The 71,419-nt window shown below is 40.9% G+C and overlaps 3 protein-coding genes across 8 annotated transcripts; 2 read left to right on the plus strand and 1 right to left on the minus strand.

The window, feature by feature from the left end:
• Positions 1-100: 100 nt before the first annotated feature.
• Positions 101-14,671, minus strand: LOC113242943 (zinc finger protein 699). 4 transcript variants are annotated; one of them, XM_048211688.2, is made up of 6 exons: positions 14,224-14,671; positions 10,515-10,603; positions 9,501-9,627; positions 6,667-6,765; positions 5,963-6,146; positions 101-5,605 (listed from the first exon to the last, which is right to left on the minus strand). In XM_048211688.2, exons 2-6 carry the CDS (start codon positions 10,560-10,562, stop codon positions 4,150-4,152), a joined length of 1,914 nt encoding a protein of 637 aa, XP_048067645.1. In that variant the 5' UTR covers positions 10,563-10,603; positions 14,224-14,671; the 3' UTR covers positions 101-4,149. The 4 variants fall into 4 exon arrangements, with proteins under 4 accessions (XP_048067645.1, XP_048067644.1, XP_026337106.1 ...); XM_048211687.2 differs by having other exon boundaries at positions 101-5,608; XM_026481321.4 differs by having other exon boundaries at positions 101-5,608; positions 14,106-14,671.
• An 8,723-nt stretch (positions 14,672-23,394) lies between these two features.
• On the plus strand, positions 23,395-34,123 carry ZNF559 (zinc finger protein 559). Its single transcript, XM_057311499.1, is given in 11 exon segments — positions 23,395-23,718; positions 28,552-28,776; positions 29,241-29,329; positions 29,984-30,110; positions 31,453-31,476; positions 31,479-31,534; positions 32,067-32,151; positions 32,154-32,870; positions 32,873-33,001; positions 33,004-33,154; positions 33,156-34,123. Coding segments are annotated over 10 exon segments (1,659 nt in total). The 5' UTR covers positions 23,395-23,718; positions 28,552-28,748; the 3' UTR covers positions 33,409-34,123.
• ZNF177 (zinc finger protein 177) lies at positions 29,241-56,364 on the plus strand. 3 transcript variants are annotated; one of them, XM_044377854.3, is made up of 8 exons: positions 29,241-29,329; positions 29,930-30,110; positions 31,453-31,534; positions 51,640-51,725; positions 52,349-52,475; positions 52,923-53,015; positions 53,517-53,599; positions 54,139-56,364. In XM_044377854.3, the coding sequence occupies exons 4-8, from the start codon at positions 51,693-51,695 to the stop codon at positions 55,243-55,245; spliced, it is 1,443 nt and encodes a 480-aa protein (XP_044233789.1). In that variant the 5' UTR covers positions 29,241-29,329; positions 29,930-30,110; positions 31,453-31,534; positions 51,640-51,692; the 3' UTR covers positions 55,246-56,364. The 3 variants fall into 3 exon arrangements, with proteins under 3 accessions (XP_044233789.1, XP_048067650.1, XP_048067649.1); XM_048211693.2 differs by lacking the exon at positions 31,453-31,534 and having other exon boundaries at positions 29,930-30,115; XM_048211692.2 differs by lacking the exon at positions 31,453-31,534.
• The last annotated feature ends 15,055 nt before the right edge of the window (positions 56,365-71,419 follow it).

Consider the following 71,419-nt stretch of genomic DNA (forward strand, 5'->3'; position numbering starts at 1 on the left):
AGAAATTACAAGACAAATGTCTAATTAGGAGACACAGAAGTAATTTTTTAAAAGTCATGTAATGAATCTAGCAAAATGAGAAGGCTAATAAGCCAACATATCCCATGTCCAAGTGTGGTTTATTCCAGGAAGACATCTAACCATCTGAAAATCAAGGAATGTAGTAATTCACATTAACCAAAGGATTTTTTTTTTTTTAAGACCATGACACATGCAGAGAAGGCACTGGATAAAATATTCACTCACAATAGAAAAAACTTCATAAATTGGGAATAAAACAATTTTCTTCATTATTATAAGTCATCTATGAAAAACTTATAGCTAGTATTATACTTATGAAATATGGAACATTTTACCCTAAGATCAGGAACAGGGCAAAGATGTTCATATTCGCCATTTCTATTCATCACTGTAAAGTAATGAGGGGAAAAAAAAAGATATAAGTTTAGAAATCAAGTAAGACTTTCTTTTGTTATTGACAGGATTGTACACAGAAAATCCAAAATAATCCACAAATTATTTGAATAATTCAAGTAATAATAATTTAATTTATAAATGTCACTGGATAAAAAGATCAATGTACAAAAAGAAATTCCAATTCATGCTAGCTGAAACATCAGAAAGGAAATAAATAAAAATATTTACAAAGCAAAACATACCACATACCTAGAAATAAATTAAACAAAGATATTCAAGACCTCTACAATGAAACTACGAAACACTGTTAAGAGAAATTAAAGACAACCTAGGTAAATGGATGATTATATTATGTTTAATTGGAAGACTCAATATTGTACAGATGTCAATTTCATTCAGGTTATGGCATCAAGTCAATGCAATTCCAAGCATACTCTCAGCCTATTTGTGAAAATTGATAAGGAAATCCTAAAAATAATATAGAAATGAATGAGGAATAGAGAAGGCAGGACAATCTTAAAGAATAAAAATGTCGTAACTCTCTCACTACCAGATTTCTAAATGTACCACAAAGCAACATAAAGGTTGAGAAGCCATCTTTAGCAATCCAAAGATATGTTAACAGACAGCATTTAACCTTTGTGAAAGGATTTCTAGAACTACTCAGCCCCTGCTCAGTTACCAGACTTCAGTTTCCTCCTGTTGCTAGGACTCCAGTAAGCACAACATGCTAGCTGACAATATTACCCCACATGCCCCCTGCTGCCTCCTCCCCTCTCCGTACACAGCACAATGGTCAGGACTCTGATTCAGTTGGTGCAAACTCTACTCTGGTTTCTGGATGAGCACAGGAGCAGGTCCTCAACAAATGAGAGTATTACATTCCTCTGGCCACAGTGATTAGGTAACTATTGGCAAGTGAGCCAATCGGGTTCTATTATAATGATCATATTGGAGTTGTTCAAAAAGACCATCGCTTTTTTCTCCCTGAGACGTCAACCTAGAAAGAAAGCAGCCTGGATCTTCTGGGACCCATGGTAGAGAGAAATAGCCTGCCAGGAAGAATACCTAAATGCAAGATGACCAGCCAAGACACGGACACAGAACTCACGTAGGTAACGGCTTTTTAGCCCCAGGATCCCAGCCTCCCTGAAGCTAGTTATACCCAAGAACTCCTCAAATAATCAAACCAATAAATTCCCTTTATAACTTACACATATGAGAAGAGTGAAAAGAGAAGTCAGAGATGGGGAAAAGTTATCTGCAATATATGTATATATAATATACATAAGTTATATGTATCATATATATATAACACATGGTTTTATATATGTGTATGTAACTAGACATACATATGATACACATACATACAATAAAAGACAAGTCACTAGAAGGAAACTCTTTTAAAAAAGGAACCAAAAATGGGAGAAATGCTTCAATAGGGTGCCCTCATAAAAGATATCCAAATAGCCAATAAGCACATAAAAAAGTATTTACCATCACTACATATCAGGTAACTGCAAACTAAAACCAAAGCAGGATATTGCCATGTCCTCTGCTGAATGCCTAAGATTAGAAAGGGCTGACCAGCTAAGGTGGAACAACTGGAATTTTCCTGCACTGCTTTTAGGATGACAGGTGGAATCCACCTTTTTGAAAAACTGGAATACCTACTAAAACTAAAGCTAAAGTCTACCCTATGAGTCAGTGATCTCATTCCTACAAACAAAACATATGCCAAGAGAAATAAGTGTAGGTCAGCGAAAAGAGCAACTGAAAGGCAAACTAGACATCGTGCTGAGAAAAGAAGCCAAACCCATAATTGTACATATTGCACTTAAGCACTTAGATAAGGATCAAGATCAAGAAGAAACGAACCTAATAAACTGAATAAAAGTCATAACTGTGGTTTCCTCTGTGGAGCAGTTATTGAGAAGGCAGATAAATAAGCTTTCTGGAGTCCTGGAAATGTTCTGTTCATCGGGGTGTGTACGTAAGTGAAATTTCATTAAGCTATACACTTAAAATTAGCACACGTCGTGTACATTAGTGTACACACACTTTACTAAAACAGCAGCAGAGGATGAAGGGAAGGTGGCATAGGTCTACTTTCAGAAATAAAGGGTAAATACAATGGAAGGGAGAAGCACAGCTAGAGGTACCTCAAGAAACACAAACCAAATAACTTTCATGTCTCTCAAATAAAAAAGCAGAAAAATCTGAAGGCGTCAAACATAAATCTTCCTCCGCTAAAATAGGATGATGCCCTGTCTGATGCTTACCTTACTTATACCTAACTTTCCTTACTGTCCACAGCCCTTCTTGCTGGAGATACCCGTGGACTTACACAGATGTCTTTCCCCTTGAGCAAAGTGACATGATGCGATTGCACTACACAGAAAACGATCGTGCTCCCAACTGGGGCCACCCCGACATAGTCAGTTGATGTGCCAGAGGGACTGCTGTATCAGCAAAATGACAATGCTGGAACTTGCCGGAGAATCCAGGAAGCTGTGTATGACCGTGATGAAGGAACTTATGGAGAGGTCTGTGGAGCTGCTGCCTCTGACGTTACTGAAGTAAAAGCATTTAATGTTCTGTTTCAAGCTAGCATTGATTGGTGGGTCCAATCATCAGGAAAATGAGCTGGACACTGAGGCTCACCAGGCCCCTATGCACCTGTCTCCATCTTATGGCCCCACTAGACAGAGAATAGCTTCTTCCCTCTGCCTTCCAATTCTCATGCAAACTCTGTTTCAGACAACTCTAACCTGGGATTGGGTAAGGAAATGATTCTGAGAAATGGAGTCCCAACCATGTCCAAATTAACACACAAGCCAGCTCAACCAACTTTACTTCTACCTTTCTTGTCACAAGGTCCCTTTTTAAACTCAAAACACTGGGTCCAATTCCCAGCCATGATTAAGGACAAAGAATAAAATACAAAAACAGTATATTAGATCCAACTCTTCTTTTGAGACCTTTGCATTATTAATTTCTGTTGAAATGACTTATTAGGCAGGAAAAGTTTTTAACAGTAAAAACTGATAACCTCAAAAACTTTAGGTTCTTTTAGTTTAAAAAAAAAAAAAGGAAAAAAATATTGGCTACGCAATCTCCAGTATCTGCCATACCAAATCAAAATGGAATTACCAATTATAAGAAAAAAGTTACAAAAGAAATTACAAGTACCAAAGTGTTGCTACCATAATGACTGCACACCTGGAGAACAATGAGCATTAATTAGATACTAATTAAAAAAAAAAAAAAAGACCATTCCTGCTTGCATATGAAAAACACCCTGAATCCCCCATGGGTCCAAAAGAATTTGTAATGTAAAGAATATTTACATCTCGGCTGAAATAAAAGTAGCTATGATAAAATGTGCTTAGAGATAAAAAAGTAGTAGAGGAAAATTTATCACCTCAAATATTCGTATCAGAAAACAGAAACTGAAAACGAGCCAGCAATCCACTTTACAGGTGAGGCCTTGATCTGTGATTCTTGTGTGAATTTTCTTATGTGCCGGAAGTGACGTTCACAAAGGCATTCCCACACAGTGTGCGTACACAGGTTTCTCTCAGCTGCAAGTTCTCAAGTCTTCAAACAGATAAGCACTGGCTTATCTTACAAGAAAGCAATGCTTTCTTACATTCATGACACATCTCCACAACGTTCCAGCTATGCTACGAGGTGCAAGCACCTTGCAGACATTCCCACAGTTCTTACCATTTATACATTTTCCCTAGTGTGAGTTTTCACATGTCTTCGAAAGTAGGCAGGACACACAAAGGCTTTCCCACATTCCTTACATTCATATGGTTTCTCTCCAGTGTGGCTTCTTACATGTCTTCGAAAGGATGAGGGACAACTGAAGGCTTTCCCACATTCCAGACATTCGAAGGGTTTCTCTCCAGTGTGCATCCTTGCATGGACAGTAAGGTATGAAGAATGGCGAAAGGCTTTCCCACATTCCTTACATTCATAGGGTTTCTCCCCAGTATGTGTTCTCATGTGGATCCTCAGAGCTGAGGGATAAATAAAGGCTTTGCCACATTTCTTACATTCATAAGGTTTCTCTCCAGTGTGAGTTCTTACGTGTACTGTAAGATGGGAGGAACTAATAAAAGCTTTCCCACATTCTTTACATTCATAAGGCTTCTCTCCAGTGTGAGTTCTTACGTGTTCAGTGAGGGATGAGGAACGGCTAAAGGCCTTCCCACATTCCTTACATTCATATTGTATCTTTCCAGTGTGATCTCTCACGTGTGCTCTGAAGGATGAGGGACAACTAAAGGCTTTTCCACATTCCTTACATTCATAGGGTTTCTCTCTACTTTGATTTTTCACGTGCGTATTAAGGGAAGTGGGAAGATAGAAGGCTTTTCCACATTCCAGACATTCATAGGGCTTCTCTCCAGTGTGTTTTCTCATATGGATACTTAAGGAGGAGGGACAATTGTAGGCTTTTCCACATTCCTTACATTTATAGGGTTTCTCTCCTGTGTGTGTTCGGACATGTACAGTGAGTTTTGAGGACTCGCTAAAAGCCTTCCCACACTCTTTACATTCATAAGGCTTCTCTCCGGTATGAATTCTTATATGTATTATAAGGTGAGAGGAAGAACTAAAGGCCTTCCCACATTCCTTACATTCATATGGCTTATCTCCACTGTGAATTCTTTTGTGTTTGGAGAGTGAGGAGGAACAACTGAACGCCTTCCCACATTCCCTACATTCATAAGGCTTATCTCCACTATGAATCCTTTTGTGTTCTGTCAGGGATGAAGAACAGCTAAAGGTTTTCCCACATTCCTTACATTCATAGCTCGTCTTTCCAGTGTGAATCTTCATATGTGCCCTAAAGAAGGAAGAACAACCGAAGGCTTTTGTACATTCTTTACATTCGTAGGGTTTCCCTTCAGTGGGATTTTTCACATGCTTTCTAAAACAAGCAAGAAAATGGAAAGCTTTCCCACATTCTTTACACCGATAGGGTTTGCTTCCAGTGTGAGACCTGATGTGATTCTTAAGGGATAAATGATCTGTGAAGGCCTTTTTACACTCATGGCATTCATAGGACTTTACTTCAGTAGTTCTCTTGAGTATATTAAGACGTGAAATTTGGCCAAAGGCTTGTCCACATCGATTTTCTTCATTACATTCATAGATGTTCTCCACAACTGGACTTCTTTTAAAAATAAAAGCACATTATTAGTAATAAATACACTTTTATCATTTTTAGTGACTATGTACCTTTTCTGCCCTGTCAAGTTACAAGTTCAAAGTTCTCACTGAAGGATCTACAATAGCCAATATGATCACTGAGGTTTTTTTTAACAAGACAATTTTTCCGATATTTGCTTACAACTGAACTATGTGTCAAACACTTTAGATCTCAATGTCATTTTTGGGAAAAAAATCTTGGAACAATTCTTTATTGAATCAAAAGTTTTGATCATGTTCTAGGTACATGTTCTTTAAGTTTTGACATTTTAAGATTCTCTCCTGAGGCATTACTTTTTCTTTTATGAAGGGCACTCACCTCAAACGTCTCTCATGGTTTTTGTTCTGATAACAAATACCATGGTATTTCCAGTTTTTCTGTAAAATGGATGAGCAAGAATCATTCCTTTTGAATCTTACTATTTTCTGTTCACTGGATGTTTTTTGTCCATAAATATCTTGTGGAGCTACTGCTTCATTAGTTTTAAGTTGAATCTCAAAATCTGAAACAAAGAAGTAAAGGCACCTATAAGCAAAGGACTTCTGGCAACGTGGCTGTTTCAGGACTTTGGTAATACACACAAGGGTCAAATGGTAAGCAAGAAATTACTCTATGAAGACTGAGACTGACAGTAATACAAATGAGGTATTATTAGGAGAAAAAGGGCCGCCTAGCTGGCTCAGTCAGAAGAGCATGGAACTCTTGATCTTGGGGTCATGACCTCGAGCCCCATGCGGGTTGTAGAGATTGCTTAAATAAATAAAACTTAAAAAGGAAAAAAAAAAGGAACCAGTTCCTTCCTGAAGTGCACATGACCAAATACTAACTTACAAGAAGAAATATGGACAGTCTTTCCCGAGAACAAGGAAAGTGTGAGAATACTGATAAAAAGTCAAAATAGTAATCTAAGGTATCTGGAAGATCAGACTCCTCAAACAAAACAAAGTTTTGTTTTGCTTTTATTTGTTTTTTCCAAACATCACACCCCCCCAACCAGGGGAGTTTTTCCCAAGGATTCTTGCCTTCCTGGTGCTCCCCCTGGATGGGTCCTCTTTCCACTGTCTCCAGGTCCTCCTCTTGTTTCCACTGGGAGATCAGATATGGTGTGTGTAGTGGATACCCTGTTAATGCAGAAAGGCTTATCATTAGGGAAAACAATGAGGAACCATAAACATTTCCACGAGACAGGCTCAAAATTTTGCTCTTCTGATACTGTAATTATGAGCAAGAGCAAACTGAATTTCTACGAAATGTTTGTCAAGCTTTTTTTAAAGCAGGGGCAGGGCGGGGGAGTAGACAATGACAAAGACAACGCCACGGCCTCTGATTTCTAGAACTGATGTGACATTCATTATCTAAACTTCAATATCAGAAGCTGGTCTGATACAACCAGGACATTTTGTTCTCCTATTGCACACAAATCATCTCACAGAATACCCATCTTAAACAAGATTACTCTGAGACCATGATAAAATCAAACAAAATAAAGCCAGTACATAATTAACTCTAAGAATGACCCCCCCCAAAAAAGTCACTGTGCCACCCACAAAATACTCAATAATAAGATTTCTACTTCTTTTTATCAGCATTCAATCTAAAGTGACTACCTGTGGACTGGGTTGAACAGTGTCCCCTGAAAATTTATATCCAAACAGATCAATGAAACAGAACAGAGAGCCCAGAAATAGAGCTACATAAATAGAGTCAGCTGATCTTTGACAAAGGAGCAAAGGCAATACACAGAGAAGATAGTCTTTTGTCAACAGAGACTGAAATAACTAGCCATCAACATGCAAGAAAATTAATCTAGACACAGACTTTTACACTCTTCACAAAAATCAACTCAAAACGGATCACGTGGATCAAAGACCTAAATGTAAAATACAAAACTATGAAACTCCTTGAAGAAAACATCGTGTGAAAAGATAGCCTAATATGTCATCAGGAAAATGGAAATTAAATCAATAAGAAATCACCACACACCTATGAGAACAGCTGAAATCCAGAACACTGACACCAGCAAGGATGTGGAACAGGAACTCTCATTCATTGCCAGGGGGAATGAGAAACGGTACAGCATTTTGGAGGATAGTTGGCAACTTCTTACAAAACTTATCTTACCATATGGTCAGGCAATCACACTCCTTGGAATTTACCCAAAGAAACTGCAAACACGTCCACCCAAAAACCTGCACATGAATGTTTACTGAAGCTTTATTCACAACTGCCCAAACTTAGAAACAATTAAAATGTCCTTCAGAGGGTGAATGGATGAATAAAACTGTGGTACACCCAATGAAATATTATTCAGAATTAAAAAAATGAATTATCAAGCCACATAAGACATGAAAGAAGCATAAATGCGTATTACTAAGTGAAAGAAACCACTGAAAAACCTATACCATATGATCCCAACTACATGACATTCTAGAAAAGCCAAAACTATGGAGATGACAAAAAGATCAGTGGTTGCCACAGATTAGCGTGGAAGGAGAGATGAACTGAGAGGCAAAGAGGATTTCTGGGGCAGTGAAATTACTCTATAAGATACTATAATGATGAATATATACGATTACATATTTGTCCAAACCACAGAACGTATTCTGTGTTGAATGACTTCACCAAAGTTATACCTAATGTATAACTATGGACTCAGGGTGATGACAATGTGTCGATTCAGGTTCTCAACTGTAACAAATGTACCACTCTGGTAGGATGCTGATAGTGGAAGAGGCTGTACCTGTAGGGAGCAGGGCGTACATGAGAAGTCCCTGTATCTACCACTCACTCCTGCTGTGAATCTACAACTGCTCTAAAAAAAGTAAGCGTATCAAAACAAAATGTCATGTCCACTTGAAACCTCAGAATGTTACTTTATTTGGAAATTGGGTCTCTGTAGCTTAATCAAGTAAAGATGGAGGCATACTGCATTAGAGTGGGTCTTAAATCCATTGACTAGTGTCCTTACAAGGAGCGGCACAGAGACAGAGGGAAGAAGGCCATGTGAAGGTAACGGCAAAGATTAGAATGATCTAGTTGCATGGGGCGCCTGGCTGGCTCATCTGGTAGAGCATACGACTTTTGATCTCAAGGTGTGGGTTCCAGCACCACGTTGGGTGTGGAGATCACCTAAAAATAAAATCTTAAAAAAAAAAAAAAAAGAATGATATCGCTACAAATCAAAAAACACCAAGTGTTGCTGGCAACCACAGAAGCTAGGGAGAGACAAGGAGAGATTTCTCCCATAGAGCCTTCAGAAGGAGCATGGTCCTACTGACACCTTGTTTGTACTTCCAGTCTCCAGAAATGTGAAAGAGTAAGTTTCTGCTGTTTTTAGCCACAGTTTGTGGTACTTTGTTATGAAAGGGCTAGGAAACCAATACAGCCTGCTTCCACAGACCCATCTCCAAATCACTTACCCAAAGTACAAACCCTATAATATGTACTTTTTAACACGTTCTTTTTGAGACCCATCACAGCTCCCCAAGTCATGTGCTCTCTCTCCCTGCACTGCGTAATAACCCCCCTTGTTTACGGGTATGTTTCTGAGTAAAGAGCTTGGACATCAGTAAAATTCTCATAAGGACCCAAACCACAAACCTCCCTAAGGCCCAAAATGACCCCTGAAGTCTATGCCCAACACTTAATAAGCCTCAAGGCTTTTAACCAAAAGAAAAAGGCAGTTCACTACACAGATGTTTATTTTCATGGTGAAGCCATTACATTCTAAGTTCCTTGGGGTCAGTGACCATGTAGGTCTTATTTACCAATTTATTCCAATTCCTCAGCCTAGAACAAGGTCAATTAGTAAAGTTGTCTTCTAAGTAACTAAATGAAGAAATGTTGCCATTCTTACCTAATGAGGCCAGGTTCTGGAAGTTTTCCAGCATCACATCTCTGTAGAGGCTCCTCTGAGCAAGATCCAGCAGAGCCCATTCCTCCTGGGTGAAGTCCACGGCCACATCCTCAAAGACCACGGAGTCCTAAAACATCCCACATATATTCTTTTCAGAAAGGTACCAACTCTCCCCACATGTGCAGGAAGATTGATGAGGTTGTTAATACTGGGGAACTGAGAATCAATTCACAGGAAGTTCTGAAGATTTTATGGTCTCCCAACATCTACCCTAGAATTCAGACACCAGAACTTTCTCTTTCTACCCATTACATCCTTCCTAACTGACCCCGTCCTGTCTCATGGATCTAACCACACTTCTAAAACACCAAATTTATATCTTGCACAGTTTGATGGTGAACAATTCCAGTCTTATAAAGATCAAGGACACTCCAGAGCCTATAGCAGAAATGACAGAAATGCTCTAGAGATGAAATAATTTCCACACTGACACCAGCAATTCCTTGTTACACAAACAATTTCACCTGCTTCCTTCTTTCCCACGCAATTAGCACAACATGAAAGACTGGGTCAAATCCAAATGAGGTTTGAACGCATAAAAACACACTGAGGAACAGGGAGCTTTTCTTTTTTTTTCTTCCCAGAAATCTGAGGCCCAGGAGCTTACAGAAATATAACTTTCAACTCAGGCCCACAGCTGGCCACACTGTCTTATACTCTAGGCCAGGAGTCAGCAAATTACCGCACATGGGCTAAATCCAGCCTACTACTTGCTTGTGTAAGTAAAGTTTTCTTGGAACACAATAAAGCGTTTGTTTATGCACTATGTGTGGCTGCTTTCAAACTAAACTGGCAGTTTAATTGCAACAGAAACTCTATAGCCTTCAATGCCTAAGATACTTACAACGTGGCCCAATAGAGAAATAGATTGCTGACCACTACTCTAAACAATTAAGGAGGTCAAGGTCCTGGTGGAATGGAAAATCTTTTAGAGAATTACTAGCTCCTACTTACCTGTGTCATATTTTTCTGTAACTCAGCAGCTTTTCTTTCTTCTTCCATGTTCCCTTCATGAAGGAAGTCAGAGCACTGAGAAGTTAGAGCTGAGGAAGGAGAGAGAAAACACAAGAATCCAGGTCTCCCTACAATTTCCACAACTCATGAGCCTGAATGCTGTAGCACATCCATTATGAAGGACCACTCCCCTCAAAACACACACCACACACACAAAGCATACCCCCAAGACACCCAACCAAACACACACTGATCTTGTAAGGAGGTGGAGTAATCTTATCTCCTCGAGAGCTAAAAAAAAAAATACTGCTGGGGTCCTTGCTAATTTAAAAAAAAAAAAAAAAAAAGCTAAAAGTCCCATATTCTAAGTTAACTGAAATCTAAAAAAGTTTAGCTGTCAGTTTTCCCATGATAATGAAAAACAAAACAAAACAAAAGCAGACAAGGCCTGCAACCATAAAAATACACACTGTGTCAAATTCAAAAAAGCACTTACAGATGCGACTTCTGGGGGCCCTGCTCCCAGTATTTCTTACTTCTGCACCACTGGCAGGCTAACAGGCATTGCTGCGCAGCCCCTGACCATTGAACCCTCCCCTCCACGGGTTTTGGGCCTCTGAAACTTGATTTTTTCCAAAAAGCATCAACAGACTGAATTCCACACAAAGGAGGCAGAGAAGACTGCCATGATGTGACTCTCGTGCTAACTTGAGCCTACACAATATAGAAGAGCAGAACAAGAACACCTGAAGTGAAGTTAGCAACATGTCCTCTCCCATTAGTGGTATCTGCAGCTCTATTACATATATTTAAAATAACAAAAACACAACAGTTTTTTTCCATGCAGTGGATCAAGTAGTACATTTTAAAACTGATAAAAATCACATCCTCCACTATATTAATAACATGCCATTTAAGTAACCATGATGTGAGAATGACCTTGCAAAGAGCTTTTCTCTCATTGAAGCACTGCAAATCAGGTATTATTGCAACCAGTTTATAGTTGAGAAATCTGAGAGTCAATTAACCACACACTCAATGTTACCCAGTCAGAAAGCTGCTGAGGTGTATGTAACACAGCGTGTATTACATAGACAGGTGTGTGAATGCAGGCCAGTTTGTCGTCAAAGCCTAAACTCCCCAAAAGTGTATTTCTGAACATATATCTTACAATTTAGTTGTCAGTGAGGCTGTTATTACTAACATTACCAGAGTCTAGCCTAGAATCCTACTGTGCACTATGGAAAGTAGACAAATGAAGTATTCTATTTAAATATTTTATCCTGGGGTACCTGGGTGGCTCAGTTGGTTAAGTGTCCGACTCTTGATTTCAGCTCAGGTCATGATCTCAGGGTCGTAGGATCAAGCCCCCCCATCAGGCTCTGTGCTCAGCGCAGAGTCTGCTTGTTCCTCTCCCTCTGCTCCTCTCTCTCTCAAATAATAAAGAAATAAAATTTTTTAAAAAAATAAATGTTTTATCTTTGAGCTCCTCTTGACTAAGCCCCCTGTTTTGAGCAAGGATGCTTCCCTTAAGACCCCTCCCTACCTCTTGATCCTTCGTTTAATATTTACCCCAATCCCACTATATACAGACACAGGGAATACAGCACTGAACAAAACAGAAAAATCCTGAAGGATACAGATGTTATAATCATTTGAGGGAGGGCAGTAAATGACCAAAATGTTATCAGGTGTGGTATATGACACATAATAATGTAGCACATTACAGGGATAAAGAATCACAACACACATTTATTTTTAGCCAGTTAGGACTACTTTTGTGGCAGGGAAGCAGGAGAAAATTGAAAGAAGTGTTTCAGATAACACTGGAAGTCCACAGTTGGTATGGTACATATGTTTACATATTTATATGAATATCGTCAACTCCCAGAGAAAATAAAATCAGTATGAGTGGGCTAACCTTTAACTTAAAGGATGGAAAAAGAACAGCATAAAGGTTTAGAAAAATGAAAATAGGACAAAATTAATATTTTAAAAAACTAATAAAAAGAAACAAAAACGAGCAATGTGCCCTTTGAAAACTAATGAAATCAACAAAGCTTTAGCAATTTTAACAACAGAGCATAGACAAAGAGTTATGAATGAGTCATAATCACAGATGTTGAAGGGAGAATACAACAAAAAAGTTAGGAGAATATATATGAAAATGTACAGATAATGAATGAATTTCTAGAGAGAAGTACAACTTTCTGGCAATGATCTAAAATAAATACAAAACTTAGGGCTGCCTGGGTGGCTCAGTCAGTTAAGTGTCTGCCTTTGGTGCAGGTCATGACCCCAGGCTCCAGGGATCAAGTCCCACATGTCCCACATCAGGCTCCCCGCTCAGTGGGGAGCCTGCTTCTCCCTCTGCCTGCCTCTCCCCGCTCACCCTGCTGCTTGTGTGCTCTCTTTCTCTCTGACAAATAAATAAAATCTTTTAAAAAATAATAATAAAATAAAATACAAAATCTGATTATAGGCAATCCTAAAACGAAAACAAAACAAAACCCAGTAGTTTAAAACATGCCCACAAAGGAAATATGAATTATAAATTGTTTCACAGGCAAGTTCACCAAACAAGTAAAGGATTCATAATTCCACTATAGGAGTGGAAAATACTGTTTTTCCTGCGTGTTTCCAAGGCAAAAAAGTACAACTCAAAACAGGAAAGATCTCATTCACACATATGAACGCAAAATAATATAAAAGTATTAGTACAGTCAAGAATTGAATAATGAGGGCATAATCACAAACCAAGTTCACTTCCTCCTAGGAATGAAAGGTGGTTATATATAATTGAATCCTCAATTAATATAATCATCACATTAACAGAAAAAGATCATTATGACTCTTCCCCTTAGATACAAAATAGTGACCGATCTATATCAATCAATATCCATTGCTGATCATTTAACCCATTAGAACTAGAGGAGAATAGCTTTAATTAGGAAAAAATAATTACTACCTAAAACAGCTACAGCAAACTTTTTTTTCGTTAAAGGAGGCTCCGTGCCCAGTGTGGAGCCTAGTGAACCTTGAATTCACCACCCTGAGATAAAGACCTGAGCTGGGACAAAGAGTCTGAGGCTGGGGTCACCTGGGTGGCTCAGTTGGTTATGCACCGGACTCTTGATTTTGGTTCAGGTCTTGATCTCAAGGTTGTGAGATCCAATCCCAGGGATCTGGGTGGGGCTCCCCCACTCAGTGGGGAGTCTGCTTAAGATTCTCTCCCTTCCCTCGCTTAAAAGAAAAAAGTCGGACACTTAACTGAGCCATCCAGGCGCCCACAAATATCTTATTTAAACGCTGAAATGATAGAATAATTCCCTCTGGGATCAGGAACAAGGCAAGGATGCAAATTATATGCTATTCTAGTACTGTCTGTCCACTGGTCCTAGCAAACGCACTAAAAAAATAAAAAGGAACGCAAGGTACAGGAATAAAAGAGCAAACGCTGAAAATGGCACAAGATCTCACTCTCGGTGTGAATTTCAAAGCAATCTACAGATAAATAACTAAAATTTATAGCTGCATTCGACCACGAAGGGGGTTACAGAGATACTAAGTAATCAGTTCACGTTTATGTACCTGAATATAATGTATCAAACTGATGCCCACAGGCAAGGTAAAATTCACCGATGAAATATCTCCTGTACCAGGAGGGGAGATGGGAACGGCGTTGAGGCAAACGTCACCCCGTGCTCACCGAACACGCCGAAATCCACTGACCAGCGTACAGACGAGGTGGAGGCGCTCGTCCCCGTGACCGAATGGCAGGGATGCTTTTACTTTCCGAAAAGACAGCAAAGGATGCTTTGTAAGGCCGACTACATAGGAGGGTGGTCCTCTAACTCCGGCCTGCAGCCGACTCACCCCGGCTGCCGCACGCAGCCCAGAGCTCCTGATTCAGTGAGTTTGGGACAAGCCGCGGCCGGGTGAGGCCCCCGGCGCTGCGTTCTTGCGGGGGCAAAGGGCACGGCCAGAGCGGCCGTCCTCCCAAAGCTGACCTCTCCCCCTCCCGCAGACCGGACCTGGGACTGGCCAGACCAAGCCAGGAAGGACGCCGCGAACTGAGGCAAAAAAAACCGCCCCAGACGCTAGTGGGGGACCGCGGAGAGATGGCCGCCAGTTCGCGCACGCGCAAGAGCTCATTTCTGCTTCCGGTTTCTGAGCCGCGCACAGCGTAAGGGGCGGGGCCTCGGGACCTCGGCCATAAGGATTAGGGTGGGCGGTGAGAAGGCAGACGGCTGTTCCATCCGCGAGTGAAAGAGGAATGCTAGTTTCGTCCTGCAGAGAGACGCGGTTGGGCCCTGGGGCCGGATCAGCGCAGGACTTGGGGTTGGACGGGGCTCAGGTCGGTGGCGGGGTTTGGTTGCTTAGGCCTGTGGGGCGGAGCTGGGGCGAGGCAGCGCCTAGGGGCGTGGCTTAGTTGGGTATTCCGAAGGGCAGGGTTTAGGGTGGGACAAGGCGGGACTTGGTTGAAAATTCTTGGGGAGCTAAGGTCCAGGGGATGGCTGAGGTGGATGGGACTACCGGCGGGGATAGGGTTAGGGCCTCCCATCCAGCCTCCGGAGCTAGAAAACTGGATGCTCATCAATTGCGTTTATGCCCTTCTCCACGTTGTTGTACACAGAACACAATACTTAGAATTTTGAGTCTAGGGGCGCCTGGGTGGCGCAGTCGTTAAGCGGCTGCCTTCGGCTCAGGGCGTGATCCCGGAGTTATGGGATCGAGCCCCACGTCAGGCTCCTCTGCTATGAGCCTGCTTCTTCCTCTCCCACTCCCCCTGCTTGTGTTCCCCCTCTCTCTGGCTGTCTCTATCTCTCTCAAATAAATAAATAAAATCTTTAAAAAAAAAAAAAAGAATTTTGAGTCTATACCGATTCCTGAGATCTCCCATTCGTTCAGTCCTTTCACTGGGTCTTTAGTTTTCCGTTTCATTGTTTTATTGATTACTGCTCTTTTAGAGAAAAGCAGTTAATATTTATGTAGGTCCATTTACCTGGAAACCTTGCCCTCCTCTAATAGTTGTCTTATTTTGACTTTCCGTGTAAATAACATTTTCTGTTCATACTTTTTTCTTGTTCTAATACTAACTCATTTCCTTTTCTTGTTTGTGCAGGGCCTCAAATTGTTACAAAGTCGGAAAGCAAGCAAGCGTTCTTGTCTTTGTCAGTAATCATTATCAAGAATCCTAGGTAAGCTAGGTTGTGTTCTTTATCGAGTTAATGAAGTCCCTTTTAAAATCTGGTTTTATGAAGGTTTTTTTTTAAGATTTTATTTATTTGACAGACAGAGAGTCAGCGAGAGAGGGAACACAAGCAGGAGGAGTGGGAGAGGGAGAAGCAGGCTTCCCCCTGAGAGGGGAGTCCGATGCGGGGCTCCATCCCAGAACGCTGGGATTGTGACCTGAGAAGGCAGACGCTTAACGGCTGAGCCACCAGGCGCCCCCTTAACTGATAATGTAATTTTGCTCCTTTAACTTTCTTTTGGTATCATAGCTGTATAAAATATTTAATTTTATATAACCCGATGAATCTATACCTTTTAAAAATTGGTTTTTGGGTTTCCTAGCTTGCTTTTATAAAAGTCTTCCCAAACTCTAGAGTATAAAAGTATTTTCCCAATTTTCTTCCACATTTTATTTTTAAAACTTTTCAATCTTTTTTTTTTTTTAAGATTTTATTTATTTATTTGACAGAGAGAGACAGCCAGCAAGAGAGGGAACACAAGCAGGGGGAGTGGGAGAGGAAGAAGCAGGCTCATAGTGGAGGAGCCTGATGTGGGGCTTGATCCCAGAACGCCGGGATCACGCCCTGAGCCGAAGGCAGACGCTTAACCGCTGTGCCACCCAGCTGCCCCTAAAACTTTTCAATCTTTGCTCCTCCAGGAATGCATTTTGGTATGTAGTGTGAAGTAGAGATTTGTTATGCTAATAAGCACAGTAGGACTCAGTATATTGGCCCCTAGGTTTATTTCTTCACTACAGGCTAAGACACATTAACTCAGAAGCCAACTGGGGCCAAACTCAAACTTTTACATATCCAAAATAGCATATTTTTAGCTATTCAGAGCCTTCTATATACTCTGTGAAAACATCACCCAGCATCTACTGAACATTGGTAAAATAGAGCCTTGTGATTATAAGACACTGAGCTGCTGTGGCCTTTCAGAGCTCTGTGACCGCTCCATTCTCCTGAGCAAATCACTTACATCCAAGCTCCCTCCCAGGTGCCCTCCCCCAGGGGTTCCCTTGCCCTCTTCCCCTTGTGGATGGTGGCTCCAGTGCCATAAGCCTTCGGATGGTCTCATGCTGGGACTTACCCTCTCATGCAACTCTGTCCAAGTGCCACCCTGTCAAAGGAAAAACTGGTGGATTTAAAGTGGTAAAACATTTTAATCAGCACTATTGCACCCCGGAAAAAGAGATCTCAATATAATAGAACTAGGTGCAATTCCAAATATCTCATGGGCAAATGAGAATTTATAGGCAAGGAGCACGGTGGAAGTTGGTGGATGGAAAATTACTAAGAGGAAACATCAGAGGTAAGGGGGATTCCTGACTAAATCAACCTAACAGGACTCTTGCTGAAGGCAGGCCAGGTGATCAGATATCACGTGGGGGATGAGGAACCTGAGTAGATATCAAGAATGATCAGATACAGAGGATGGGAAATTCTGGCTAAACTGACTTGCTAAAATTAGGCAATACAGAGACAAACACAGAAGTCCAAAAGTCAAGACCTAGTGGCAGAGGAGGTCAGGGGGGCCTGAGTAGAGTTTGGGGAGGAAGAGAATCTTTGTTAATCCAGTAAAGCTCACTGGATGTTACTGCTTCTTGTGGTCCTATCTTCTTCCTAGATCAGCCTCCAAATCTGTCAAATTCCTTACAGGTGATCAGGCTGGGACTGAGGTAATCGGGAAATAGGTACAGGGACCACCCAGTCAATAGGGCAATCAATCGGCAAAACTATACTGGACAGCCTCGAGTGGTCAAAACTCCAAAACACCTCTGTTGGCTGTTTGACATGGTGTTGCTCTGTGCTGTTTTACTCTGTATATTTTTTGTGATCTCCTACTATGTGTCATTAGCCTCAATAAGCGGTAGTGCACATGAAGCAGGCATGCTGGGTCCAAGGACTCAGAGGAGGGTCCCACGGGACCAGCCAACAGGGTCCTTGGCTTCTCAAAGGACAGAAATCAGACGCAGGCCAGAGAAACAGTGTACTGAAGAGTGTGAGTAACATAAAATAGCAAATGGAGTGTCTGGGAGACTTGCAAAGGAAAAATGAATGAGTATTGTCCTTGCTTCATTGGGGTTAAGGGTTGATATTGGAAAAGGGTCTAGAGTATGTGTTTTTTCAGGAATCCAGGATGGGGCCATTCAAAGGCAAGTGTCAGGTGAACAATAGGTACCATTCCCTAAATTACTAAAGGTAGGGGTATTGATGCCAATATCAGCCGAGGCTTATTCAAAGCGAATATCCTGGAACGTGTTTGGGATCTGGCTTTTCTTAGGTGTGATCAGGTGTTTGGGGCCTAGGACAAAACTCAGAATAATTAACTTCCTTGTATCCCCTTTGAAGTGGGAACATAGCTTTTTTGGCTTATTCAAAGGCAAAATATTGAACATAGTAAATGGGACCTAACAGAAAAACAGTAGAGATAGAGCCATTCTAGAATGGAGTCCCTTCAGCTCCCCTACCTCACAGGTATTTGAGTGAACCCACACCACTGGAACTGACTTTTGGGGTCAGAGGTCCAGCTGCCTGAGGAGAGAGGTCAGCCTGCCTGCCTGGTCCCCCACTAAGCAGCCACTGGGCCTTGTAGGACTTAAGGATCCAAATAGGAAGAGGGGAGGAGTGCCCACCTCTGGACCAGGGGTGGCCTGCTTCTGACCCCATCATGGGCTGTAGCAAGAGGAGGTCCCCATGACCAGGCTGGTGTTTTGGGGTACTCTGAGACAAGAGGTTGTCCATGTCCCTGGGGATTGTACAACAGGTTAATAAGCCCAGAAGGCAGAAATGGCAGGTCTTCTAAGCACAGCTGTGCCTTTGTTCACAGCTAGCAGGCTTGTCCCACTCGGATCTGCTTCAAGGATGGCATTCCAGCCCTTCCCCAGAAGAACATCAAGACCCCCAATTCTTGGGCCCAGCCAGCTAAAACATTACCTAAAGTAACTAAAATCAAGGGGTGCCTGGGTGGCTCAGTCTGTTAGGCATCTGCCTTCAGCTCTGGTCACGGTCCCGGGGTCCTGGGATTGAGCCCTGCATCGGGCTCCCTGCTCAGTGGGAGAATCTGCTTCTCCCTCTGCCCCTCCCCCTGCTCGTGCTCTCTCTCTCTGAAATAAATAAATAAAAATCTTAAAAAAAAAAAAAAAGTAGTTTATATCCCTACCCTTCCCAGGAGCCCAAAGAAGGTGGCTATTTTACTGAAAGAGTGTTCTAAACCATAGATGGGTGTTGGGTCCTGCTTACCACAGCTTCTCACCAGGATGCCACCCAGAGAAGGAAAGAGCCCAAACTTCTGGGGGAGATGAGACATGACAGAGTGCAGGATCCCAGAAAAAAAGGATTGGACTTGTCCCCTCTGCTGGAAAAAAAGAAGAAAAAAAAAAAAGTACTGTAAGAACTGAGACGTTTTATCCTCCAATTTGCCAGTGACCTTCCAAAAAGTAGTAAAAGACAAAAAAGGCCAAAGGGGAAGGCAAAAAAAGGAAGGGCTGAGTCTTGGAGGAGGAAATACACATCATCTCCATCTTTAAGGGCCTGACCCACTCTCTCTCCCCCACCCCAGGAAATGAATGCCTTGGGAGGAGAATTAACGATTATCAGCTTAACTAGTAAAATTGGCCCACTGTCGCTTAAAGGTGATTCTTTCCTGGTTGTCCCTCCCAGACAGTCCCTTTTCCCTTTATTAGAATGGCACCTGCTGAGCCAACTTCATGAAACAAGCCAAAAGTTTTTGCTATTGGTGGGCGCCAGCTGTTGAGAACCAGTTAACTTTCCCTTACCCGTGGAGGTGGTCAGTACACCGCAGGAACTCCTGGCTGAGGAAGGGCACTGAAGGAGTTCGGCCCATCCTAGCTGACTTAGTGAAAGAAGGGACACCGGTTCCTGCCATTTCACCTTTTAGTTCCTGGTACAGCTTGTGCTTAAAGCCAGTAACCATAAGTGAAGCTGACTGTAGACTATAGCGAAACATGATTATTCCCTTCATTAGAGCACCCCAAACAGATATCACTGCCTTAATGGATGACATTTGAGCCGAAGTTATAAATTTGGCTAATATGTTCTACTCAAAGAAGGTTTCACAGGAGAAAGAGGCATCCTCACCCACTGCCCACATGCTGTGTTCTCTCTCTCTCTTTTTTTTTAAGATTTTATTTATTTGAGAGAAAGAGAGCACGAATGGGGGTGGGGGGAGAGGGAAAAGCAGACTCTCCGCTGAGCAGGGAGCCCAATGCAGGGGCTCAATCCCAGGACCCTCAGATCATGATCTGAGCTGAAGGCAGACACGTAACCAACTGAGCCACCCAGACACCCCGACCTGCTCCCAATACCCAGGAAGTAGACCAAATCCCCTCAGACTAAATAGATAATGCCAGCCACAGATGACCATCAGCTTTAACCTGTACTCTGTGACTGTGCCTCTTGCCCGTAGCTGAAGAGCCCAGTCTAGACTGCAGCTAAGTAGTTTTGTATTCTGCGCTTCTCTGCTGAAGGGGCAGGGCAAAAAGCCCCTTAGCTCATCAGAACCTAGGAGGCAATGAGAAACTGTCTTCTGACAGTTTGCCAGGGGAGGTGAGTGGCAGATGGCCTCATAGCAGCTCCTTACAGGCTTCCCATCCCCTCATCTTCTGGGAGAATCACAGGGCATTCTGCCAACATTCATATTGGCCACAGGTCAAGCCTCTGCCTGCATGGCCTATGTAGATAGATACAAAGTCTCAAGGGTGCCACGGCAGAGGCCAAAGATGTCCATGTCCCAGTCCCTAGAACCTGTGAATGTAGTACTTTGTATGCCAAAGAGGACTGTCCAGGTATGGCTAAATTAAGGTTCTTGAGATGGGGGGATTATTGAGGTGGACCCAGTGTAATTACAGGGATCTTTAGAAGTCAAAGAGGGAGGCAGTAGGGTCAGAGTCAGAGAAAGAAATGTGAGAATGGAAGCGGTGATCAGAATGATTTATAGTCATGAGCCAAGGTATGGAGATAGCCTCCAGAAGCTAGAAAGGCAAGGAAAGGAATTCTACCCTACAGTCTTCAAAAGAAACACAGCCCCTGTGGACACACTGAATTTGGCCCAGTGAGACCCATTTCAAATGGCTGACCTTCACAACCATGAGATAATGAATTTGTTTTGTTTTAAGCTACTGAGTTTCTGGTAACTTGCTACAGCAGCAATAGGAGGTGAACATAGATAACTGTAATTAATTGTACCCATAGGGGCTTATACCAAAATTGATTCTTTTCTTTTTTTTTTTTTAAGGTTGTATTGATTTATTTATTTGAGAAAAAGAGAGTGAGCAGGAGGGAGAGAGAGAGAGAGATTCTTAGTGCACACTCTGCACTAAGTGAGATGTGGGGCTTGATCCCAGGATGGTGAGATCATGACCTGAGCTAAAACCAAGAGTCAGACGTTTAACTGACTGAGCCACCCAGGTGCCCTTGATTCTGTTCTTTTAGGGAACTTCGGATGAGACTGACCAGGACCATGACTCCCAGTAGGGTAATGAGGGGTACATGAAGGATATACTTCAGCCAGGCTCCCCATGCAGAGCCAAGCCAATTAAATAGTTAAACTGGGTGCAGCAAGAGGTATTAGCAGCTGAACATACCCTGCTTCAGCTGGCCAGCAGGAAGTCCAAGGTAACACAGTTGTTCATTACCACTCACACTAAAGTGTTTAGAACACTGTCATTGTCTGTGGGACATGTACAAAATAGGCCAATAATAATAGAATGAGGCCAAAGGGAATCATATTAGTGTCCAGAAAGTTAATTTTGTTATGTTAATTCATGTTCAATATCAAAGGAGGCTGCTCCTCCCGAGAGGTTCTTTGAAGTGTCTAAGTGTGAGCATCCATTCCAGAGGTTATCTTGGGGCATGGAGAGAAAGTTTATGGACTGAGACTTTTTTAGAGCTTTACTGGGTCATTACAAATTCAGCATCCTCATTTTACTCACACTTTCCCATCCCAGAGATCTTGGAGAACAAAACATTGGCCAGATCTTACAGAAATATTTGTTTCTCTACAGAGTTTCTGTTTGGGTGATGAGAAAGTTTTGGAATTGGACAATGGGGGGATAGTTGGACAACTTTGTAAACGTACTGAATGCCGCTGAGTTGTACACTTAAAGATGGCTGAAGTAGTAAGTTTAAGTTTTACCGCAGGTTTTAAAAACATTCGTTGTCCTTCACTATCTTATCTCATTGGGTGCATTTTTCTTTGATCAGTATGTTGGCTACGCATGCTTTCTGATCTCCCAGGAGGAGCATAGGAAGGAGCTGGGGAAAGTGTATAAAGGTTTATTTGGGAATAGCAGAGAACTGAAATTTGGAACAAGCAACCTACAGCAAAAACCATGTGCTAGTCCAACAAACAAAGGAGAGGAACATGATTTTATGGAGAAGGAGAAAGTTGGGAGAGGTTGTTTTGAACAAGAGTCCACTGGAGAAAACGAAGAGTTCAGGGCGATGATAGTTTCTCATTGACTAAATTGCTGAGGTAGTCTGTTTCTTGTAGGAGATGCAATGTACATCTTCTGTTGGGGGCTGTAATTTCCTGTTGAGGATTCTGTTGGGGAGTCTATAATTGATCATTCTTACAGTGATTGAGGAGTGGTACCCTGTGAGAGTTTCCCTCTGGCCTCTCAACTGCATTTTAGTAAGGTTTCTCTTCGCACAAGACAAAGTTTCTGAGAATAAATTACAATTCTATCAGATCACCAGGTTCACTACCTAGTCCATGACATATCCTTGGGAAGCAAATCCCTCAAGCTAAGAAGAATTACAGCAATTCAGAATTCCCTCCCCTTTCACCAAAAGACAATATAGAGGATTCCTAAGACTTACTGTAGACTGTCCATTTCCAACTTGTAATTATCTGCCTGTGACACGACTCATGACATCCCTGAAGCCATGACTAATATAGAGAACTCTCCTACTCTGGGTCTCCCAAATTATAATAAGCGGTTTTCTTTTTCTTGGTGCCTGAAAGGGATGTCCAAGCTCTTGGATTTTTAACTCAAAATCCTAATGGAAATCGGAGGCCCATTAGGCATAACAGTTACTCTCCTAACCCAGGAAAGAAGACAGTAGCCTCAGCCGCATACCTAGACAGGCCATCTTATTTAAATTTAAGATCACCTCTTCACCTCCAGTGTAGTGTTAGAGACTCTGGACTGAGGTGCTGTTACAGCGTTTTCTCCCTCTTGCCTCAGGTGCAGTTTGCAGCTCCCTTCCCAGATTGAGGGGAATCACAGGTAGGGGGTGAACTATACTGAAAAAAATGAATCATGAATAGTGAATTTATGTGGCCATAGGAAAAGATCAAGTGCAGCTATACAGGGATTGTATTCATTATCTCCACGGGGAACCGGGCAACAACAGCTGTGCAGTGAAGAGTATGATGCGTTCACGTATGCACCAAGATTTGAAAGCAAATGCTAATCAGTTAAGACGTGTAAGAGCACCGGGCTGGGGAGGAAAATAAACCACTCCGGACCCAGCGGCCCACTTGGTCCGCGCGGGAGGAAAACTGCATCTCTCCTTCTCCAGCAGTTGGCAGAACAGGTGTCCGCGCGGCTTCGCGCGGCCCCGCCCTTCCCGCGCGGCCCCGCCCCTTGCGCGGTTCGCGGAGACCGGAAAAGCGCATGCGCAGGGCGGCGGCCATCTTGGCAGCGCGCCACTCCCGCGTCCGAGGCAAAGTCCTCCCTTCTGAGCGCACGGCCTCGGAGGGCGAACGCGGAAAGGAAGGACCCCAAGGGGGAGGCGCGGGGTTGAAGGTCCCTTCCTCCGAGAGCTGGGCTGGCTGGGTCCCCGGGGCGGTGACAGTAGCCCCGGGGGGAGGCGTGCCGGCCAGGGCTTTTCTGGTCGCGGTGACTCCGGCTCCAGCGTTCTCCGCCCCCGGCAGCCTGGCGGTTGTTTCCTGCGGGCAGGCACGCGGTGCGCTTGTGGGTGTCGGTTATTGAAATTCGGTAAGTTCTCCGGTGAAGAGAGGGACCTTCGCAGGTTCTTAGGGAGCACGTGTGTGTGACAAATAAATGCAGAAGTGAATGAATTCGCCTAAGTGCCAAACCTAGCGCGGCAGAGCGCTGCCAACGCCCGGAACTTCGAGTGTAGGAGTCTCTTGAGGGGAAGGACGAGGCTGGCTGGTGGCCGTTAGCTGGAATGGAATTAACCCTAAGTAAAATGAATTTGGACAGGTGGGTTTTTCTTTCGGCTGTTCATCTGGAAATTCGTCCTTAAAATCTGCAGCTGCAATAGAACGAACATCCGCGGAACCTTAATCCACGTTCACTAATTGTTAAGATTTTGTCTCTCGTCCTATGTATTGTTATGATAAACCAACTAATGGTAAATTGCGGACATTTTACTTCATCCCTTAATGGTAAGCATGCATCTCCTAAGAATTAGGACAATCTTCTACTAAAAACAGAACTCCACTGTCAGTCCAAGAAAGTAAAATTTCTCCAGTTTTCCTCAAGTATCTATTAGAGCTGTCGGGATTTTTTTGGAGCTAGGATCCTAACAATTTGCGTATTGCATTATGTTTTAGCTCTCTGATCTCTTTTACCTAAAATATTTTGCCTGCATTTGGTTCTTGAACGTTTCAGAATTTTGTTGTGAAATATTGGTATTTCAATATGATGCTGTTTTCCTATGATTTCATTTTTTTTTAAGATTTTATTTTATTTTATTTTATTTTATTTTGTCAGCGCAGGCACAAGCAGGGGGAGCGGCAGGCTGAGGGAGAAGCAGGCTCCCCCCCTGAGCAAGGAGTCTGATGTGGGGCTCCATCCCAGGACGCTGGGATCATGACCTGAGTGGGAGGCAGACGCTTAACCCACTGAGCCACCCAGGCGTCCCTTCCTATGATTTCATTTAATTAACTTGTCTATCTCTTGTAAAGTAGACTTGGGTCTAGAGCAGTACTGCCTAATACGTATATGTTGTGAGGTACAGATGTAATTTTTTAAAATAATTTTTAATAACCAAATAAGAAAGATTTTAACCTGTGAAATTTTTGATGTGTCTTCTTTAATTCAACTTATCCAGTTATCAGTTTAAATTTATTAGTGAAATTAATGATGAATGTAGTTAATAGAGAATTATTAATGAGAAATTTTACATTTCTTTCCTTTTGTAATAAGTTGCTGGAACCGGGTGTGTATGCTGGATCTCAGTGTGATTGCTGAGTTTTCATTGGAAATTTTTTTTTAATTTTTTTATAAGATTTTATTTATTTATTTGACAGAGACAGCCAGCGAGAGAGGGAACACAAGCAGGGGGAGTGGGAGGGGAAGAAGCAGGCTCCCAGCGGAGCAGGGAGCCCTACGCAGGGCTCGATCCCAGAACCCTGGGATCATGCCCTGAGCCAAAGGCAGATGCTTAACGACCGAGCCACCCAGGCGCCCCTTCATTGGAAATTCTTTTTTTTTTTTTTTTTTTTAAGATTTTATTTATTTATTTGACAGAGAGAGAGACAGCCAGTGATAGAGGGAACACAAGCAGGGGGAGTGGGAGAGGAAGAAGCAGACTCTCAGCGGAGGAGCCTGATGTGGGGCTCGATCCCATAACGCCGGGATCACGCCCTGAGCCAAAGGCAGACACTTAACCGCTGTGCCACCCAGGCGCCCCTTCATTGGAAATTCTTGATCTGTTACTTAATTCTTGATTCTCTTAACTGTTTTACTGTGGAAAAAGAGCTCCAAACCCAGATTGTTCAAACATAGTGAAAAGTTTTTTTAGTAACTGAATCAATTTTATTTGTAAATTCTAGTTAATTAAAAGTAAATTTAAGAATCTAGTCCCTTGGTCACACTAGCCACATTTCATGTTCACAGTACCCAAAGAACCAGCCAGTGCCTGCCTAGTTAGACTGCAAATTTAGACACTTGAACGTTTCTGTGTACTTTGTATTGTATCTCATCCGGAAGCAGGTAAGTGCAAGTTGTCCCATTGTTTATTAGGAATGAGAAGCATTTAGTCAAGGTGCGCTTCTCATAGTCAAATATTTTTTTTGAGGTAATCCTTGGGTGATACTTGGCAACAGGGAAATCTTTTTCCTAACAGCCTTTCATCCAAGGGTTTCACAACACTTGGTCAGTCTTTGCTTCAATCTTTTTTTACATGATGGGGGGAGTTACAAAATGATATTTTTCCCAATTCTCATTCCTTCTCTATTTTTTAACTATGCAGCTTTCTTTCCCCACCTCCCCTGTCCTCTATACTTTTTTTTCTTTTTGGAATATCACAGTATGTTCTTGGACTTTTCTTTCACTATTATTTTGATGCTCAAACGGTCCCAAATTTGCCCAGGGGTAGTCCTTTTGAATCCTGTGTCCCTTCAACATGAGTCCTTTAGTCTTTAAACGCTATTAGTCTTTAAGTGTAAAATAAACCCCCAGTTTACTTTGTACTCTTTTTTTTAAGACTTATTTATTTGAGAGAGAGAATACAAGCAAGGAGGAGGGGCCGAGGGAGAGTGAGAAGCATGTTGATGTTGAATGGAAGATGCTAGACACATTAATGCATATCATGTGATTTTATATGAAGTTCAAAAACAGGCAAAATTACAGTGTTAGAAGTCAGGATAGTGCTTACGTTCGGAGAGGAGAAAGGAGTAATTTAGATGAGGCATATAAGTGCTCCGGGGTGGAGAAATTCATGATAATGTACGCTTGTAATTCTACACTTGTTTGAATGTATAATTCAATAAAATGTTTGAAAAATGAACTTAACTATAATTTCCAAGTGTTTGAAAGGACCAACAAAATGAACATAAGGCATAAGTTAAAAAATACGTGTGTGTGTGTGTATATGAAAGGAAGGAATTTTAAAAAGGCAAATTTAATGAAGAAAGAACTAAGAGGTGAGTTTTTTTAGGGAAAAAAGCAGATAAACTTTGGGCAGAGTCTGATTTAGCACTCCACCTACTCTCAGCATACCCTATGGTAAGACTTAGGGGATTGGTCAGATATCTTACATGAGTGTTTCTGAGCTGATATGCCATTGAAGTAGAGTAGTATTTGAAATGTATTCTGTGTTTACCATGGAATTGTTCTAGTGCTTTGGATCAAAAGTGGAATATCACTTTTTAGGCAAGTCAGATGTTAGTTTTTCAAGAGCCTCCTGAAATGTTTTTTTTTTTTTTTTCCTATTCTGTCTTTATCTTTCGCAGAGCTAGTCCTGAGCTTGCTAAGAAAAATCCTGGGGGGGGTGTGTGTGTGTGTATGAGTATTGGGGAAGGCCGAAGATAATATTCCTTATCTGTTCATATTTAACACCGACTGTTGGAATACAGATTTATTGTTTAGTAACTGCTTAGCCCTTTGGAATGTGTAAAATCTAAGGTATGGGGCATTTTCTATTAGTTTGCTGTGCTCTCCTCAGTGCCTAGTATATTATGTAGCAGAGGGAAGGACACTTCATAAATATTTGCATAATGAATAAAGACATAAGCTGATATAAGGGCTTGAAGGAAGGCAACTGGACCTATGTGGTTTTGCCAACTGGAGGAGCTCAAAGATGTCTGAAATAAACCGTTTGTGCCGGGCATCCTCAAGACCACCCTCATGCTCAGCAATGCAGTAGGACTCACAAGACTTGTGCTGTTAAACCCACCATTATAGTTTATAGAATACAGATCAGAATCATCAAAGGGATAAGACACATGGGATTAATTCCAGAACAAACCAGGCACAACCATCCAAGTGTCTTTTCCCAGTGCAGTCAAATGGGCATCGTTTAATATTCCTAGTAATAATGTGTAACATCGCATGTGAAATATTGCCAACCAAGGAAGCTCACCCGGTACATTCGACTATTCAGTTGGACTGCTGTAACAGAAATATAGATTGGGTGGCTTATAAACAACAGAAATTTCTCACAGTTCTGGAAGCTGGGAAAATCAAGATCAAAATGCCAGCAGATATGGTGTCAGGTGAGGACCTACTTGTTCATGGAAGGCAGTCTTCTCACTGTGTTACCTCATGGCAGAAGGTTCAAGGTAGCTCGCTGGGGTCTCTTATAAAGGCACTAATCCCATAATTACCTCTCAAAGTCCCCATCTCCCACATTGGGGATCAGGTTTCAATGTATGAAGAGTCAGGGAGGTGCAGACATTCAGTCTATAGTCCCTGAGCTTTGGTGTCCAGGTTTTTATTTTGGTCAGTCCCAGAGGCATGCACCACCTGCATGACTGACTTCAGCCACTTAAGCTCCAGCCTGAGTCCAAACTGTTAGAACGTTGCCCAAAGCTTCAGGCATCTAAAAACAGATGTTCACCATAATTTATATTGTTAGCATAAACTATCTGGTCCAACTGGTAACTGGCCCAAGGCTTCAGGCATACAAACACATCAGGCAGTGTATTCCATGGTCTCAGGTTGTCTCCCGCAAGCCCCACCAAGAGTAGGTCTGAAGACAAGCTTTTCTCAGGAAAGTGCAGGATTTGAGCAACCCAGACCTGCTGAGTTAATCATTTCTTGTACACCATTTTATAATCGTCCAGGTGTGTTGGCAAATAACGATATCCTCAGGAGTTCAGGCTTTTGAGATAGAATAACCTATATTCAGATTCTGACTCTTCCTAATTGGTGATCTTGGGCCAGTGACTGCTGCTCTCTCAATGCAGGTTGCCTCAATTGTGGAATGACAATAATAATAGCTATGTTGGTAATCATATGAGCTACCACTGCTTTTGGCACATAATAGGTTCTCAGTAAATGACAATTGTTATTTATCTTCATGTGGTATACTCTGCAATTTTTAATGGCTTTCACATAGTGTAACTTCATTTTCTACAGAGAGCTGACTAATGAATGATGCTTCATGACAGCTGAGTAATGCCTGTTGCTTAAAAACTGGTGGTATGTGGCAAGACGACTCCACTACTTAATTAAGAGTAATTGAGATTGACCTGTCTTCACTAAATTCAGACACTGTCTTGAAGGACTTTGGGGACAGGAAGAATTCAGGCAGATTTTACTGTCATACCCCCAAGATGCCAGCCTTTGATCTTTTCTCTTTTGGTAAGTCCTTGTTGATGCTCCTGTCAGAGACTGTTTTACCTGGCCTGTGAACAGCCTGTCTGTGGTCAGGGTCTAAGCAGTCCTGTTTTATGCTGTCAAGGAGGGGTCTTAAGTAGATAAGAACATTCTGATGTCTACATCCTGGGATTTGGGAAGAAGGGGTGAGGATGGGTATTTTTGTGGGAGAGAGTCTATTTAATCACATAATGAGATTCATTATTGTTGGCCAAAGAAACCAACAACTTTAACTCTCTGGACTTTAAATTTCTTTTTCCATAAAATGGAATTATTAAACTCTTCCTCCCAAAGTTCAGAACCCTTCTTCTGATTTCAGATGAGGCAGGCTGCTTGGTATTTTATGGCAACAGCATGTGTGTCAGTTTAGAATTAGTGTGGAGTAGCTTCTAGCCTGAGTGGGAATCTTGGGCAGCCTGGGTTCTCAGGTTTTATTTCTTCTCCCCAAGGTCACCTTTCTCAAGATTTTTTCTGTCTTTGTGAGGAAAAGTCAGAAGAGGAAAGGACAATGACCAGGTGTATGACAAATTATTCTCAGGTAAGTAGGAAATTTTTTCTTTTATAAAAGTACATGCTTCTTTCTACCAGGTAGGCATGTTTTCTTTTAGTGGAACAGAGTTTCCTTATGTGTATAGGGCCTGCCTAGGGACTGAGTTCCCAGTTAAATTTCCTCAGGTTTTGGGATTTTTTTTATGTGGTTGACAGATGACATAGGGAAATGATACTATTATCCCAGTGTTTACTAATTCAGTCCAACCCTCATCCATGGTGGTTGTGTGCTCTCAGTGTGCTGTGATGCACTGTGAGGGAGGGACATGTGTTTCTCACAATTTGTGCTGTCGCTGGAGGAATGATTCATTTATTCACCAGCATTTATTGTGTCTGTAATGTGCTCAGACTGTGGTAAGTCCTGTCAATAGAGAAGAAAAAGACTAGAAAAGTGTACGATGTAGTTGTGGTGAGATGCATTCAATTGGGTGAAAGAGGTGCTCTTAAAGCTATATGACTGGATGAGGTCACCAGTGAATGTGTCCAGGTAGAGAGGAGAATGGACATGAGGACCATCAAGCCCTGGGAGAGATGATGGGAGAACACGGAATGCTATCTAAGCTTTGGGTCTCCCATTCTCTTTCTTCAGTGAACACGGGTTTAGATGCAGTTTCCTGATGCTGGGATGTTTGTGATGGTTAAGGACCCAGTGACCTTTGAGGATGTGGCTGTGGAATTCACCCAGGAGGAGTGGACTTTACTGGATCAAACTCAGAGAAGGCTGTGCAGAGATGTGATGCTGGAGAACTACAAGAGTCTGGCGGCAATAGGTAAGGTTGGTGCCATGTCTTCGTTTAGTTTTTTCTGGAACAAATCTTTCTTAAACGACTGTATTCTAGATTCTATGCTGACTAATGGCGATGCAGTGGAAAAAAGAGCAGACGTTGTTTCTGTTCTTGTAGATCTTATCTTGAAGTGGCTTCCTCTTGAAAATGAAGACCTGTTTGTTGTCTGGTTTTATTTTCTCTATGGTTTGAAAGGCTTAGGACTTCAAAAATGTTTCGAAATACAAGTTTGAGCCTGGATTTCAGGGGAAAGATTGGCACGCCTTTTGGTGAACAATGAGAGTATGTGTTTGCATTTTAGTTTCATTTGAAAGTTTATTGGTCTGAAAAACAAAGTTTATTGGTTTGATAAAGTTGTCACAAACATTTTTTTGTTTCTCAAGTGTACCTGACAGTATTTGGTATCCTTGGAGAGCAGAATCTTGGTCCTCATTTATGGAATTTTTTGTCATCCCTTGAGTGTTTTTCTGTATCAGGCTTCTTTCTCTGAGAGCCAGGTACCAGCTGTGCAGACCAGGTCTGATCTTTAAGGTGGAACAAAAAGGAGAGTGGAGGATAGTGGGAAGGTTTCTGCAAAGTAAGGGAAAAGAGAGAGGTGATTTCTTTATGAAAAACAGCAGGAATCCATGAGAGCTGCAGTCTATTTGGAAGTGTTAAATAGGAAGCTTTTGAAGATGGATTTTTACTGAGAATGCTGGTGTCTTTGGTTTCTGTGGTTCCTTGGGTACTTTAGACTTCTCTTTAACTTTTTTTTTTTTTTAAAGATTTTATTTATTTAACACAGATAGAGACAGCCAGCGAGAGAGGGAACACAAACGGGGAGTGGGAGAGGAAGAAGCAGGCTCATAGCGGAGGAGCCTGATGTGGGGCTCGATCCCATAACGCTGGGATCACGCCCTGAGCCGAAGGCAGACGCTTAACCACTGTGCCACCCAGGCGCCCCAGACTTCTCTTTAACTTTTAATCCACTTTTCTGAAACTTCCGTTTGGCCTGACAGTACGATCTATTTCTTCTTTAAATTTTGCATGTAGCTCTTTATTCATTTCCTTTCATCTTGCTTTTCCTGGTCATGCTGCTTTCTGTTCACCATCAGTCTCAACATTTATAGAATCATTTCTTAGGAAATCACTACCAATTTGACCAGCACCTTATTGTTGCCAAACTCTTAAGATAGTCAGATTTCTCAATCTCTGTATATTAATTTCTTCTTATTTTATATTTTAAGGCAGTCTTTGAAAGTAAGTAGACATTGGCCTTTATTTTTAACACTTTCCTTCCATCATTTATTTCTCCAAGACCTTAATGTTTTTTTTAATCTTATTTCAGATTGGGAGATTTGTCTTAATACCAAAAGTCAGCACCTCAGCAGAATATTTTGCAGGGGAAAACACCCAGTGTGGTAGAAATGGTAAGATTCACAGTGTGTAATTCCTTGCCTTCCACACCAGTGGAAGATTGGAAATTCCATAAGATAGAAAAGCAGCATGATAACCATAACAGACTTTTGGGGCTAGTGTTACTCATCCCAAACAAAACTGTGATCACAGAGTCTGAGCATTATGAATTTGACAAACCCCTTAAATACTCCCTGAGATATAGTCACACAGTGTTCACTCAGTATTTCCATATATATAACTCAGATAAAGTTTTGGATAAGTAATTTCATCTCAAGCAATTACCAGCTAAACTCTATAAGAATCCCTGTGAAAGTAAAGACTACAACAGAACTTTTTAGCAGAATGGTCGCTTCATTCTGCTTGAAAGCACTCAGGTCTGGAACCATGCATTGCATGTGGTGAAAATGGAAGAAAACAAAAAACTTCAGTTATACTGATTTATTTCCTGTGTAGTATAACAGAATTTAAGGCAGAGTGGAGGCTCTCTGAATGTAGTAAAGCTGAAAAACTTTTATAAGTCGACACTGATCTCTTCATCAACAGGAGAGAAGCCATATTGGAGAGGAATTGTCTAATTTTAACAATTGGGAAGAAGCCTTGAGTGAACACTCCTGCTTTAGGATTTACAGATTAAGCACATTAGAAACAAAACTCGTGAGTGCAACCAGTGTGTAAAAGCCTTCACAAAGAGCTCTGCCCTTAATCTACACAACAAAACCCATAATGGAGAAAAGCCTCCTAAATGTAATCAGTGTGAAACAGTTTCCAGCCAAAATCCACATCCTGTTCGTGAGAAAACTTAAACTTAAAAGAAACCCTATAAATGCACTGACTGTGGGAAAGGCATTCCTTCTTCCTTACACCTTAGAGAATGTATAAGAATTCATAGTGGAGAAAGGCCACATACCTTTAAGGAATGTAGGAAAGCTTTTTCTCATTCTACAAGCCTTTTTGTACATACGCAAATGAACAATAGAAACAAGTCCTACAAATCTAAAGAATGTGGGGAAACCTTTATTTGATCTTCCTGTCTTATTCATCATTTAAGAACTCAAAGTGAACTGATGCCTATGGAATGTAAGAAATTTGAGAAAGCCTTTCCTTGTTCCCCAAATCTTGCTAAATTGTATACACAGTTTCATATGAGAGAGAAACACTGTGTTTGCAAGGAGTGTAGTAAAGAGTTTACTCGTTTCCCAAAACTTAATATTCACATGTGAGTCCACACTGGAGAAAAACCATATGAGTGTAGTAAATGTCAGAAAACCTTCACTGATTCTTCAGATCTTATAAAACACAAAAGAACTCACACTGGCAAGAAGCCTTATGAATGTAAGGAATATGGAAAAGCTTTGTTAGTTCCTCACACCTTACTGTACGTATAAGAACTCACACTGGCAAGAAGCATTATGAACGTAAGGAATGTGGGAAAGCCTTTAGTAACTCATCTTGCTTTAAAAGTCACATGCAAACTCACCTTGAGTAAACTATAATTGTAATCAATGTGGGAAAGCCTTTATTTGATCTTCATTTCTTAGTCAACATTTAAGAATTCACAGTATAGAAAGACCTTTTGAATGTAAGGAATGTGGGAAATCATTTAGATATTCCTCGTACTTTAGTCAACATAACACATACTGGAGAGAAGCCATGTGAATGTAAAAAGTGTGGGAGAGCCTTCACTATTTCATCAGGCCTTATGGTAGATATGAGAACTCACACTGGTGGATGACCTTTTGAATGTAAGGACTGTGGGAAAGCCTTCACTCAGTCCACGTACCTTTTTTTTTTTTTTTTAAGATTTTATTTATTATTTGTTAGAGCACAAGCAGGGGGAGCGGCAGGCAGAGGGAGATGCAAGCTCCCTGCTGAGCAAGGAGTCTGATGTGGGTCTCGATCCCAGGACCCTGGGATCGTGACTTGAGCCGAAGGCAGACGCTTCACCGACTGAGCCACCCAGGTGTCCCTTAGTCCACATATCTTATTCAGCATTTAAGAACTCAACAGTGGGGAAAAGCCATATATAGATGAGGAATGTGGGAAAACGTTTACTACTTCTTCATGACTTAATGTAAAAGATTTCACTCTTGAGAGAAGCTTATGCTTGCAAAGAATATGGGAAAGCTTTTAATACTTTCACTTAGAAAACACATACAAAATTCATAGTGAAGGTAACCTTATTAGTGAGGAATGTAGGGAGCCTTTAGCTCTGCCTTATACTTTACTATTCAGCTGTGATTTCACAGGTATGAAAAATCTTATAAATCTAAAAAGTGTAGGATTTTTTTTTTATTTTTATCCCCCACTTTGGGAGAATATGAAAGCATACATTAGTAAAGATCCCATGAGTGAAAGGGATATAGGAAAGCCTTTGATTATTCTTTGTTATTAGGAAACATAATTTACACTGGAGAGGAACTGTAAATTATAATTGTAGGGAATGTGGAAAAGACTATGTTAATTTATGTTACATGTAAGTCACATTGGAGAGATTCTGTGTGAATGTAAAAATGGTGCTTTCAGTAAATACCTTACATATATTTTTTATAAAAATTAAAGTTCTAAAAGGGTTTTTTAAATAAAAAACCTTTGTTACAAAAGGTTTTTTGTTTGTTTTGTTTTGTTACAAGAGTTCTGACCTAAAAGTGTAAAACTTTGGGAGTTTTAGAGTGCAAATCTTCACTTACTGCATACAAAAAAATTGATACTGGAAAAGAAAACCATTTTTATTTAAATGAGTTGTCCCTGTGTGTGTATCTTTTCTCAAAATAGACCCACAGTTTTAAAGACCAGTGATGTTGAACATCTTTTCACATACTTGTCATCCATTTATCTTTGGCGAAATGTATGTTCAAATATCTTTTTTCTTGTTAGAGTCTTTAGTTTGTTATTACGTTTGGTTTTCTTAATGAACAGGTTTATTGAGGTATCATTGCCATGCAATAAGCTGTACATATCTTAAGTGTATGACTTAAGTTTTGATGCATACACACATCCATGAAATCATCAATTGTTTTCCTATACACTAGCAATGAACAAATAGAATTTGAAATTGCAAACACAATACTATTTATATTAGCACAACAAAAAATGTGCGAAGTCTATATGGGAAAACTTAAAACTCTGATGAATGAAGTCAAAGAACTAAATAAATGGAGAGATTTAATGTTCATGGATAGACTGTGTATAGTCAAGATGTTAGTTCTTCCCAACCTGACTAATAGATTCAGTCCAATCAAAATTCCAGCAACTTTTTTTGTGGATATTGACAAACTGATTCTAATGTTTTTATGGAGATGAGAAAGACCCAGAATAGACAACACAATATTGAAGGAGAAGAGCAAAGTTGGAGGACTGAAACTACCTGGCTTCAAAACTTAATATAAAGCTACATTAAGACAGCTGGTGTTGGTAAGAGAATAGACAAATTGATGGAACAGAACAGAGAGCTGAGAAATAGGCCCACAAAAGTAGTCAACTGATCTTTGACAGAGAGCAAAGGCAGTGGAATGGAGTAAAGGTAATTCTTTCCAACAAATGATGCTAGAACTATTAGACATGCACATGCAAAAGAATGAATCTAGACACTGAACACTCTTCACAAAAATTAACTCAAAATGCATTGTAAACCTAAGTGGAAAATAAACTATAAACTCCTAGAAGATAACATAGGAGAAAACCTAAATGTCCTTGGATGTAGCAATACCTTTTTAAATATAAAACTGAAGTCTTGATCCATAAAAGAAATAATTGATAAACTGGACTTCATTAAAATTAAAAACTTATGCTCTGTGAAAGACCTTGTCAAGAGAGTGAGAAGACAAGCACAGGTTGGGAGAAAATATTTGCAGAAGACACATTTGGATAAAGGACCATTATCCAAAATATACAAGGAACTCTTAAAACTCAACAGTAAGAAATAGCCTATCAAAAATGGGCCAAAGACCTTCACAGACACTTCTCCACAGAAGATGTACAGATGGCAAATAAGCATTTATGAAAAGATGCTTCACATCGTGTCATCAGAAAAATACAAATTAAAGTGAGATACTACCACACATCTATGAGAATGGCCAAAATCTGGAACACTAACAGCACCAAATGCCTCTTTGCTGGTGGGAATACAAAATTGTACAGCTGCTTTGGAATAGTTTGGTGGTTTCTTGTAAAACTAAACATACTCTTACCAAATGATCCAGTATCCAGGGTCCTTGGTACTTACCCAAAGAAGTTGAAAACTTACGTTCCTTCAAAAACCAACACATGCATGGTGTTTCTGGGGTTTTTCTTTGTTTGCACATGAATGTTTATAGCAGTTTTATTCCTAATTGCCAAAACTTCAGTGAATGAATGTCTTCAGTAGGTAAATGAATACATAAACTGGTGCATCCAGACAGTGGAATATCCAACACTAAAAAGGAATGAGCTATCAGGCCTTGAAAAGACCTGGAAGCACCTTAAATGCATAATACTAAATGAAAGAAGCCCATCTGGAAGGGTTACATACTGTATGATTCCAACTGTATGACATCTTGGAAAAGGCAGAACTGTGGAGATCAGTGGTGGTTGGGTTGGGGGAGGGGCAGCTTGGGGTATGAATAGGCAAAGCACAAGGGATTTTGAAGGCAGTGAAATACATTGTATGATACTATAATGGTGAATATGTCATTCTGTATTTGTCCAGACCTTAGAACGCACAACACAAAACGTGAATCCTAAGGGACTGTGGGTGATGATGATGTGTCAGTGTTGGTTCATCAGTTGTAACAAATTTACCACTCTGGTGTGAAATGTTAGTAATGGTGGAGGTTACCCATATGTGGGGGCAGGAGTATATGGGTATTTTGCTCAGTTCCATTGTGAGCCTAAAACTGTCGGGGGAAAGTAAGGGCTTAAAGTAAATAGAAACCTTTGAATCCCCAAACTGTGGGCAGGGAGCAAGATGAAATAGGTCTGTAAAACTACTCCATTAAAAATACGGTCCTGTGGGAAAGCAGGTATGATTCAGGTAGCAGAACTCCACAGAGAATCATTCCTGTGATGCTCCTTAAGAAAGGAATAGACAAGATGTTCCTGTTTTTCAGAATTGCTATGGATCATTGGCTGCAGTAGGCCTCCCATTACTCTCACTCCTTCCTTCCTTCCCCCCCCTTTTTTTATGTTATGTTAGTCACCATACAGTACTTCATTAGTTTTTGATGTAGTGTTCCATGATTCATTCCTTCCTTTTTTAATGATAAGCAGCCAGCATTTTATTTTTTTAAAGGTTATTTATTTTTTTTAGTAATCTCTACACCCAGTGTGCGACTGAGCCAGCCAGCCAGCCCCCACCCCTTTCTTAATATGAATGTCTACTCTGATTATCCTTTCCTCCTCTCACAACTATATATATATAGAGAGAGAGTGTATGTGTGGGGAGTAATTAACTTGTCTCTTTACTTCACAAATCTTCAAATCAAGAGTATCATACTCAAACCAAACCCAAGCAGTTTTTGTCAGATTGGACCTGATTTAGATGTCAAGATTCTGGATGTAGAGCTTGAGTCTGATACTATGGGCCTAAGATTTTGGCATGGTTTTTAATAGGCGGTGACTATTTGTGTATGTGGAAGGTACGTAAATAATTTGTGGCAGACTGATGATTTTAAAATATGGCCCCCAAATTCTTTGACACTGTTCCCTTCCCTTGAATCTGGGCATACTTTTAACCTTTTGCTGGAGGAATACAACATATGATGCCATGTGATTTCCCAGTCTAGGCCATAAGAGGCCATGCTAGTCCCTCCTGCTTATCTTGGCATCTTTCTCTGTTGGGATACTCCCAGCAGATATACTTCCCTTGGAAACAAGCAGTTACACTGTGACATGGAGGGGCTGCATGGAGATGCTCCTCTCAGCAGTGACCAGCTGTTCTCAGCCCTCTAGCTAGTTCAAGGAAGGCAACCAGATGCATGTGTGAGTTTTCAAATGACTCCAGGCTTTTTTTTTTGGAGTCACCTTGAGCTGTGTGAGTCTTCCCAGGTAAGGCCCTGGTCTTTGTAGGGGAGAGACAGTCTATTCATTCCCTTTGTGTCTTGTCCAAATTCCTGACTCGTGATATGTGAAAATCATAAAATGGTGGTGGGTCCACACCAGCAGTTTTCAAACTTTGTGACCTCAGGACTCCTGTATACTCTAAAATTGAGCATCCAAAATGCTTTATTTTATGGACACTGTATGAGTATTTGATGTACTAGAAGTTAAGACAGATGTTTCAAATATTTATAATTCATTTCATAATGTACATGTTTATGAAAAATAACTGTTTTCCAAAATGAAAACAAAAAAGCATGAGAAGTGAGAGTCTCTTCTTGACCAAGCTTTAGTAAGTTCCTGAACCTTTTCCAGGGTCCATCTGTGCACTTCCTTATAAAATCCAGTTCTAGCAAGAACCCTGCTATAAGTCAGTTTAGCGAGAGTTCCCTCATCCTCCACCATCCTTCAGTGATTTCTAATCACCCTGGCCTGTCTTCAGCAAAGATTCTGTTAGGTCACTTCAGCCAGAATCCCTAACCCCTCTTATTTCCTCTTAGTAGTTTTCCATCCACTGACCCCTATCCTGGTCCTTGGCTATAGGTTCCCACTTACCTTGCTATACCTGAACTTGAGCCCATTCTCTCTCCCACTGTAAAGTCTTGTTGCAGTGGTCCCTGTACCTATCTCAATGGCTGAAAAAAGTCTGCCTCACCGTCTTTAACAGGTGTCACTAAGTATTTTTCCTTACCAGATGAATGACAAGCTTTACAAAAAGACTTTATAAATCATTTTGTCTAGCTTAGTTGATGATAGCTGGAGTCTCATACATGCTTCTGCATTCAATTTTTTTGCTGTAAGTTATTTTAGATGAACTATATATAGAAAATTTGGCTTCAGTGAGATACATAGTTGGAAAAGTAAAGTATTTTCAGATAATTCTGGCTCTTTGATACTTTGCCAAAATTCAACTAATGGTAATTTCTTAAAGATTTAGTTGCACTGTGGAGTATGAAGTTCTATCAGTGAAATCTTCCCGTTCTGTTACATTAAAATCCATTGACTTTTCTTGCACTTTGGATATTTTACCCATACATGATTTTGTGCCATCATGTGTTACTGGTATAGGGAATAGGTCACTACATTATGCATATTTTTCAAATGTTGACCTATTTTATTATCTAGCATCATACACTAATATAACCGTTGATAGTAGCAGAAAAGTTTGTAAATGTTGAGAAACTGCCAACATCATGGTTGCAGATATATACATTTTCCAGATTTTTCTGTTGCCTCAAGGACATTTTTAAGGAAAACTGGATTTTTTATTTATCATGAGTATATGGTAAAGAAGAATACAATGACAATGACTGTGGCACTTGATGCCACTGCCTTGATTTCTGCCAAGGCGCCAACACTTTTATCCACCATTCCTTTTATATCATCAATAAAAATGTCAGCATGATGAAATGGTAAATAATAGAACTATTACAACAATAGTTTTGACCTCACGGGCTGCCTGAAACTGTCTTGGGGTCCCTCAGTCTGGCACCCACATTTTGAGAACTGCTGTTATATATCACTGTCTTTGGGATGGTTTGTTACACAGCAATAATAACCATAACAGCCTTTCTCTTTTTTATGATTAGTCTCTTCAGTGGCCTAGACAGTTAACTGGGAAAATTCCAGGCTCCCAATGTGCTTCAGAATTTGGCTTGCTTTTTGCCCAAGTAGAGCCTGGGTGTTAAGGGCTCAGATTAGAGCCTGACTGGTAGAGTGTGGGTCCTGCCATTGTTGCTTTTGAGCTGTGTGTTTGGGTACTTCCCTTAGCCTCTCCTCCCAAGCCTCATTTCCATTTGCTAAATGAGATCATTATTAAGGCAAATGATTTGTTACCAAATGTCAGTGGAAACTTGCTAACAGTCGTGACTCACAAGGGCTGGTGAGAGCTCCCAGTTATTTTTGCACTTATTTGTATGCCCTGAAAGCTTTCCATGGACTGAGTCACTTCATCTTCATTACAGCTCTCTGAGGGAGCCACTGTTCTTATTCTACTTAGAGCTAACAGAGGAACCCTAGCCACTGACTCCAGGCTTTCTGGCCTCATCCGGAATTAACAGCAGCCAAATTTTGTTCCTCTGTGTTCTGTATTACAAGTGGCCACATTTTCAGAATTACTGTGTTCCCATCAGCAGAGAACTCAAAATTCAATTGGAACACAGATATCTCCACACAGAAACCCATTGTTGATGTTGCAGCTGACCCAGAACTGCCAGCAGAACGAGTCTGCCCTTGCTCTCAAAATGTGGCCAACTACTAATTGTAAAGAATGTGAAACACACATTTTGGTAGAAGTGGTAGTAGATAGTCGTAGGCTGGACCTTGATAGGAGTGAAGACTGGCCCATGGTTTTGCGGCTGTGATTGAGTAATTTCTGTGAGTTTTTCGAGTAATTTTAATGAATAATTTTTTTCTCCTTATTTTTACTCCTCCCGTTTCTTTCCCCTCTCTTGTGGAAATTACACAGGCAATTTCATCCATCTGATTGCATATGCATATCGTGTAGTCTTGTTAACATTAAATATTACAGAATGAATACAGGCATGATAGTTAATTAAGCACATGATTTTATTATTAATCCACTTACTCTGCAGATCCCAAAATGAACCTGAAAATCCCCATGGCTGGCACCAGAGACCTATTAAATCACAGTAAAATCATATCAGAACAAGACTGACCTTTTTGCTTCTCATTTTGCTTTTTAGTAATCATTCTTCAAATTCAGAGCCACAAATAGAAGGGATGTTTATTTTTCTCCACTGTTTTGGCACCTGTAACAGTACAAATGATTTAATTTCAGGTTATCACAGTTATGTGTTGGTTTTCAGGAATTTCAAGAAAATGAAAAATTTGTTGTCATCAGAATAAGAGGAAATAAATCTTCATTTGTCTGTTGTAAAAAAAAAAGCATTTGCCAAGGGCAGGTAGATAATTTGTTAAAAGTATACATGAGTATTTAATGAAGCTAGAGATTTTAATTTTGGAACCCTGAAATCCCCCAGATTTAGTTTCTGGGAATTTTTATTGAAAGATGTCTCTGCTCTTGGGGCACCTGGGTGGCTCAGCCGTTAAGCATCTGCCTTTGGCTCAGGTCATGATCCCAGATTGGGCTCCCTGCTCTGCGGGAAGCCTGCTTCTCCCTCTCACACTCCTTCCCTTGCTTGTGTTCCCTCTCTGCTGTCTCTCTCTGTCAAATAAATAAAATCTTAAAAAAAAAAAAAAAAAAAAAAAGATGTCTCTGCTCTTAACAGAAAGAAAGGAGGGAAGGAAGGAAAAGATAGATGTCTCTGCTCCTAACCCATATGTGGTACAATTTTGCCAGGTTTTGATCTTGGTATAAATAGTGAGAGGGACTTTTCTTTTTTTTTTTTTTCTAGTCCTGAAGTAGTCTCTTTTTTTTAATCTGAAAGTTTGGTCAATAATACACAAACCAGAAATACAAATGCAAAGATTTCTAATGGAAGAAGAGTTACCCATTGAGATTGAAACCTGTTCTCAGTTTGAGGTCCTTTTGCTTTAAGAGTGCAAGGATTTTAGGCAAATGCATCACAAAGTGTTATTGTATTTGTATGAGCCAGTGGTGGCTAGAATAAATGCAGTTATCCTAACTTGGCTTTTTGTAAATGCTTGTGAGGAAATCTCTAGCATTTCTACCCTACTTACCCCAAATCTGACTGGACTGTCAAAGCCCAGAGGGGCCCCAGTAAGAGAAACCTGTGTCATTAGGTCTCAAACAAGATTCATCCAAATGGGAAATTCATCTCTGGTGCAGTAGTTTTATGCCAACCCCATTCGTGTCCCCAGGTTCTGCTTGACACCTTGAAGGCATCTATGTGGGTTCCTTCTGTTTATCTTTGATATAAAAATTAGCGTCCCACCCCATACCCACTCCCCTCCCCAAATGTTTGCAGCCATGGGAGGTAGGATTGGCCCTTGGTAGTCCTCTGAGTAGAAGAGCTCTGAGGTGAGGGCCCAGGGTTCACTGACAGCAAGGAGCAGAGCTGGTTGTGAGAAGAGACATTCCACTGTCTAAGTTTCTGGACCATTTGACTCTGGAATTTCCTTTTTCCCCCAGCCCCCCCAAAATTGTTAAACAATGGAATCAAATTTCATTAGTGAACTCTTTTCTAGGCTGTATTTCTATGAACAAGCAGCCTGACTGCATCTGCATGTGCAGCTGTATCATTTCCTGTAGGAACAAGAGGCTCTGGGCTTCCAGTGCAGTGCATGAACAAAGATGGCCAGGGCAGAGTTGTTGCCCAAGGTTGTGTGTGTGTGTGTGTGTGTGTGTGTGTGTGTGTGTGTGTGTGTCTGTACAGTGGAGCTTAGGAGGGCTAGTGGACGTTTTACTTCTTTCTCAAAATGTCATGCTTTGTGTCCAGAGCAAAGCCAACAGTCCTTGGTCAATAAAAGTGTGTAAACATTCTCACAGTTCAGCTAGCAGTAAGGCTGTGCACATTATGTGGTAAAGACCCTAGCCTCCTTGAAATCTCTTTTCAGGGAAATGTAGATCGAAAATTTTACATTTTTGAATTTTTTTTTAAATTTATTTAAGTGATCTCTACACCGGACATGAGCCTGGAACTTATAACCCCAAGATCAAGAGTCCCATGCTCCACCAACTGAGCTAGCCAGGTGCTGGAAATTTTTCCATTTTAAACACATGGTTCTAATCTATAAATTTAATATTAGTAACTAGGTTCCTAGCACTTAAAGGGCCTTCTGTTTACTGGCTGGTGTTACTATGGAGCCATCTGCCTAAGAAGCACAAGCCCACCAGGAAGGGATTGAGATTTCTTGTTAACCACAGATCTCCACTTCTGGGTAGCTTCATTAAATAGTAATAATGGTTCTCTTAATTCTTAAATCCTTCGGTGTCTGGGCAGATGTTTTATACATGGGGGTTTCAGGAAAAGTCACAAAGAGGGGGTTATGGAGATTTTTTTAAATCGTGAGTTTGGAGTTTCTAAATGTAGGAACAACAACCCCAAAGGACCTAAAACCCCCCTTTCCTCTACCAGATTGGGATTTTCACTTTTAGATCATGGACTCCGTTTATGCTGATTTAAATCCTTGGGGCCCTAATAAAATACCATTTCTTGTTGGGTAACTTAAACCGCTGATTGAGACCCAAGGTTTTAAGTTTTCCTTTTTGTTTTTAAATACCAGGATATAGTTGTTTAAATTGAGTCCGACCTCGGTGGGGGCTTATTTTGGTTAGGAAGACAGGAGGGGCAGTGACCTCATAAGTGAATGCATTATAGTTTAGAAGTGAGGTTTTAGGCCCCTTTTTCCTTTGCCGCTCAGCTCCTTTTTCAGTGTTGGGGAACTCCTACTTTTTCCCCTTGGGTAGATCGTATAGCGTCAAAGACCGCTCTGTGATGAAGAGCAGTTGCTCCACTCTTCGTGTTGCTCGTTCACTCTTTTTTTAACGTCTGCACGTAAGGTGGGGCGCGAACTCACCACCCGAGATCAAGTGTGCTGGGCCTTACGCACTGAGCCAGCCAGGACCCGCACCCCCCCCTCCCTTTTTAAGGGAATAAAAACTTCTTTCCTGGACTTTTACCCAGCAGTGACTCCCAGTCCTTCTCCCGCACAGCAGGGCCGCGCTGGAGGCCCCAGTCTCTGAACTCGCGCCGGCGGAGGCCGAGGCTGAGGCCGGAAGCGCGCCTGGTCGGTGCCCTCTTCCGGGGCTGCTACGGAAACAGACCCGTGTTTTTGCCCATTGGTGGTCTACCTCTCCTGGCTCTACCCCAGGTGTGTATTCTGCGGGCTGAAGAGGGCTGTGCGAGACTGGGGAGAGGTCAAGGGCACGGTTCCCAGCGCAGCCGCTCCGAGGCCACGGCGTTTTTTACGGGCCTCGTCGCGCGCGTTTCCGCACCGGGGGTCCCGGCCGTCCCTGCCTTTCCTTCCTGAGCCTCGACCCCCTTCCACCCGCGGCCACTCTGGACGTCGGGCCCCACGAGGAGGCAGGTGGGGTGATGCGGTCAGGGTGCGTCGGCGAAGCCTTCAACCCAGCCCCTGTACGCGTCTCTTTAAAATTCTCCCCCAAATTAGAGTTATTTTTCCACAAGAAAATGCCCTTTTCTGTATCTCATTTTCTGCGTTAACGGCATTACCTTGAAATACTCATCACTTCACAAAGGTCTTCCCCCCACCCCCCACCTGGCTTGGATTTCTGCAGATGCATCCTAGTCCCCTGTAGACGGACGATTGTGTTGTTCCCCTCTGTACAGGCTTGTGCGTATTTCTTCCCATTTCTGCACCAGGGTCGATTTTTAGAGGTAAAGTTGTTGGGTCGTGTGTAGTGTTTCTAGGTATTGCCAACCGCCCCGGTCCATGGGGCTTGTTCTATTTTGGACATTCAGAGTGTTTGTTTTCCACTCTGCAGTAAGCTGCAGACCTCTTTGGTTCTCAGGTAATTTACCTGTAGATTCTTGGATGTTTACATAACGCTCATATCGTCTATGAGTAATGACAGGTTTATTCTTCCTCTGTAATCTTCCACCCTGTTATGTCTCCCTGTCCTTGTCCCCACCTCCCCACCTCGCATTTCTCCCCAACCCTCCCTAATACACAACACTGGTTAAGACTTCAGACTTGACTAGAGGAGTCACCTCTGTCTTTTTCCATGTCTCAAAATAAAGGCCCTCAGCTTACCACTAGGAAGTTAGATGTTCTACCTTCTGATACATTTTCCAGTTAAAGACATTTATTTCTATCCTTTCTTTGCTTTGTTTACTAAGATTGTTTTGTGTTAGTTGTTTTTGTTTTTAGAGATGTTGTTTGAGAGAAAGCATGAGCAAGGGGGGAGGGGTAAAGGGAGAGAGAGAAGCAGACTCCCTACAGAGGGCAGGGGGGAGCTCCATCCAGAACCCTGAGATCATGACCTGAGCCAAAGTCAAGAGGCAGTGCTCAACCAACTGAGCCACCCAGGTGCCCCTTGAATCGTGTTTTTTAATAGAGCTGGTTAAGATTATTTTTAAGTTATGTGATATGTTGACTATTACAAAACACTTTTACTATGTCATTGAGATGATCACACTGTTTTCTCCTTTGATCTATGAATAAAACATTATATTAATTGATTTTCTAATAAGCATCTCTGGTATTCCTGGGATAGATGCAACTTGGTTCTGATGTATTAACATTGTCATTTATTGATATATTTGGTTTGAACTTTAGGCTGTTTATATCTGTTTATTAATGAGATTTGCCTATCATTTTGGTTTTTTAAAATTCATGGCTGTGTAATGTTTGATGTCAATATTATACCAGTCACAAAGAACGTTCTTCCCTTTATACCCTTTATCAAGGTAATCCCTTTGGTAAAGTCAAACTGTTTTGTAAAATTGTTATAAAAAAGGCATGTCCATCTTCTCCCCTTTCTCCCAGGTGGTAATTGTATAAGATATTGGAACAGAATAATCAAAATGCAAACATGACATTTTGGGTCATGCACAATTCTGGAGTTTTGCACGATGCCTAAATTTATAAATTAAACCTTCTAAATATATAACTCTTGCTTTATAGATTCAGTAAGTTATTATCTTTACTAATGTTTAGTAATATACAAATACGTGATGTAACCGGGGTCTTCATAAGTGTGTCTGATCCCTGGAAAATTTTGAGTCAGATTGGAATTCTCTCCATTGAATCTCAGAACCAACTTATACAACCCAAGCATGGTGTTTTCTTTGTGGGTAAATTTAAATGCCTATCTCTTTTTTTTTTTTTTTCTTATATTTTGTTTTGTTTAAGATATCTATCCAGGCAGTAAGTTGTTTGAACAGGGGAGGCTTGAAATCTCTCTGAGAAGGTCAGCGTCAGCCCAGATTATTTTGGGTTTTTTTCCTGCATTTTTTTATTGTAATGAAAAATATATATAATATAAGGCACCTGGGTGGCCCAGTTGTTTGGGTGTCTGACTCTTGATGTTGGCTCAGGTCTTGATCTCAGGGTTATGAGTTCAGGCCCCGTTAAATAAATAAATGCTGTATACAAATGTATGTATATATATGTCAAACACGTGTACATTTATCACGTATATATGGCGTATGTGTACATAATGTGTGTTATATACACACGTTATATACATAAATGTGTTATATACATATATATGAAAACATAAAATTTGCCATTATAAGCATTTTAAACATACAATTCAGTGGCATTAATCACATTCACAATGTTGTATAGCCATCACTGCCTAGTTCATTTTTTGTAATTTTAGCACTACTCAGTTTATTTCTGTAGAGTCATTTTTTGGTTTTATTTCTAAAGAAATTGGTTTATTTCCTGTGAGTTTTGAGCTTGATTGGCATAAAGTTAATCATAATATCTTATATGTTTAATCTCTGCAGCATCTATAATTGGGGGGGTTCTTAATTTTCTCTGAACCTTCTCCCTTTTCTTGAATAATCTAGCATGACTTCTTCCTATTTTATCAATTTCAAAGGACCTAATTTTAGGGGGGTTTGTTTCTTTTTAAGATTTATTTGCTTTAGAAAAAGACTGCACAAGTGGGAGGGGCAGAAGGAGGAGGTGAGAAAATCTCAAGCATGCTCTGTGCTCCGTTTGGAGCCTGAGGCGGGGCTCGATCTCACAACCCTGAGATCATAATCTGAGCTGAAACCAAGAGTTGTTGGCTGCTTAACCGACTGTACCACCCAGGTGCCCCTACTTTTTGTTTTCTAATTCTTTGGGTTTTTTTCCTATTTTTCCTTCCTTCAACTTTCCTTCTTTTATTTTGGAATTTTTTTTCTCTTAATTTTTTCTCTAAGTTTTTTCTTTAAATTCTTAAACTGGAAACTTGGACTAACTTTAACTTCATTTTTCTCTAATGTAAGTATATGAAGCTTACTTTTTTTTTCCCCTAAGATCTACTTTAGCTGCAGCTTACAAATTTTGGTATTTAGAACTGATCGATAACCATAGTATTACGTATTTTCTGATTTCCAATTTAATTTATTAATTATATATTTTATTCAGAGTTATTCATAAATATGTTCTCTGAACTCCAAATGTATGGCTTTTAATATTAGATTGAACCATATGAACCTGCTAACCTTTCACCATTTTTTTACCTATAGAAATGGCAGTGTTGGGGCGCCCGGGTGGCTCAGTGGGTTAAGCGTCTGCCTTCAGCTCAGGTCGTGATCCCAGAGTTCTGGGATCGAGCCCCACATCGGGCACCTTGCTCAGAGGGGAGCCTGCTTCTCCCTCTCCCTCTGCCTGCCACTCTCCCTGCTTGTGCTCGCTTGCTCTCTCTGTGTCAAATAAATAAATAAAATCTTTAAAAAAAAATGGCAGTGTCATATGGCTCAACATAATATTCTTTTTTAACTGAATTTCATTTTGCTAGAAGAAAATATCTGTATATAAATCCTTTGAAAGCTTTAAAACTAGTGCTTGTATCGGCAGCACATATACTAAAATTGAAAGCTTTAAGACTACCTGTATATTATAGAAGAGAGCTAGTTTTTGTAAACACTGCACGTGTGCTTGAAAAAAAAATGTGTATCCATTTATTGAATATAGTGTTCATAAGTGTTTTAGTTGAAGCTTGTTCATGTTACTATTCAAGTCTTTATTATTTTTTCCCCACTGATCTCTGTATCACTGACAGTAGTGTGTTAGAGTCTGTGACACTGATGGTGATTTGTTTCTCCTTCCTTTAATTCTGTTAGCTCTTATGAGACTATGAGTGTGCACAACTTCAGAATCTTTATGTCTTCCTAGTGAATTGAACCTTATATCCTAATGTAGTTGCCTTTCACAATGCCTTTTGTTTTAAAATGTGTGAAATCAGAGGCTCCTGGGTGGCACAGTCGGTTAAGCATCCATCTTTTGATTTTGGCTCAGGTCTTGATCTCACGGTTGTGAGTTCAAGCCCCATATTGGGCTCCACACTGGGCACAGAGCCTATGTTTAAAAAGTGTGAAATCAAACAATTTTGGCTAATATTTGCCTGGTGTATAATTTTTGGTTTTGAGATTCAGTCTTTCTGTGTGTGTTTTTTTTTTTTAAGATTTTATTTATTTATTAGAGCACAAGCCAGGGGAGCAGCAGAGGGAGAGGGAGAAGCAGGCTGCCCGTTGAACAGAGAGCCTGACGCGGAGCTCTGTCCCAGGGCCCTGGGATCATGACCTGACTGAGCCACCCAGATGCCCTTGTTTTGGTTTTAAATGCATCTCATGAAAGAGCATAGAGCTGGAATTCATCTTAATCTAACATGTCAGTCTTTGCTTTTAAACTGTAAGGTTTAATCCATTTACCTGTATATCCATTGTGATTATTGATAACAGTATTTTCTACTGTCTTTCATTGTGCTTTTTATTTTACCTGCTTTGTTTCTTTTTCCTGCTTATTTTTCTTACTTTTGGAATAATTGAGTTTTTTTTTTCCATTCCATTTTTTATTCTAGACTGAGTTAAATCTGCTGAGTCCTTTAGTGGTCACCCTTGCTATTTATCAGGCACACTTAAAGTCAAAAGCTAATCAACATCTCTATTCCCTCCTGCAAGAATACAAGGAACATAAAATTGCAATCACCTCCCTCCAAATTTATGTGTTTTTATTATTCAGTATTAGGGTTCTAGCTTGCTGTTCCATCTCACAAATTAGATACTATTATTACCATTTTATATGATCAAGCTTCACTTAGTCTTACCCATTTGATTTTTGTTCAGTCTACTTTTTTAACATTTCAGTTGCACAAATTCCCATTTCCTGGAATACCGAGAATTTACATTAGTGATGATCTTTTGATGGGTAAACTCTCTCAGGTCTTTACTTAAGAATGTCTTTATTTTATCCTTCTTCTAAATTTTTAAGCTTTTCATATGGAAATTTTCAAGCATACACAAGAATAGAATAGTATAGTGAATCCTTAGTTCATCAACACTCAGCTTTGACAATTACCAATATTTTACCTATCTTGATCATCATAGTCTGACCATCTAATACACTATCCACTTGTGGCTATTTAAATTTAAGCTAAAATTTCAGGGAGAACTGTTACAGATTAAGAGACTACGGATGCAGTCCCACAAATGAAAATAAATGTTTAATGGGAAGTTTTTAGCATTATCACAATACCTTATCATACCACGCTAATGAATAGTATTTCTTGATATTTTCTATTTGTCTTTGGCTAAACAAATTGGGCTACACATGTAGTTCCACAAGTTGGGTTTATCACTTCTTGCAGCAAGGAAGCACACATAGCATTGTACACCTGTCGTGCCAGGTGCTTTTGGGGGTTCTGGGATAGATGTCGGGAAGTGAGAGCAACTCTGTGATTGGGTTCATCGGTAAAGCTTCCTAGAAGGAAGGAAGACTACACCCAGGGGCAAGCTGTAATTGATAAAGAAGCAGCAGTGGTTCATGTTGGCCAGAAAGAGGGGATGTTTGGTCATTTTTTAGGCCTAGATAATGTTTATGTATCATTTGTGTTCAGACATGATTACAGAATGGCCTTGGTTTAGTCTTAGTATGTCATGGTCTCGGAGCGGCCCTGTCTGCTGTTGCTGTTCTGTGAAGTTGCTTATGTTCAGTGGGAGAACACACAGACTTAGCTGACAGTACCAGGGCAGCTCCTGGATGTCAGGCTGCTTTTCTCTTTACCAGTATCATCTAATACCCAGTCTGTGTTCAGTTACCCCGAAATGTCTCAAAATGTGTTTTTACCGTTGGTGTTGTCTGAGTCCCACATGCTGCAGTGGGCTGTTATACTTCATAACCAGTCTCTTTGCCCGTAGCAGTCCTCCCGCTCTGTCCTCCAGTCTGGGTTTGGCTGTTTATATCTTCATGATGTCATTTTATATTACTATTTTTAATTTATTGGAGATAGAGCAAGAGAGAGAGAGAGCACAAGCAGGGGGAGCCAGAGGCAGAGGGAGAAGCAGCCTCTCCGCTGAGCAGGAAGCCCGATATGGGGCTCGGTGACCTGAGCTGAAGGCAGACGCTTAACTGACTGAGCCACTCAGGTGCCCCATCATGATGTAATTTTAACATGTCCCTCAGTCTCTTCTCTTCTCTCTCTTCTATAAACTGCTAATTACATGAAAGGATTTGTCAGGAATTTTTGGCAAAAATACTTCACAGATAGTGCTATTTCTTACATCATACCAGAACTTCCATGCGATCCAGATACCTACTTTGTGATGTTAAGATTTATCAGCTAGTTCCAGTGTCAGCTTGATCCTTCCTTTATAAAGTTCTCCAGCTTGTTTATACAGTCTTCATTTACCCCTAGTTAATAAGAGTCCTTATTACAACAGGAGAAAATGATTACTTAATAGAAGAACCTGTGGCATGCCACCTTAACCATGTGATTAAAGTTATCACCAGCAAGGAGACAGACTGGATCATGTGCCTCCTGAAGTGGCTCACTGAAAAGGACATGCATCAGTCATGTAATCCTTCACCCAAAAATGAATTTTCTGAATCTAATCATGAGAAAACGCCAGACAAGCCAGAATTGAGGTGGAGTCTGTCAAACATCTGACATGGACTCCTCATTTCTTGAAAGATGAAAGGCTGAGGGATGGGTCCAGATTAAAGAACAGTAAAGTATTATGGTTCGAGGGGCGCCAGGGTGGCTTAGTCGTTAAGCGTCTGCCTTTGGCTCAGTCATGATCCCAGGGTCCTGGGATCGAGCCCCGCATCAGGCTCCCTGCTCAGCGGGAAGCCTGCTTCTCCCTCCCACTCCCCCTGCTGGTGTTCCCTCTCTTGCTGTGTCTCTCTCTGTCCAATAAATAAATAAAATCTTAAAAAAAAAAAAACACTATGGTTTGAGGGCATGGTCCCACATGGGAAATTTACAAAGTGACTGCTATAAAGGACGTTATTGGACCAGTTAGTAAAATTCTGCATGTGGAGTATATGTTACATAATAATATTAAATTCATGTTAAACATTCCAGATTTTGATCATTGTGGTTATGTTAGAGAATGTCCAAGTTCCTGTGTCACTCAAATATATAGGAGGAAAGGGTCATGACATCTGCTGTTTCCCCTCAAACAGATTCTTCTCAATTCTTGCTGAAACATGGAATGCTGAAACAGAGAAAGCAAATTTTAATGATGAAAAGTCTGTGGAAGTTCATCATATTCACACCATTCTTCTTTTCTTTCAGTTTGAGAGTTTTTTCAGAATTAAAAGTTAAAAATAAACATCCCCATTCACTTTTCACCCAATAATTTAGTAGCTGTTGATTGTCATTGCCATGATCCATTAATTTACTATGCTTGTGAAATGGTGACTTTCGGACTAGCATTTTCTTTATAATAAAAGAGGCTTCTTATAAAGCTTGCATGAGTCTTCTGTAAAGAACTTTGCCTCATCAGAACAGTTTGGCAATCATAAAATACTGTTCACAAAGGAGAGAGGGATATATGCTTGATTCTTTCGTTTTAGAATTTTCAGAATTATGAGTTGATATCCTGGCCTCTGCTAATACTGACCGTAAGGGGTGTTTTAAAATATCATTACAAACTCATGATTTGTTTTAGATTTGATGATTTCAACAGACCACAGTCATTATTTATTAAATTGTTCCATCTTAAGCCCGGGGGAGCTCTTTTTTTAAGTTTTCTCTTGTGTCTTTTTAACACAACCCCATTAGTCTTTGCTGGGTTTTTTGCTTTCTGCTGTAAGATGTTGCAGACTCACCTTGAACATTTCATGTTCTACACTGGACTCAGCTATTTCTCAAATGAGCCCTGGTTTCTTTCATGGGCAAATGACATTTAAGAGGCATGTTGGTACTAGGGGGGCCCATTGCTCCCCACAGTGCCTATTAAGTGTAGATATTTTTAGTAGTTCAGTCTAGGAAAAGTTTAAAAACTAAAAATAAGTGCATACTGTATTCCTAATTCCTAGTTGTTCTTGGACAGGGAGGTAGATTCCTAACAGTGAACTGTACTGTGGGTATGTAGGTGTGTGTGTGGTCCCTCTGAAGCTACTATGAGGAAGCTTCTAGGTTGTAAGAGTTGAATATCTGTCAAGCCTAGACTCTTATGGCTTCTTTCTTCTCTAGGTCTGCTTGCTCAGACCCCTGTCTGGTAAGGAGGGAGACATACAAGAGGAAGAATGGCTGCAGGATTGCTGACAACCTGGTCACAGGTATTATAAAGGAAATTATTCTGTTTCCAAAAATCATTGCTGTTCCCAAAGGCCACAGCTCTTGCCCATGACCTACAGCTTCAACTGAGCTGGCCTCAGGCTTCCCGAGTTCTCTGGGCCTCTTAGAACGAGACAAAGAATGCCTTAGGAAAGACTTCTGTTATTACAACATTTGTTAATGTCTTTTTTTTCCCAGATCTTTCTCCAGGTTGAGTATTAGTTCCATATTCTGCTGGGTGCTATGCAGGACAAGAGAGATTTTTCACTAGGAAAATCATTCATTTTCCAAGTATTTTTCTCATCCTGCAGTACAGTCTACACTCAATCTTGACTAAGACTGGAAGAGCCCTCACAACCTAGTAGTGGAAAGATCAGGTCAACTGTGTATTAGATAAGCTGCTGAAAGCAAGAGTCCGGATGAGATGGTCCAGGCAGGGAGAGTGAAAGAAGAGAGTTCCAAGAACTGAGCCTCGGGGCGGGGCAGATAATGGGAGGCCTCCAGGCACATGTGAGCCTGCAGTGTGCTGGTCTCCTTCCCCAGTGCTGGCAGCCTCCCCCACTGTTCTTTTGCTACATTGTTAGAGATGGGCCTTGCCTGAGCCACAGTGTGTGTGTGATTTCAGGATTCAGTGACCTTTGAGGAGGTGGCGGTGGACTTCTCCCAGGAGGAGTGGGCACTGCTGGACGCTGCTCAGAAAATCCTGTACAGAGACGTGATGCTGGAGAACTACAGGAACCTGGCCTCCGTGGGTAAGACTGGCCTCATTCCTTCATTTTCTCATTTCTTCATGCAGCAGATGGTCCTTCCTCACATCGTGTTCCAGGATATGTGAAAAGAATGGCAGTACATGATAAACACAAAATGAATGGCCCCTGCCCTTGTGGGGCAGTCTCACGGCCTCCCGTAAAATCACACTGATTTCATTTTCATTATTATTACAAGATTTAGGTAATTTGCAGTATGTATCTGCTCTTGGGCTTGGATTTCAACGTCAGTTCCCTGTGAATAGGCCACGTGTAGGTGTCTGTTTTGGGGACCTTGTAAAAGAGCTTGGATATGATTCTTTGGTAACTCCTGAAGTTTTACTTACCTGTCTTCAGAATCCCTTAATATCAAAGTATTGGAATCCATTTCATGGACAGATTTCTTGTCTCCTTGCCAGTTCCCCCACCTCATGTGTCTTTCTCCATGAGCAGGGTATCCTCTCTGCAAACACAGTCTGATCACAGAGGTGAAGCAGGAAGCGCTGGGGACAGAGGAGGGGGGAATTCTCCAAGGTGCCTGTACAGGTGAGCCCCAGGCAGAAAGGAGTCATTACATGGAGCAGCCATGGTGAGGGACGGTCCATTTGGGAGCATCAGTTTGTGGGAGAAAGGCCGTTAATGTGAGCTTTCCGTCTTTCACCATCTTGCCATCCATTCACATTTTTATGTCTCAGAGAAAAAGCTGTTTTAATTCCTCTTTCAATTTGATGTTTCCTTGATTACTTTTTGTTCCATTTTCCCTACTTTGCTTTCCAGGTAATACACTCTCCTTTATCTCCTTATCTCAAACCTCCAGAATCTTTTCCAAGTAAAATACTTCCCATTTCCATTGCTTGTTCCTATCATTGGCATCTTCTTCCAGAGCGAAGTTCCTACAACAGCTCCTCTGGTCACAGGTTACATCTTCTCTTTCACGTTTCCTTTCCATATATAGTGTTACTGAAAACAAATCCATAGGGTGCCCACCTCCTTTTTTCTGTTATCCCCCCTATTTATCCCAATAGTTACAAAAATTTTCAATTTCAGACTGGGATATTCAACTGAAATCAAAAGATGGAATTCCTATGCAGAATGTTCCTGGGGAAAAAACTTGCAATGGCATAAAACCGGTAAGATTCACCAGGAATGATTTCTGATTTTTTACAGTAGGAGAAGCTTTTGAATGCCACTGAGTTAAAGCACCAGCTTCCAAATGAGGCGAGACAGTGAGGCAGGTGGCATTCACTCCCCAGAAAGCTGTCTCGGGAAAGTCTTCCTGAATCTCATAAAATTAGAGAAATCTCTAAACCAAGCTCAACACTTGCTGCCCCACAGAGAATACCAAAAAGCAAACATTTATTTAAATGTGATCCCTTTGTTAAGTATTGAATACACAGTTAATTCATTCTTCACTCATTATTGGCAAAACTCTGTATTTAGGATGCCCTTTGTTAGGAATGATGGAATCCTGGGTTAGAGCATTCAGTTGATTCAACTTGAAGGAACTAATAGGGCAAAAAAAAAATCACATCCATGCACTGAAAATAGTAAAAGTGTCCGTCATAATCATGTGCTTCCTATGTATGGCAGAATCCACACAGAAAAAAATTCCCATGAATGTAAAGAAAGTGAGAAAGTCTTCAGTCACCACTTACTCCTTGTTCTGCAGGCACCAACTCAACCTGGCAAGAAACCCTTGAAATTTGATCATTGTGGAAAATTGATCAGAAAGAATTATCACTTTACATGTACAAGATATTGTGAGGGAGAGAAATGCTACAAATATAAAGAATATGGGAAAGACCTTGGCCACCCCTCAACTGTTAGCAGTCATGTAAGTACTCACAGTGGAGAGAAAACTCGTGAGTTTAATGATTGTGGCAAAGCTTTCAGTGAAGAGGCATCCCCTAGGAAACACTTCAGGACTCTCACAGGAGAGAAATCTCATGCGTGTAATCAGTGTCTTATGTCCTTCAGCTTACACCCTTCCTTTTCAGTACGTGTGCAAATACCTACCGGAGAGGAACTCTGTGAATGCCATGATCATGGAGAAAGAGCCTCCCTTGGTGTCCACAAAACAATGTGTACCATGGAAGAAAGCTCGGAATGTAAGGAGCATGGGAAGGCGTTCGCCAGCTCCTCATCCCTTCAGAAATGTGTGAGACCTCACGCCAGAGAGAAGCCTTATGAATGTAGTGACTGTGGGAAAGCCTTCATTTTCCAGTCTTCCCTTAAAAAGCACGTGAGATCTCACACTGGAGAGAAACCTTATGAGTGTAATCACTGCGGAAAATCCTTCAGCCAGAGCTCCCATCTTAATGTGCACAAAAGGACTCACACTGGAGAGAAACCCTACGACTGTAAGGAATGTGGCAAGGCTTTCACTGTTCCTTCATCCCTTCAGAAGCATATGAGAACCCACACTGGAGAGAAACCCTACGAATGCAGTGACTGTGGGAAAGCCTTCATCGATCAGTCATCCCTGAAGAAACACACGCGGTCTCACACTGGAGAGAAACCTTACGAGTGTAGTCAGTGTGGAAAATCCTTCAGCACAGGCTCTTACCTCATTGTGCACAAGAGAACTCATACTGGAGAGAAAACCTATGAGTGTAAAGAATGTGGGAAGGCCTTTAGGAATTCCTCGTGCCTAAGGGTACACGTGAGAACTCACACGGGAGAGAAGCCCTATCAATGTGTTCAGTGTGGAAAGGCATTCAGCACCAGCACTAACCTTATAATGCACAAGCGAATACATACTGGGCAGAAAGTATGAGTGAGATGACTATAGGAAAGCCTTTATTGGGCCTTTACACCTCATTCCTCATTTTAGAACTCACACTGAAGAGCAGCCCTGTTGTGACCAATGTAGAAAGCCGAGGCACAATTCTTGACTTACACTATACTGGGACCGATCTTACAAATGTTATTGTTCTGTGATTGTCTTTTTATCAGTGAGTTTCTCATCCTGAAAGTGTGACAGCTTGTTAACTGATGAGTATTAAAGATTATATGGCACTCTAATTTCCCCTTAATCTACATCACAAAAGTTCTGATAAATGATGTTTTCACCATAATTTAGTACTAAATGTCCAATCCTCATCAAGATGCCTTGGACCTGTAGGGTATTTAGAAATGTGGTTTTTAATGTGCAGACTCTGCATATTTTAGTTATGTTTTTATAGATTTTTAATTTAAATTGGATGATACACAAATGTGTGGCCTTCATGATGTGGATTCTGTATGACATTATTCAAACAAAATTGTTGGAGACTTGCTGTGTGGCCCAATGTGTCAGATACAATGAGTATCCCCAGATCCATTCCTCCCTCCCTTTCCTAAAGTAACAAAACTACAATTGTATTCAAGTTGGCAGTGTGGACAATTTTTTAAGGAACTCTCTCAACTTTCTTTGCTGCCGTGAGTGCCCATGAGCCCATGGTTCTGGCCAGTGAGAAACAGGCAGAGGTCACTGCTTGTGGGTTCTAAAGAAGCCCATGGCAATGGGAGTATCTCAGCTGCATTTTCTCTTCACCATTTGCCCTGGGTCTCATCTCTTTTTCTTTCCTAGAAAACAGACCAAGGGGATGATAGTCAGAGGCTACTAATTATACACAGGGACATACAGTATTATTTGGCTGTACCAGCCTTGGGTTGCTTATTTCTGGGTTTCATCTAACACGAGAAGAATAAACTCCTAACTGATGTAAACCACTCTGGAGGGAAGATTCTGTTACAAGGGATTTCAGTTAACTGATAACATCTCATATGTGGTCAAGTTTAATGAATCCTTTAAGTATGGTTGAAAACAATGCCTATCTGTAATTATTTGGTATAATCAGTGTGTCTGATGGATGAATCTTTTGTGTTTTTAAAATTTATATTACAAACCTTCTCTCCTCGTTTGTCCTTTATTAATGTGTCACTATCACTGTGGCTAGTCGGATTGTTTTTTTAAATTGTCTCACTTTGAGGCACTATAGCTAGATGCATACAAATGTAGTCACTTTATATTTCTTTTTTAAGATTTTATTTTCATTTATTTATTTATTTATTAGAGAGAGAGAGAGCACGAGGAGGGTGAGGGGCAGAGGGAGAAGCAGGGTCTCTGCTGAGCAGGGAGCCCAATGCAGGGCTCAATCCTGGAATCATGACCTGAACCGAAGGCAGATACTTAACAGACTGAGCCACCCAGGCGCCCCTCATTTTATATTTCTGATTAATTGTCCTTTCATTCTTTTTTTAAGATTGACTGATTGATTTGAGAGAGAAAGCATGAAGGGGGGAGGGGCAGAGGGAGATACAGACTCGCCACTGAGCAGGGAACCTGATCTGGGGCTGGATTGCAGGACTCTGGAATCAATGACCTAAGCTGAAGGCAGACAGACACTTAACCAACTGAGCCATCCAGGCACCCCTGTCCTTTCATTCTTATATAGGGCCCATTTCCCTAATAATGTTATAATTCACTAGGTGTAAATGCAGACTCTTGACCTAGCCAGTAACATTTTCTCCTTACCAGTATGTAAGGACAATCAGAAACAACCTCTCCTCAAAACTATGTGGTGGTGTTCCCAGAACACCAAGGGGGATCTCCTTGGCTACCACATCTCCTGTGGGGGACAAAGAGAGCAGGAGGTCCTCAGCAGCTTTCCCTGCCAAAGACAGCGGCAGCCCTCACATATGTCTCTCGTTCCTTGCTTTGCTTCTGTCGTGATTTGTTCTCCTGCCTACCTGGTGGGGGATGAGATCCATGTTTCATGAAAAAGGGAAAAGGGTAAGAACATTTTTCCCTGCTCCCGCTAAGAAACCTCAGGAGGTTTCTCAACTCAAACCAGTTTGTAAATCTCCTGGTCAGTGTGCATGGGCTCTCGAGTACCACTGCCTATCAATATGTAAGAGTATCTTCTTGAAAACCAAATGCTATAAAATTAGGATTCCCCCATATTGCTCTCCTGTAGAGAGACTCCAGTCCCTCTGAAGTTTAAAGGGACAGTCTAGAAAGGGAGGTCAATGCACGTAGCAGAGGTCCACTCAGGACCATCAGGAGTTTATAGGTAAGTACCTAAAGAAAAAAAAGGGGGAAGATAAGAGATCAAAAGAAAAAAAGTATAGCGGCAGGGGCTTTACGTGGCTACAAGTAATCCCTCCCTTCCCAAAGAATGAGAACTTTAAATCTTCTGTACCAAGTAACTGTCAGGTCTAAGAAACATAATGTTAGTCTTCAATTGCTTACTCATTTAAAAACAACAGTAAAAAATAAACCCATAGATACAGGGGAGAAAATAAAAGGTAAAGTAGATTATATACATTTGTAACATTTAATATAGATGTATATATGTAAATTATAAAATACAAAACTAAATTAAAACAAAGATCCATAATTTGAACCAATTGAAAACCTAGTTTGTATAGTAAAGTTTATATGTTAAAAACTTAAGTTTTATATGTAATTATCATATATATAACAAATATGTAACAAATTTATATATTAAAATTTACATACCAAAAAGATAAAAGGGGCACTAAGGCTTTTGCGCCTTTATAATGTAAGTTCTAAATTAAACATAACATTGCTAAAATACACTAATTGACAAGGCTTCATAAATTGTAATCAATACAAGGACTCAAATTATGGTTATACCTGGGGACCCCACTAAATTTAAACATTATTCCTCCTATAATCATAAAAAAAATAATTAAAATAGAGGAAAACAGGTCTACTTTACTGCAATTGTAGTTGTGTCTCAATTTCCCATTGCCCTAAAATATCCCATCTTGAGCATAGATGCCCTGACAACAATGAAAAATAAATTAAGGTCTTTGGCTTTATTCCTTGATAAAATGTGATTCCATGGACACTTAGTTAAAATAATTAATATGGCTCAGTATGTGTTAAAATTGGCCTGCAAGGTTTAAAACTTATTATATAAACATAACTAATAAAGAGGTGCTTATCTCTGTGGCTTCTCCACTTAATAATTCAATTTAGCCTATTTCAAAAATTGAGAATAAATAAATAACTATATCTTTTGGTACTGAGTAAAGAGAAGTTAAGAGTTCTGGACTGTGCAAATGGCACTGCTAACCGTATGTGATGAAGCACTGGAATGTTACTGCTTTCCATCCCACTTTATACTATATACAAAAACTAGTGGATCAAGGATCAACCATTAAGACAAAACTGCAAAATTCCTATAAGAAAGCATAGGAGGAAAGCTGCTGCTTTTTTTTTTTTTTTTAAGATTTTATTTATTTATTTGACAGAGACAGCGAGAGAGGAAACAAGCAGGGGCAGAGGGAGAGGGAGAAGCAGGCTTCCTGCCAAGCAGGGAGCCCAATGCGGGGCTCTATCCCAGGCCCCTGGGATCATGACCTGAGCCGAAGGCAGACGCTTAACGACTGAGCCACCCAGGCGCCCCAGGAGGAAAGCTTCTTGACATTGAATTTGGCAATGATTTCTTATATGTGATACCAAAAGCGCCTTGCAATCAAAGAAAAAATAGATAAATTGTAGTTTATCAAAATTAAGATCTTTTGTACATCAGAGGTCAATCATCAACATTTAAATACTTTTGTACTCCAAAGGACACATCAAGAAAGTGAAAGACAATCCATGGAATGGGAGAAAATATTTGCAATTCATATATGCAAAAAGCAACTTCTGTACAGAATATATAAAGAATTCTTACTACTCAACAATAAAAAAATAATCCAATTTTAAAATGGACCAGAGTTTTGAAGAGACATTTCTCCAAGGAGATAACAAATAGCAACAAATACATGAAAAGACACCACTAGTCATCAACATCACTGGTCAGTAGAAAAATGACCCAAATCACAAGGAGATATCACTTCTCACCACTTAGGATAGCTAATATATAAAAACAAAAATTAACAAGTGACATCAGGAAATAGGAACTCATACACAGATGGGTAGAATGTGAAATGGTGCAGCCACTTTGGAAAACAGTCTGGTACTCCTTCAAAATGTCAAATATATAGTTACTCTATGACCCAGCAATTCCACTCGTAGGTAGATACCTATGGTAATTAATTTTATGTGTCAACTAGACTGTGTCATGAAATACCTAGCTATCTCATTAAATGTAATTTCTGGTGGTGTCTGTGAGCATGTTTCAGGAGATTCACATTTGAATCAATAGACTGACCATAGCACATCACCCTCCCCATCACGGGTGGACATCCTCCTGTCCGATTGAGGGCCTGAATGGACCAAAAAAGTAAAGGATGACTAAATTCTCTTTTTCTGTCTGATTGTTGAACTGGGATAGTGAGCTCCTGCTCTAGGTGCTCCGGTTCTCGGGCTTTCAGACGGGGACTGAAATCTGCACCGTTGGCAGCCTGGCTCTCAGGTGTTTGAATGGCACCACCTACTTTCATAGGTCTCTCGATTGGGGATGGTAGATTGTGAGACTTCTCAGCCTTCATAGTTATATAAGTAGTTCCTTACATAAAAGTCATGTTTTGTGTAGATAATAAGTACATATAATGTATGTTATGTCCATTGTATGTGTGTGTACATAACAGATCTTTCTGAGCTCACCATAAAAGTTCAGGGCTATATGTTCTATTTCTCTGGAGAATTCTGACTAATACAATATGCAGGATAAATTAAAATATGTCTGCACACACACAAAAATGTGTGACTATTCAGAGCAGCATTACTTATAATACCCACAAAGTGTTAACAACCCAAATGTGCATCAACCGGTAAATAATACGTGGTATATCCATACAATGGACTATCATTCAGCAATGAAAAATACACTATATACACTACAACACATATGAACCTTGAAAACACGCTAAGTGAAAAGAAGCTATTGGCAAAGGATTTTATGATTTCATTTACATGAAATGTCCAGAAAAGGCAAATGTGTACAGTCAGAAAATACATTCATGGTTACCTACACATCAAGAGAGGAGGAAAATGGGATTATGACAGCCAAAGTGTTCTTTCGGAGTGACAAAAAAAAAAAAAAGTTCTAAAACTGTGCTAGTTTCACAACTCTGGGATTTAATTTTTTTAAAAAACTGAATGTTAAAGTTTCAAATGCACAAAGTATAGGTTATATGAGTTATAGCTCAATAAAGCTGTTCCAAAAAACAAAAGAAAAAAATCATGGTATAGCTGCATCCTTAGAAGCATAAAAAATGTCATGTCCCTGAAGCACCTAGAGCAGTAAGGTGCAACATATATTAGCTGCCATTATATTTTTACCACTAAATATTGGAACTTACTATTAAGCTATTATAATAAAAAAAAGTATGATATGGGCATTAGTATTACTGGCACAGAAGAGTCTAGAAACTTATACTGGCACATACAGGAATTTATTTAATAAAGATGGAATTTCATGACTAGATGAAAAAAAGTTTACTGGTAAGCAAGTACCACAACTGGCCATCTTTTCTGGAGGAAATAAAATAATTGGATCCACTACCCCACACCACATGGCAAAATAAACTCTAAGAGGATTAAAGATTTAAATGTCTTTAATAGGGGCACCTGGGTGGCTCAGTCGGTTAAGTGTCTGCCTTCATCTCCAGTCATGATCCCAGAGTTCTGGGATTGAGCCCAGTACTGGGCTCCCTGCCCAGCAGGGAGTCCGCTTCTCCCTCACCCTCTGCCCTTCTTTCCCTCTCTCACTCACTCTCAAATAAATAAAAGCGTTCAAAAAAATAATGTCTTTAATAAATGTAAGAAACAAATTCAATATACACAGTTTGAAGACGTTTAAAGGCAAGAAACAAATTATTTTGGGGGCACCTGGGTGGCTCAAGTGGTTAAGCCTCTGCTCAGGTCATGATCTCAGAGTCCTGGGATGGAGCCCTGCATCGGGTTCCCTGCTCAGCAGGGAGCCTGCTTCTACCTCTCCCTCTACTGTTCCCCCTGTTCTCCCTGCTTGTGCTCTTTCACTCTCTCTGTCAAATAAATGAATAACATCTTTTAAAAAAATAAAATAAAATAAAAAAGCCTCTGCCTTCAGCTCTGGTTGTGGTCTCAGGGTCCTGGGATTGAGCCCCACATAGGGCTCCCTACTCATCAGGGAGTCTGCTTCTCCCTCTGTGCTTCCCCCTGCTCATGCTCTCTCTCTCAAGTAAATAAAATCTTAAATTATTTTTTAAAAAGATTTTATTTTTCAGAGAGAGAGAGCACAAGCAGGGAGGGGGCAGAGGGAGAATTAGGCTTCCTGCTGAGCAAGGAGCCCGATGTGGCATTCAATCCCAGGAACCTGGGATCATGACCCGAGCTGAAGGCAGGCACTTAACCAACTGAGCCACCCAGGCGTTCCTTAAACTATTTTTAAAAAACAGATTCTTTGGCTACATAAATTTAGTATTTTGTACAGCAACACATGAAACAACCTAGCAAAATAGTTATCAATAGATGCATAAGACACATCTGATAATGCACATGAGCAAGTCTTTATCAAATGTCTTAATAAAATCAGAGTTCAAACATCTTTACTGGGGCGCCTGGGTGGCTCAGTCCTTAGGCGTCCGCCTTCGGCTCAGGGTGTGATCCTGGCGTTCTGGGATCGAACCCCACATCAGGCTCCTCTGCTGAGAGCCTGCTTCTTCCTCTCCCACTCCCCCTGCTTGTGTTCCCTCTCTCGCTGGCTATCTCTCTCTGTCAAATAAATAAATAAAAATCTTTAAAAAAATAAAATAAAATAAACATCTTTACTAACTCCACAAAGGCCAACCACTGAAAACCACAGCAACCACAGCGAACATGATTACTAGAGACACTTCAGATGTATTCCTAAGAAGTGAAGAATGCCCGGCATCAGTGCTATTTCAAAAATAAAAATAAAAAGAGAATTACACATTAGTAAAGGGCAGGGGGAAGATTTGCAGAGGGGAACCTTCCTGGGTGGCTCAGTTGGTTAGGTGTCTGCCTTTGGCTCATGTCATGATCCCAAGGGTCCTGGAATCGAGTACCACATCCGGCTCTGCTCCACGGGGACCCTGCTTCTCTCTCTGCCTCTGCCTCTCTCTCTGATGGATAAATAAATAAAATCTTAAAAAAAAAAAGATTTGCAGAAAATCTCACTACATTGAAAATCTAAAGGAATCACTTAATTGGAGTTTACCATGGTGGTCAAATAAAGGCCTAAAGAAGGACTGACTGGAGGAGCTAGACCACTTTAAAGGACTGGCAAGAATGTCAGGGGAGAATCCTTGCAAGGGCTCCAGGAACAAGGGGAGGGGCAGGCAGGTCCCCCCGGTGCTTGTTGTGGGGTTCGCGCCCACCCGCACACTCGCCTTTCCGGCTCAAATATTCAGCAGTGGTAACAGGTACTGGATCTGTTCCAACCTGCAGCCACGCCCTCAGGAGTAGGCCCCGCCCGCGGCGCTGGTTCTAACTTCCGCCAAGTCTGCGGGCCCAATTCCGTCCCCGCTCCCGCGCCCGGCCCACCCCGGTCCGCCCACAGCCACGCTGGAGGAAATTAGAAATTTCCCGCCTGAGGTGGTCGGATGGGGCCGACGCCCGGAAAGCGGGGGCCGCCCCTTCCGGCCTCAGACAGGAAGCGGAAGTGGGGTCACGCAGGCCCAGGGGTCTTTTCCGCCGCTGGTCAGGTTTCGCTTTGGCTGTGGGTCCCCGCAGGCCAGGTTTGGAAGTCACCGCGAGGGAGAGGGAAGGGGTTGGAAGGTGGCAGTTAAGGACGAGTTTGGCCCGGGCCTCCCAGGAGCCTGCTTAAAGAGACCTGGCGCGTGGGGCGCCTGGCGGGCTCAGTCGGTGGAGCGTGCCGCTCTTGATCTTGGGGTCGTGAGTTCGAGCCCTACCTTGGGTGTAGGGATGACGAAAAGAAAAACTTTAAAAAAGAAAAAGAAAGACCTGGCGCGCACCACTGCCTTCCGCTGGGGGTGTCTTCGGGAGTAGCTGGACCGGGAAATGTAACGGCGCTTCTGGGGGCTTGGTTCATACACTGCTTCCCTCTTCAGGAGCCTGCAAAGCAACCTTTGTGACTTTCCTCCAGGGGGAAAGAACTTCCGCTGGTCGAGCTGGCCGATTTTGGGCGTGTCCTCGCGTCCTTGCGGACCACGCGGTTCCAGCGCATTCTGGTGAGCATTGTGGGGGGAGCTGTTCCGGAAGGGCCTGTTTTTCCTATTGGATGCAAAGGAATGTTTCACCTGATGGTTTGGCTTTATTTTTGCGCGTTCTGTACTTTTGAAACATTACGTTCAAGTAGGAAATTAATATACTTTCTTAGATGTCTGTGGTGTGCGTATTTCTGCAGGGAAATGGAAGCATATGTAGGCCACAGTCTTTTTGCTAAAGAAAAACAAGAATACTCACCTGTGTCTTCATCTGAACGTCGTTAAGACTACAACCCCACAAAACTTTAAATGAAGGGCCTCTAACAAAAACAAATGGAGGCTTTTTTGTCCTAGTTCTGGAATAATTGAACTTCCCAGTAACAGGATATTTTGACTACGTGTATTTTTTTCCTTTGAAAAATCTTTAACCTAAATAAAATATGAACATACAGTACTATGAATTTCCACTGAAGTAGATTCACCCACTTATAGCATTTTGCGTGTTTGCCCTCTAGATAAATAAGTATATTTTTTGATGAACGGTAGGAGAGAGTAAATTCAAAAGAAATTGCAGGCAGGATACTTGGCCTTTAAATATTGGGACTGCATCTGCTAAAGATAAGGACATCGTGCTAATAAAACCACAGTAGTAGTATTTCTCCCATGAATATTTAAAATAATAATGTCATCATGGACGGGACTGGAGGAGATAATGCTAAGCGAAATAAGTCAAGCAGAGAAAGACAATTACATGGTTTCACTCATTTATGGAACATAAGAAGGAGGAAGATCGGTAGGAGAAGGAAGGGAAGAAGGAAGGGGGTAAACAGAAGGGGGAATGAACCATAAGAGACTATGGACTCTGGGAAACAAACTGAGGGCTTTAGAGGGGAGGGGGGGCGGGGGAATGGGATAGGCTGGTGATGGGTAGTAAGGAGGGCACCTATTGCATGGTGCACTGGGTGTTATACACAAGTAATGAATCATGGAACTTTACATCAGGAACTGAGGGTATACTGTATGGTGACTAACATAATAAAAAAAATATTGTTATTAAAAAAATAAAATTGTGATCTACAGTTAAAAAAAAAAAGAGGGGTGCCTGGGTGGCACAGCGGTTAAGCATCTGCCTTCGGCTCAGGGCGTGATACCAGCATTATGGGATCGAGCCCCACATCAGGCTCCTCCGCTATGAGCCTGCTTCTTCCTCTCCCACTCCCCCTGCTTGTGTTCCCTCTCTCGCTGGCTGTCTCTCTCTGTCAAATAAATAAATAAAATCTTTAAAAAAAAAAAAAAAGAAAGAAAGAAGGAAGGAAAGAAAGAAAGAAAAAATAATAATAATGTCCTCTATCTACTCTGAAAGAACTGAAATCCTCCATATTTTTCCAAAATAAGCTTTGGGGCATTTTTGGATCTAAGATGCAATCAAAGATTATATGTGGTGGTTTTTTTGTCTTTTAGTCTCTTAACCTACAGTATTTATTATTGTTTCTCCATTTTCTTTTTGAAAAGTCACATGTTCTTTTAGAAAGTCACACATTTTGATTTTTTTTTAATTGAGATAACCTTATTATTAGTTTCAGGTGTACAGCACAACGATTCAGTATCATTTATACTCGGAAATGATCACCACAGTAAGTCTTGTTAACATCCATTACCACACGTGGTTGCAACTTCTTTTCCTTGTGATGAGAACTTTTAAGCCCTTCTCTCTTAGTAACTTCCAGATATACAATACAGTGTTATTACCGTCTCTTATCATATTAGCGATAATCACGTGCCTAGCACTTATTTTATAATTGGCACTTTGTACTTTTTGACAGTCTTCACCAGTTTCTCCACCCCGCTCACACCTATGACAACCAGTTTTGCTGTGCAGAAGTTTTTTAGTTTGATGTAGTCCCACTTGTTTCCTTTTGCTTCTGTGGCTTTTGCTTATGGTGTCAAATCCAAAAACCCCTCTCCGAGACCAGGGTCCAGGAGCTTACTACCTTTGTTTTCTTCTAGGAGTTTTATGGTTTATGGTCTTAAATTCACATGTTTAGTCTCTTTTGAGGTAATTTTTGTGTATGGTCCAGTTTCTTTTTTCTTCCCTGTGGCTGTCCAGTTTTTCCACCATTTCCTTTCCCCATTGTGTTTCTTCACTCTTTTGTCATAAATTGATTGACCATATTTGCATGGGATTATTTCTGGGCCCTCTGTTCTATTCCTTTGATCTATGTGTCTTTTTGTGCCCATACCATACCGTTTTGATTACTATAGCTTTCTAGTATAGTTTAAAATCAGGCATCAGGATGTGATGCATCCAGCTTTGTTCTTTCTCGAGATTGCTTCAGGTATTCAGAGTCTCTTGTAGTTCCCTACAAATTTTAGGATTGTTTGTGCTGGTCCTGTGAAAAATGCCATTGGAATTTTGATAGGGATTCTCTCTATACCCACTTTACTGAGAGTTTTTATCATAAGTGGGTATTGAATTTTGTCAAAGGCTTGTTCTGCGTATATTGACATGATCATGTGACTTTTATTCATTTTGTTAATGTGGTTTATCATATTGATTTATTTGCAGATATGGTACCAGCCCTACCTCCCTGGATAAATCCCACTTGATCTTGGTGTTTGATCCCTTTAATGGTTGTTTAATTTGGTTTGCTAATTTTTTTTTTAAGATTTTATTTATTCATTCGACAGAGAGAGAAACAGCCAGTGAGAGAGGGAACACAAGCAGGGGGAGTGGGAGAGGAAGCAGCTGGCTCCCATTTGGAAGAGCCTGACGTGGGGCTCGATCCCAGAATGCCAGGATCACGCCCTGAGCCGAAGGCAGACGCTTAACGACTGCGCCACCCAGGCCCCCCAGGTTTGCTAATAATTTGTCAAGTATTTTTGTGTCTGTGTTTATCAGGGACAGTGGCCTGTAGTTATCTTTTGTGGTGTATTTGTCTGGTTTTGGAATCAGGGTAATGCTGGCCTCATAAAATAAGTACATAAGTGCTCTCTCCTGTTTTTTGGAAGAGTTTGAAAAGGATTGGTATTCATCTTTAAATGTGGGTTGAATTCACCAGTGAAGCCTTCTGGTCCTGGACTTTTGTTTACCGAGAGGTTTTTGATTCTTGATTCTCTTTAATCAGTCTGCTCAAATTTTCTGTTTCTTCATGATGAAGTCTTAATAGGTTGTATGTTTTTAGGAATTTATCCATTTTTTATAGGTTGCCCAGTTTTTTTATGTACAGTTGTCCATGGTAGTCTCTTAGGATCCTTTACACTTCTGTGGTATCAATTGTAACACCTCCTCTTACATATTTAATTTTATCTCCCTTTTGTGTGTGTGAGTCTAGCTAAAGGTTTGTCTGTTTTATCATTTCAAAAATTCAGCTCTTAGTTTATTGATCCTTTCTATTGCCTTTTTTATCTCTGTCTCCTTTCGGATCAATGTTACTTTCTTCTACTACTTTTGGGCTTCATTTGTTCTTTTCAGGTTTCTTGAGGTGTAAAGTTAGGTTGTGAGCATTTTGATATTTATGACTTTATTTTCCTGGTTTAAATGTTTACTCCATTTCTCTTATTTTGCGACGATTGGTAATTGGGTCCAGGACAGTGGTTGGTGAACTCTGTCTGAAAAGGACCAGATAGGAAGTGTGTTTTGCTTTGCAAGACAGAAAGTCTTGAATTAGTTCTACCTTTGTCATGAAGGAGCCATGGATCTTAGTAAATGAATGGATATAACTGTTTCCCCATAAAACTTTATTTACAAAAACAGGCCTGTGACTGTTTTGCTAGCTCCTGGTCTAAAGGCTTCAAAAAATCAATTACAAAATACTTTGTAGGTGATGTTGTGTATCGCAAGTTACATTTCATCATGAAGACATAGATTTGTATCATCTTCCTGTTAGCGATGCTGTGTATGACTACTTAAGGTAGTTGGGGCGCCTGGGTGGCACACTGGTTGAGTGTCTGCTTTCAGCTCAGGGCGTGATCCCGGCGTTCCAGGATCGAGCCCCACATCAGGCTCCTCTGCTATGAGCCTGCTTCTTCCTCTCCCACTCCCCCTGCTTGTGTTCCCTCTCTCGCTGGCTGTCTCTGTCTCTGTCAAATAAATAAATAAAATCTTTAAAAAAAAAAAAAAAAGGTAGTGATCACCTGGCCTATTTTAAAGCTAGACTTGGCCTCTTGAATAAGAAAATACAGGCGTACCTCAGATACATCACAGTTTTGGTTCCATATCACTGCAATAAAGTGAATATTGGTAAAATGAGTCAGATTAACTTTCTGGTTTCCCAGTGTACATGAAAGTTATGTTTGCAGTCTGTAGTCCTTACCCGCACAGTAGCATTGTGCCTGAAAAACAGTGCACAGGGGGTGCTGGCTGGCTCATTTCAGTAGAGCGTGCAACTCTTGATCTCGGGGTCATGAGTTGAAGCCCCATGTAGGGCCTATAACTTAACTTAAAAAAAACTGCTCAGGAAGCATAAGGAACAAATTTAAATTTTAACTGCAAGGCACCAGCTTGCAGTATTGAGTAACAATACCCAATACCTTTTTAGAAGTACAGTGTTTGGCTTATATTGTATTGTGCACTGACATTCTGTATAATTCCTATTTAACTTTTGTGTTGTAGTTCTATTGTGGGGGGACTTCAGTTTGTACATGCGTATGCTGTACCATTTTTATGGGGAATGCAATACTCTGCCAATCCACAAATGATCATTGAATAACTTTAATGAGCTAAGTTATGTGCCAGGGGCAGGGAAGTAATGGCCATCAAAGCAGAGATGGTACTGCCACTATGGGCCTTACAGTCTATTGAGGAAGACAGATTTTAAAGATTTTATTTTGTTTATTTGAGAGAGAGCACAAGCGGGGGTGAGAGGGGCAGAGGGAGAAGCAGACTCCCCACTGAGCAGGGAGCCCGATGTGGGGCTCGATCCCAGGACCCTGGGATCATGACTTGAGCTGAAAGCAGATGCTCAACCAATTGAGCCACCCAGGCGCCCCTAGGAAAACAGATTTTAAATGAGTACTGGCCAGTTTGTTCTCTGGACATAATAACGGATTAATATGAGGGGAAAAGATGTAGTGGGCAGTGTTGTTACTAAAGTTGAGATTGAACTAGAAAAAGGTATAGAGTGAGAATTCGGATGAAGGGAACTTTATAAGGAAAATACTAGAACAGTTGAGATCTTAGTGTATTTCCTAAGCTGAGGAAAGAGTGGTTAGCTGAACAGCACAACCAGAGAATAGTAGGAGGTAAATTGGCTGGTGGACACAGGACCAGGGGAGTTATGTACTCTGGGCAAGTCTGTCAGTTTCCTTTGTCTAACAGCATTTGCTCACTTTGTGTCTCTCTGTCACATTTTGATAATTCTAGCAATATTTCCAGCTTTTACATTACTAATACATTACGTTATTACCGTAACATATATCAGTGATTATAAGTCGCTGAAACCTCAGACAGTGGTTAGCACTTTTTAGCAATAAATAAATATTTTTTGTTTATTATTTATGTATATGCGTGTGTGTATAAACTCTTTGCCCAACATGGGGCTCGAAGTCACAACCCCACAATCAAGAGTCACGTGCTCTACCAACTGAGCCAGGTAGGCATCCCCAAGTTCTTTTAAACGAAGGTAAGTACATTTTTTTTTAGATATAATGCTGTCGCTCACTTAATAGACTATAGTGTAAACATTTACATGCACTGGGAAAACAGAAAATCCATTTTACTTGCTTTATTGTGATACTTGCTCTATTGTGGTGGTGCAGAAGTAAACCCACAATATCTCCAAAGTATGCCTGTCTTCTCATAATATGAATGTTGTTCCCATTGACAAGGAGGTCAGCTTTTTGCTCAAGTCCAAAGGCTTGACAGACATGTCTAATGGGAGAATTCTAATATTTCACTAAACTAGAAAAATCAGGATAGACATTTGAAAATGACATGGAAACTGCCTAATGCAGGTGTCGCCCACTTTATGAAAGGCTGTGTTGGGCCATTTCACTATTACAAAAGATCTGCATTAGTACGGTAAGGGCTTTTTTTCACAAAACTGAAAATCCTCTTCAGGTTTCTTTCAGTTAGCAGAAATGGGAACTAATGTAGGTCTTTTGTAAAAGCAAAGTGGCATAACATAGTTTCAGAACCTGGGGGTTACTCTTTGCTTTGTGTCATTTCAGCACAGAAAAGAAAATTTTTCAAAGATTATTTATTTATTTATCTATTTATTTATTTATTTATTTGATAGAGAGCAAGTGAGAGGGAGGAGCAGAGAGCCCAACATGGGGCTGGATCCCAGGACCCTGAGATCATGACCTGAGCTGAAGGCAGACACTTAACTGACTGAGCCACCCAGGTGCCCCCAGTAGAGAAAAGTTTCATAAGAAAACGCTGCTTTTAGATAGTAGGAAAATCTCTATACATATCCAAATAGTATATCTGAGTAACTGATTGAAATCAGAAAGTGCCTGGGACACCTGTGTGGCTCAGTCGGTTAAGCAGCCAACTCTTGATTTCAGCTCAGGTCATGATATCGGGGTCCTGAGATTGAGTCCTGCATCAGGCTCCACACTCAGCAGGGAGTCTGCTTAAGATTCTCTCTCTCCTTCTCCCTCTGCACCCACCCCCTGCTTGTGTTCTCTCTCTCTTAAAAAAATAAATCTTGCTTATAGAAAAAGGAAAAAAAAAGAAAGTGTCTGTCTGGGAGTGAGGAGGAAGGAATGAACTGCAACGGGCAAGAAAACTTCTAGGGAAATAAATATATTCTGTATCTTGCTGAGGCTTGTGATCACATGATACATGCAGTTGTCAAAACTCATCTAAATACTTAAGATCTCTGCATTTAATTATACATTAATTATATCAAATTATATTATAATGGTGGTTGTCTGGAAAGACACATAAAATGCCCATGCGTTGAGCAAAGTGTGGCATGGCATTGCCCCTCCCCCAAGGCAAGGGGAAGCACACATCTCTGATTGGAGATTCCAGCCAACACCTGTGGGAGCTTCTCAGGACTTTAATATATTCTGAGTTATTTCGTAAAAATTTTGATATTCCTTTTTTAATCTTTTTAGGTTAAATATGGAAGAGCTAATGATTCCCTTTTTCTCCATTGTCTTGCCCAGAAACCAACAGAATGTATGTGGGGTGTGTATATAGGACATCCTTTTTTTTTCCCCCTACCTGTTTATTTTCCCAAGTCACTTATGAATTGATATGTCAATTATTACTTTATTGTCTATCTTCTACAATAAGAATGTTGAATCTTTTATCCCTGGGACTTTTTCTGTATACGTAACTGTTCTCATGAGTATCTGCCACAGATATAATTTAATAATTATATACTGAAAGGAAAAAAGGAATTAGCTATAAGAATTGAAACAGACAAGAGCTTCAAACTTCACCACCCAACAAGGCAAGCTCAGTGGTATTGACCGGAAAAAAAATATCCTTTTTTTCTTCCTTTATATGGCCAGCAGCAGTCTCAACCAGTGCTGTCCAGTAAAAGTATAGGTAGACCATGTATATAATTATTTTCAATATCTTCAATGAACAAAAATGAAAACGATTATTTTGAAGAATATTTTACTTCTTTATATAATAAAATAGTTACTAAAGCATGCATTCAGTACCAAAAATTGAGATATTTTTGTGTTTTCTTCATTCAAAGTTAAAAATTCATTGGACACTAAATTTTTATCAGATGTACTTGATTTGTGTTTAGATCATTACAGTTGAAAGAATAGATTCATCCTTAAAATCTTTAAAAAAAAAAAAAGGTTGGGGAAGGATGCTTGGCTGGCTCAGTGGGTACAGTATGCAATTCTTGATCTCAGGGTTGTGAGTTTGAGCCCCATGTTGGGTGTAGAGATTACTTAAAAATAAA

Source organism: Ursus arctos, unplaced genomic scaffold (genome assembly GCF_023065955.2).
Source record: "Ursus arctos isolate Adak ecotype North America unplaced genomic scaffold, UrsArc2.0 scaffold_14, whole genome shotgun sequence".
Classification (NCBI taxonomy): Eukaryota; Metazoa; Chordata; class Mammalia; order Carnivora; family Ursidae; genus Ursus; species Ursus arctos.

Bases quoted from the DNA above. Each gene is read 5' to 3' on its own strand.
- LOC113242943 (XM_048211687.2), bottom strand. From the start codon at position 10,562: ATGGAAGAAGAAAGAAAAGCTGCTGAGTTACAGAAAAATATGACACAG. The intron at 6,766-9,500 runs GTAAGAATGGCA...CTGCATTAACAG, and splicing joins CCAGAACCTGGCCTCATTAG to GGTATCCACTACACACACCA. The intron at 6,147-6,666 runs GCAAGAATCCTT...TCTTTGTTTCAG, and splicing joins CCAGGGGGAGCACCAGGAAG to ATTTTGAGATTCAACTTAAA.
- ZNF177 (XM_048211693.2), top strand. From the start codon at position 51,693: ATGGCTGCAGGATTGCTGACAACCTGGTCACAG. The intron at 52,476-52,922 runs GTAAGACTGGCC...CTCCATGAGCAG, and splicing joins CAGGAACCTGGCCTCCGTGG to GGTATCCTCTCTGCAAACAC. The intron at 53,016-53,516 runs GTGAGCCCCAGG...TTTCAATTTCAG, and splicing joins TCTCCAAGGTGCCTGTACAG to ACTGGGATATTCAACTGAAA.